This window comes from Cryptosporidium ryanae (genome assembly GCF_009792415.1).
Source record: "Cryptosporidium ryanae isolate 45019 chromosome Unknown contig_13, whole genome shotgun sequence".
Taxonomy (NCBI): domain Eukaryota; phylum Apicomplexa; class Conoidasida; order Eucoccidiorida; family Cryptosporidiidae; genus Cryptosporidium; species Cryptosporidium ryanae.
Window position 1 is genome coordinate 1 of NW_027125556.1, and position 71,186 is coordinate 71,186.

General features: G+C 36.5%; 18 protein-coding genes across 18 annotated transcripts; 10 read left to right on the forward strand and 8 right to left on the reverse strand.

Annotated features, from left to right (window-relative positions):
- Positions 1-559: 559 nt before the first annotated feature.
- Positions 560-5,914, reverse strand: FG386_000271 (dynein heavy chain; the record flags this gene model as incomplete). The annotated part of the gene is made up of 1 exon (XM_067339621.1): positions 560-5,914. A coding segment is annotated over one exon (5,355 nt), but the record flags the coding sequence as incomplete, so codon positions are not given.
- A 416-nt stretch (positions 5,915-6,330) lies between these two features.
- FG386_000382 (uncharacterized protein) lies at positions 6,331-7,535 on the reverse strand (the record flags this gene model as incomplete). Its single annotated transcript, XM_067339732.1, has 4 exons — positions 6,331-6,527; positions 6,650-6,856; positions 6,986-7,104; positions 7,177-7,535. The coding sequence occupies 4 exons, from the start codon at positions 7,533-7,535 to the stop codon at positions 6,331-6,333; spliced, it is 882 nt and encodes a 293-aa protein (XP_067196428.1).
- Positions 7,536-8,194: 659 nt separating this feature from the next.
- On the forward strand, positions 8,195-8,858 carry FG386_000397 (uncharacterized protein; the record flags this gene model as incomplete). Its single annotated transcript, XM_067339747.1, has 3 exons — positions 8,195-8,362; positions 8,438-8,536; positions 8,670-8,858. The coding sequence occupies 3 exons, from the start codon at positions 8,195-8,197 to the stop codon at positions 8,856-8,858; spliced, it is 456 nt and encodes a 151-aa protein (XP_067196443.1).
- A 479-nt stretch (positions 8,859-9,337) lies between these two features.
- FG386_000408 (glutamine cyclotransferase) lies at positions 9,338-10,357 on the forward strand (the record flags this gene model as incomplete). Its single annotated transcript, XM_067339758.1, has 1 exon — positions 9,338-10,357. One exon carries the CDS (start codon positions 9,338-9,340, stop codon positions 10,355-10,357), a length of 1,020 nt encoding a protein of 339 aa, XP_067196454.1.
- Positions 10,358-10,450: 93 nt separating this feature from the next.
- On the reverse strand, positions 10,451-11,095 carry FG386_000419 (apicomplexan-conserved protein; the record flags this gene model as incomplete). Its single annotated transcript, XM_067339769.1, has 1 exon — positions 10,451-11,095. The coding sequence occupies one exon, from the start codon at positions 11,093-11,095 to the stop codon at positions 10,451-10,453; it is 645 nt and encodes a 214-aa protein (XP_067196465.1).
- Positions 11,096-11,580: 485 nt separating this feature from the next.
- On the forward strand, positions 11,581-15,099 carry FG386_000430 (coiled coil protein; the record flags this gene model as incomplete). The annotated part of the gene is made up of 1 exon (XM_067339780.1): positions 11,581-15,099. One exon carries the CDS (start codon positions 11,581-11,583, stop codon positions 15,097-15,099), a length of 3,519 nt encoding a protein of 1,172 aa, XP_067196476.1.
- A 106-nt stretch (positions 15,100-15,205) lies between these two features.
- Positions 15,206-19,456, reverse strand: FG386_000441 (uncharacterized protein; the record flags this gene model as incomplete). Its single annotated transcript, XM_067339791.1, has 1 exon — positions 15,206-19,456. One exon carries the CDS (start codon positions 19,454-19,456, stop codon positions 15,206-15,208), a length of 4,251 nt encoding a protein of 1,416 aa, XP_067196487.1.
- A 1,368-nt stretch (positions 19,457-20,824) lies between these two features.
- On the reverse strand, positions 20,825-21,700 carry FG386_000452 (uncharacterized protein; the record flags this gene model as incomplete). Its single annotated transcript, XM_067339802.1, has 1 exon — positions 20,825-21,700. One exon carries the CDS (start codon positions 21,698-21,700, stop codon positions 20,825-20,827), a length of 876 nt encoding a protein of 291 aa, XP_067196498.1.
- A 567-nt stretch (positions 21,701-22,267) lies between these two features.
- FG386_000463 (uncharacterized protein) lies at positions 22,268-23,638 on the forward strand (the record flags this gene model as incomplete). Its single annotated transcript, XM_067339813.1, has 1 exon — positions 22,268-23,638. The coding sequence occupies one exon, from the start codon at positions 22,268-22,270 to the stop codon at positions 23,636-23,638; it is 1,371 nt and encodes a 456-aa protein (XP_067196509.1).
- Positions 23,639-24,272: 634 nt separating this feature from the next.
- On the reverse strand, positions 24,273-27,809 carry FG386_000272 (uncharacterized protein; the record flags this gene model as incomplete). The annotated part of the gene is made up of 1 exon (XM_067339622.1): positions 24,273-27,809. The coding sequence occupies one exon, from the start codon at positions 27,807-27,809 to the stop codon at positions 24,273-24,275; it is 3,537 nt and encodes a 1,178-aa protein (XP_067196318.1).
- Positions 27,810-28,938: 1,129 nt separating this feature from the next.
- FG386_000283 (uncharacterized protein) lies at positions 28,939-29,982 on the forward strand (the record flags this gene model as incomplete). The annotated part of the gene is made up of 1 exon (XM_067339633.1): positions 28,939-29,982. One exon carries the CDS (start codon positions 28,939-28,941, stop codon positions 29,980-29,982), a length of 1,044 nt encoding a protein of 347 aa, XP_067196329.1.
- Positions 29,983-30,653: 671 nt separating this feature from the next.
- On the forward strand, positions 30,654-34,397 carry FG386_000294 (uncharacterized protein; the record flags this gene model as incomplete). The annotated part of the gene is made up of 1 exon (XM_067339644.1): positions 30,654-34,397. One exon carries the CDS (start codon positions 30,654-30,656, stop codon positions 34,395-34,397), a length of 3,744 nt encoding a protein of 1,247 aa, XP_067196340.1.
- A 1,661-nt stretch (positions 34,398-36,058) lies between these two features.
- Positions 36,059-39,865, forward strand: FG386_000305 (signal peptide protein; the record flags this gene model as incomplete). The annotated part of the gene is made up of 1 exon (XM_067339655.1): positions 36,059-39,865. The coding sequence occupies one exon, from the start codon at positions 36,059-36,061 to the stop codon at positions 39,863-39,865; it is 3,807 nt and encodes a 1,268-aa protein (XP_067196351.1).
- Positions 39,866-41,191: 1,326 nt separating this feature from the next.
- FG386_000316 (IscU-like NifU protein) lies at positions 41,192-41,665 on the forward strand (the record flags this gene model as incomplete). Its single annotated transcript, XM_067339666.1, has 1 exon — positions 41,192-41,665. The coding sequence occupies one exon, from the start codon at positions 41,192-41,194 to the stop codon at positions 41,663-41,665; it is 474 nt and encodes a 157-aa protein (XP_067196362.1).
- A 684-nt stretch (positions 41,666-42,349) lies between these two features.
- FG386_000327 (protein with spectrin repeats) lies at positions 42,350-43,759 on the reverse strand (the record flags this gene model as incomplete). The annotated part of the gene is made up of 1 exon (XM_067339677.1): positions 42,350-43,759. The coding sequence occupies one exon, from the start codon at positions 43,757-43,759 to the stop codon at positions 42,350-42,352; it is 1,410 nt and encodes a 469-aa protein (XP_067196373.1).
- A 5,748-nt stretch (positions 43,760-49,507) lies between these two features.
- FG386_000338 (multi-pass transmembrane protein) lies at positions 49,508-49,882 on the forward strand (the record flags this gene model as incomplete). Its single annotated transcript, XM_067339688.1, has 1 exon — positions 49,508-49,882. One exon carries the CDS (start codon positions 49,508-49,510, stop codon positions 49,880-49,882), a length of 375 nt encoding a protein of 124 aa, XP_067196384.1.
- A 946-nt stretch (positions 49,883-50,828) lies between these two features.
- On the reverse strand, positions 50,829-52,376 carry FG386_000349 (glycoprotein 60; the record flags this gene model as incomplete). The annotated part of the gene is made up of 1 exon (XM_067339699.1): positions 50,829-52,376. The coding sequence occupies one exon, from the start codon at positions 52,374-52,376 to the stop codon at positions 50,829-50,831; it is 1,548 nt and encodes a 515-aa protein (XP_067196395.1).
- Positions 52,377-68,212: 15,836 nt separating this feature from the next.
- Positions 68,213-69,766, forward strand: FG386_000360 (uncharacterized protein; the record flags this gene model as incomplete). The annotated part of the gene is made up of 2 exons (XM_067339710.1): positions 68,213-68,240; positions 69,615-69,766. The coding sequence occupies 2 exons, from the start codon at positions 68,213-68,215 to the stop codon at positions 69,764-69,766; spliced, it is 180 nt and encodes a 59-aa protein (XP_067196406.1).
- Positions 69,767-71,186: the final 1,420 nt, after the last annotated feature.

The following is a 71,186-nucleotide window of genomic DNA, read 5'->3' on the forward strand; positions in this document are numbered from 1 at the left end:
AGGCCATCCAGCATATCAGCAAAACCTGTGTTGGATACTCGTTTAGTATCTTAGCGAGAGACGCCTCTACTTCCGCACTATTTAAAGACAAATCAAGCTTATTATGCGACCCAAAGTCTCTAAATATGTCCTCCAAGCCTCTTCCTATAAGCACGTTAAGTGTTGAACGCATTTCATCAACAACGCCTCTCAACCACTCAACTAGTGAAGTAGACGAGTTTATTTTAACGGGCTTCTCGAAAATAATTAGCTCTCCCTCCCTAGAACCCATTCCTGTTATCATAGACTCGACGTCTTCCTGTCCCTGCTCTTTCCTTCCTCCGGACTTTTTGTTCAGAGAAACATTCTCAGTTTCGTCCACTTTGCTCTCGAATTTGAGATGCGAGATTCCAGCAAATATCTTGCCGAAGTGTTTCTGAGCAACTGCAACATCCTTTCCGTTCCCAATCATTTCCAGTAAATCCTCGTCTCCAATAAAATAAAATCTCGGGAAAACGCTTCTTTGTTTCTCCAAATACTCCCCCAAGGCCTTTTGTATTTTCCCCAAATACTCACTTACTCTCTCCAAGGACTTGTTTAAACCCTCAAATCCCAGTAAGTCTAAGGCCTTTGGTCTTGCTAGAGATCTTCTTAGCAATCCTTGGACCTCACTATCTACGGTTTGAAATCTCTTAAATTCATGTGGCAACAAACTCGCAATGTCTGCACTCGCCAAAAATATTCCCTGCAAGTAGATCCATTTTCTTTGTGTCTCCATCCACAGATCTAATATGGACCTCAGCCTCGTTAGCTTTTCAGACCACACCTGACTTTCCTCCCTAAATACTTCGTAAAATGGGGATAGTGACATATTCTGCAATCCGCTCAAACCATCGTCTGTTGCAGTTAATATCACCTCCCAGTTTCTGACAACTTTAATCGAACTGTTATTCGGCAACTGCGTGAACTCTAACTCAAGCACGCTCCACTGATCCCTTAGGCCTTGTAAATAGGACTCGAGACCATGCTCGCCCTGCGCGGCCACCAATATCTCCTCTATTGCCTGTCCGTACTCTTCTAGATCAAGCTGCCAAACGTCCCCAAGAGTCAAAGTAGAGAGTCCCTGTCCAAAAGAGACGCTACCTGCAGAACTGCCTAACGAATACAAACGTTCGCTTCCTGAATTCTGAGCCGAAATCGGAACAGAAGGGTCCTTTGCGCTTCTTGAGACTCTCTTTGCCCTAGTCAATATCTGTTTCCAGTGTCTCTCCTTAATGAACTCTGATTTTAGTCTTGTTACGAAGCCAACGGTACCCAAATACCCCTCCACGTTCCGTTGCAACTGCTCAAAAGCATCATATTGTCTAAACTTAACAGGTATTGCCTTTAGACCCGCTGACAAACTCTCCAAGTTGTTCTTCAGCGTTTTGGGATTGACCTCACTCCAAAGAGTAGATCTGTATTCGTCCAGGGTCGTGAAGAAAGCATTCAATTGGTTCCAAACTTCTCTGAAGTCTGATATGTCTTTAAATATTGTGTCAAATGACTCCGATACTGCCTTTTTGGTCTCCAAATCAACCCATGTTGAATCGAATCCAAATGCCCTGAATATCAGTCCAAACGAAGATATGTCTGTTTTCAGTACTCCAAGTCTGCTCTCCAACACACCTATTTGGTCAAGCATTAAGAGTGGATTTTTGACAAATGTGACGCCTCTAAGTCTCCCCCACTCCCCGACAAGCTCTCTCAGTGCAGAAAAAGCGAGCTCTAGCGTTGTTTTCAGATAACTCTCTATTTTCCTTTTATTTGGTGTCACTACGCTATTCAAACAGTGCTGTAATCTTTGGTGAGATTTGTCATACTCGCCCTCAAACTGCTCAGTCCAAATCCAATCGCTTGGAAAAGAGAAACGCTGCAACTCTAGAAACCTCTGTCCATCCAATAATATTCCCAAGTCAGAATCTATCTTCTTGTCCAACTCCTGTGCAGATAATAGCTTTCCTGCCAACTCAACAAGTGTTAAGTGAAAGGCTTCGCCACCAGGAGGCAAATTACAGGTAACGGATCCCTTTGTAGGAACACTCTCTATGCTTAACTCTAAACTCGATATGTTTGAAATGTTTCTGTCCAACCAAACCAACCATTGAGTTAGAAAAGGCTCTAATTTATCCAAAGTTGAGCCAATGCTTCCCAAGGAAGACCAATACGAGGTTAGCTGTTCACCCAACCTTGACGCATAAAGGCCCAAAATCTCCCTTGCTAATCCGTCATATTTATTGATTATTTTTGTCTGTACAGCAGAGGTATCTAAAGCTACCTTGCTTCCGAACCACCTTAGGTCCTCACTCGACCCAAAAGAGCTTCTTAAGCTTCTCATCTCCTTAACAAGTTGTTGCCACTGAGTAAGGTTGTTTAGCTTTCCAGTAACCCCACTCAAATCTATGTGCCAAAGAGCCTCAAATCTCCTCCAGTGATCAACTGAATTTCTAACAGAACTAAAAATTCCCTCTATGCTTCTATAACTCGAATCCAGTACCCCTTTGGGCAATAACAAAAACAAATGCCCATACGTGCCGTCCAATGGAAGATGCCTTACTGATCCAACATCGTCACTATCTACGGACTCCATAAAAGAAGTGAGATCCCCCTTTTGAGTTATAGTTTTCAGCTCTTCAGAGGCGGACTTTGAGTCTTTATAAAATGGGGAAGTGTCTGAGATGCAAGATACGTTTATAATTCTAGACACGCTCGTTAACTTTGCTATCTCCAGGTGAAACCGGCGAAGCCAAAAGGACTTGACTTCTGACAAAGAAGGGTTTAAAACAATTCGCTGATCTTTGAGTTGTAAACTCAAAACAGAGGAGGGGACGGAAGACAGTATGCCTTCTTTCTCCTGATCTCCAGCACCTATTGAAGAAATGAACTTTTGAATCCACAACTCAACGAATTCCTTCAATTTTGGCAACAAATAAACCTGTATAATCTGGTCCCAATAGTACAAATAGTCAGTTCTATAAGCCAATAAAAGTGACAAAAACTCTTCGCACTTGGAGTTTATCTTCCCCAGGTGAGAGACCAAGTCCGAAAGACCTTTATTCACAGATATTGTTCTTATCTGGGACACTAAAATAGAGAGTTGTTCATCTACTGAAGACACTGCCTCAAATTTTCGTTCTAGAGTATCAACCGCTCCGTACAATCTTTTTATGAAGCCCTCCAGTCTATCAGAAGACCAGGTCAACGAAACTCCTTCTTTAATTGCGTCGTAAACTTCCTGACGGTAAGGTGCCAGCAAAGGAGATACTCTTTTCCCAGGTTCAACCTCCATTAAAGTTGACAATCTCATCCAATTTGAGCAGAGAGTATTTAGGTGAGAAATGTATGGATATAAAAGTTTAAGTTCGTCTGCCAGTACTTTAACGCTATAAGGTACTCTGTATGAATAAGATTGTATTATCCGCAAGTCCTTGAATAATGATAATATCCCAGAGTTTATAGTTGAAACCAGAACGAACTCTGGTATTGTTCTACCGCTTTTGCAAAGCCCAAATATGGGCCTATTCAGGTCATAAGTAGACCTGTCGTCTTTTCTTTGCTGTAGCCAATAATCCACAATTTGACTTGGATGGATCTTTGAGGTAATATGATCACCGTCAGTTTTAACCCGATGACCCTGACTCTCGAATTCCCAATTTGGTCCGAATATATCTTCCAATTTTTGATATATACTCTGAATTCTTCCTTGTAACAAGTGAGACCAGATTAGCATACCACCTATGTTTGGTATGTCACGTAGATTCGAAAATTGGGAGGCTGCACTCTTTTGATATGGGTCCTGATATCTTTGTTGTAATAATTTGAAATCATTTTGCACCTTTTCCAATAAAATACTTTGATATTCCTCTACGGCACTTCTTATTCTCTGACGGAAAAACAATGGATTGTACCTTCCCAGTATTCTGAACATTTCCAACGTATTTTTACACCCACTTAGTTGTTCTCTCAATTGCTTTATTAATAAAGTCTCAGACGCATCTACTTTATTATTGTATGCTTGTTTTGCTGCTTCCCATGTCTCTAATCCCGGCTCTGATAAATCCAATATGTTTATGTTTGAAACGCAAAAGTAGGCTTGTTGCAAGTCCTTTTTTGCCAAAGACTGAAGAGCATCCAAACCATTATTTCTTTCCAATCCAAAACTAGATAGCACCGACTTGCTGCTATCGTCTCCTGCATCCCCAGATTCAGCTTTGCTCTGCAACGAAAGCAATTCGAGCAACGTCTCTCTTAATTTTTGATGCTGCTTTCTAAATACGACAATGTCATTCAAACGCTGCAATAGCGGAATGTGAGCGAAATCCATCTTCGGATGGGCCCTTTCAGACAGTCCTCTTTTTTTAATTAAATCTCTAATTATATCCTTCAATTCTCTCCACTCATCCTCCCATACTTGTCCCAGTTCATTACAACCATTAACCAAATGCTCAAAAACTGGAAACTCCAGTGTCATCAAAGAACTACCACTACTCTGTCCTCCCTGCAGTATTTTGTTTAGCTGTTTAGTCATATCTGCTGAGTAAACTTCAACCAGCTGGAAAACCCTTGAGATTGGATACGACACAGCGCTCTTTATCTTTCTTAACTGTTGAAAAAAAGCTCCAATTGCCGAAGTTACCTCGTCTATTGAGTTAGCCACCAACAAATCGCTTATTGGAATGTCGTGTATCAAACTATTTATGTTTTGTACCCTCTCCAGTGACTGTTTTAAACCAGTATCCACTTCTAAGGAAATAGCTGCCAAAAATCTCTTTGACTGCCTTAACACTGTCAAAGACCACTCTACCTCGGGACTTTGTACTTGCTTTAAAATCTGCTGCAGACTTCTTTCGTAGGATGACCAAAACTTAACTTCGGAAGTTACACTCAATCCCATTTCCCTTTGAAACCTCGCTAAAGACTGTATTTCCCGTATCCACTGCGTAATTGACGCTTGTAATGATGAAAGAAACCCTGTGTCTTCTGACAATACATCCAAATCTACCAACTTTCCGGAACTTTTGTACTCTTTCGCAAACTCATAAACCTTTGGATCAAGTGTAAGCTTTACTAACGGAATCATGCTATCATCCTGACCCTGTTGCAATGCCAAACATAATTCGTTTACCTTTCTCTGAATGTTTTCCAGACCATGATGACTTCCGCCAGCACCAACCCCCATTCCATCACTCAATGCACTATCGCCTCCATCATCCACTCCAAATCCTCCTTCTTTGTCTCCCATATCACCTTGTACTCTCCCGGAATTACATAATGCGTCTAACAACGGATTGAATGCAAATTGCAGATACTGATTCATTACCTCGTATGGAGTAAGTTGAGAACCAACAAATCCAAGTCTTATGCACTGCAAGGAATTACCTAAAGACTTTGGATGTTGTGTCTGGCCTTTCACTGTTTCTTCCGATCCGCTTCCAGAAGGCAATCCCAGGGACGAATTTTCAGTATTATCCTCACCTCTATCAACACTTGTCGTTATTATTCCATCTTCAGAAACTTGAAATCCAGGGTTCTTCACAAACACCATCAAGGACGCCCTTAAGCATCTGGATGTCATAAACGTCTCTATAAACACTTGGTGTTGAAATGAATTATCTGAATACTCTAATCTTTTTCCTTTCTCGCCCTGTGCAGAGTCATCTGCCTGCAAACCAGAGATGTCTGACTCAACATTAACTACATTCTCCTCTCCAACAGAGTCAATTCTTTCTTTTCCTATTATCAAACAATGTATATCTGTTTCTCTTAAAAATTTTCTTAATTGTTCGTCCCCTTTTCCAGTCAACAGTGAGGTCAACTTTTGTCTCGAACAGTCCAAAGAAGGAGGAACCACCTCCAATAAATAATTTATAAGAGAAGTCTTTGCACGTTGAGCCATTGTTTAACAACAACGAATGTAACTATTGTTACTATCTACTTCAAAGTAATATATCCTCCTTCAAAGAAAATATATATGTAAGTTTCTTCTGGATACATATATATTTTCACATCAACTACAATTGTTAAGTACCTAATTAACTAAGAAACTCCAAAACTACGCAACAATTTAAATAACTCCTTTTGTATTTTAATCAGAATAAAAATCAAAGCCTCCCCACAACCTTTTTCGTTTATTGTTTTGTGGTCATGCGGAATTTAAGTTGATTCAAATGAGAGAAAATCCCTCTTATAGCACAAGACCAGGCGGGGCTCTTAATTTTTCTAATTCTAAATTAACTTTAGATGAGATACTACTAATTTTAATTTTTGTGTAACTCTACTCTGCTACTTGTTTCTGTTAAATTTACAATTGGATCACCTGATTTCGGGTCTGTCTAAATATAATGCTGCATTGTGTTGCTCTTCTATAGGGTACCAAAAATCCGGTCCCGTGTTTATTCGTACCCTAGACCCCATATAAAACGAAACTGCGGGATGATAGAATCCAGATGCCAAACCCTTATATGACGATCCTATGTATTTACCATTTAAATAAAATTTTATATATGATTCTAAAGTTAAATTGTTGTTTTTGACAGACGGAACAAAACAGGTTTCGAAAAGTTAATTGGGAGAAACAATATTTTTCGAGAAATATATGTTTTTTCATTCCCGTGGTCTTATGACAACTTACCCAAGTCAATCACCTCTTCTGGTGGCTTCTCTGGGTCGCACAGCATTCCCAACTCCAAATATGGATGTAAATGAGGACTGTTTTTGGGGTTATCTAAGGAATATGGCGTCCCACTCAAGTTGATCAAGCATCCCAATATATCCCCGGGTTTGATATCACTCTTGTTAACCCCACATTCATTGTTTTTGTCACTATGTATCTGAGTTTCTTGACTATTCCCTTTTTCCTCAAGCGATAAAATGCCGTTGGTCTTTTCGATGCTTATGAATTTAGCTTTATCCTTATCGTCGTTCAAACTAGACGTTACTTGGTCTTTGCATGGTTCATCACAAAAACCTCTCGCGTTTTTAATTCCTTTATTGAACACAGAAAGAGATCTTGTGCAAAGAGAGTAACTATGAGCAGTTGACCCAATGGGAATGTCATATCTGCTATATCTGCAACTCCATCCGATTCTTAAATTATTATTTTCAATTGCAACATTTTTACTAAGGAAATATTATATGAAACCTTCAATGCAAACCTACCTAACGTTCGGTCTTTGGGTTAATTTAAAATATTTAGAATAACCTGAGAAATGATTTATACTAACAGGCTCCAAGATTTTTACTTCGAAATACCAAGATCCCTTGCTAGTTCCATGTGAAGCCAATACGGTAGCCCAACCCTTATTGCCAGCAGCCTCCAATCTATCTTCGGACAATTCAACGGATTGGTCCTTATATCTTACTGAAAATACGGGTGATTCAAAGGTATCAATTTTTGAATCCTTTTTGTTTTTTTTGCCTTTTTTCTTGTTAGAACCAGTGTAACTCAGACCTTCAACCTCATTTTTTGTTAACACTTCTCCGTCTCTTTTCCTTCCCGGAGTCTCCAAATGACTCATTCAAGCTCTTTAATTATGTCCAAGTCCCTATATAGTCGCGTTTTTTTTCAAAATGTAAATTATTCAGAAAAAATCCAATCTAATCTTATTTAACTGTTTTCCTTTCCGGCCTTATTTAACTTTGTAGTTGCATGTCTAGCAATTTGTGTAATTTAAGTGGCGGCAAACCCACTCCCCGTCCTTAATCAAATTTCTGCTTTAGAACTTGAGATTAAAAAACGAAACACAAAGGGAAAACCAGATAAAAAATAGCAACTTGCTGTTTAATTCAATGCAGCTTTGAACCCATCTGTTGCGGATTAAACGAACAACTGTTTCCTCATTTCATATCAGTGGCAACTTAGTAGCGTGCCTTTTAATTGTCTACTTATCCAGGGAAGCAGAATGAAAGTAAATGCTATTCAATTCGTGTTACTTATGTGCTGAAATTAACTTTCATCCCTATCCTTTGTATCTCTTTGCATGCACTTTCCGGGGCAGCAAATAGCACAGATATTTGAATCTTTAAAAAACTGAAATGTCTGGGAACCGGCGCCTTCTGGGAATAGTCAGATGGAACAAAACAAGGCAAATAAAGGAGAGAATTAATTGCGTTAATAATTATTTATTATTATTAAAAAATTGGGATTTATTGGGTTACTTTGTTCACTATAATAATAATGAACCATAGATTAGACCTATACTCGAAAAAAATAGAGTCCAAAATAAGGATTTTAAAGGCAAAACTAGATTCGTACTCTCTTAAACTAGCTCCTGTTCCATTGATAAATTGCATAAATACAAAAGATAATGGCAAGGTTGCGGAGTATTCTAAAGGTTTTAAAAAGGTATGTTTGACTTTTTGCATGCACTTTTGTACTCAACAACTAGCAATAATTATATTTAACTGACGCATTAATCAGAAATGTGAAATATGCAAATCACTTACAAAAGTACTTTATTTTTGGAACAACTATAACTTAAATGTGAAAAGTAGAGAAATAATTGTACTTGAACCACAAGTAAGTTATTTTACGATTTGTATTTGTTTCTATATTTGTTCCGCTTGAATTCTAAATGGAAAGCATACAACAAGAGAACAAAATAAATCGCAGTCATTAACTAATTCGAATATTTATAATTTACTAATTTTAGAAAGTGTGTTCTAAATGCATTAATATACTTGATATAAACTGTTTGATTTCAAAAATTGCGATTCGTGATGAAGATGTTTCGGAGTTGTTCTTGCACTTTTTAAGAGTAAATAAACTCTCTCAATTCAATGTAATATACTTGCAACATTGTATATCTATTTCTTTTGCCATTGGTTCCCTTTCAAAGTAAGTTATCTTGTTAATTTGATACAAGACGTCCTTTGATTACATCCATCTTTTTTAAACTCAACGAAAAAACTTAAATCACAGAGATTTAAAATGGATTATTAAGAATAATTAATACTACAATTTTTTCAAAGGTTGTAAACTTAATTTTGTTTATAAACAAGTTAGATATATACATAATATACAAGAAACACATTGAGGATGTTGTCTTTGACCTATTATAACTAATTACCTTTATTTAAATATTTTTTTATTACCTGAATTTTTCAAATTACCATTTTTATTTGCATAATTTATGTTTTTATTTTTTCCCCGTTCACTATTAGTATTTAATATTAATAAATTATACAATGCTATTCCCGGCAATTGAAAATAATTTCATGTTATAATTACTTCATTGGTCATATGCATCTTTCGCGAATTAAAGTAAATATACGCCTTAAAAAAATTAAACCAACACTTTTTAATATAAATGTAGTTCTAATGGTATTTTTTTTTTTATCCTACCTTCTCCTCCAGTATCGCTTTTCCAAATTATCGGCCGGTAGTGAACAAATTGCTTCATTTCCTAAAATATATACATTTAAGATATTAAATGAATACCCCCACTATCATAAACAATACGACTCTGCAGAAAATAATAAAATAGAATACGATGACTCATTTAATGTGAATGCAGTTCCATTTACCCAGGGACTAACTTTTCTTAATTCAAGCGTTATCATAGAGAGTGCTGGACTATACAAGGGAAGTTTTATAAGATTCGTTGAATTTCCAAGCATGAATAATCTCAAGCATAGAATCCTAGAACCAGACCTTTGGGGTGAAGGAGCAGCTATATATAGGAATAATATAATTCAATTGACGTGGACTTCTGGCATTTTAATTTCCTATCCATTAAAATATAATCTAGCAAAAAGAAAATTGTATTCTATTCCTTTTGTTGGGTGGGGTCTTACATCTGATAATAATGATAGACTTTGGGCAACAACTGGATCTGATAAACTACTTGAATTAGAAATACCTGATTTCGATTCTAAAAATGAAAATGTCACAATAAAAAATGAAATAAAATTAACTTGTCTTGGAAGACCTTTATTTAATGTGAATGAAATTGAGTATATTCCTGCAACAAAAACCATTTGGGGTAATATATTTTTGTCAAATATGATTGTTGAAATAAATCCTGATACTGGAAAATGCTTATCTATTGCTTATTTAGGTGATATATATGATCCAAAAAATAGTAAAATTTATAAACATTTCGATATTAGTAACGATGTACTTAATGGTATTGCATATCACGATTCTCTTGAAAAGTTCAACAATTATACTTCAAGTAAATATGAGCCAATATTTATTGTTACTGGAAAAAGGTGGCCAAGAATGTATTTAGTTAAACTTGAAGAGCTTTCAGTAAACAATGAAAGTACTTATAATACTAATTTTACAGATTTAAATCAATATTATAAGTTTTATCGCCAAACTTATATTCATTCCTAAATGACTGCCATTTAAAGACAGTAAATTTGTTAATTTGTGTTTATTAGTCATTTATTGTTTTTTAAGAGTAATTTATTTCATTTAAAACTCTTATTATACTTGTAACTTTGTTTTCATTTCGTATATCTTCGCTCCATCACATATTACTATTTCCTCTAAACAAGAAATTAAAATAATTATTTGCTCGCAAAGGGCCTCACACGTAGGGGAGTTGATGAATTTTACTGCCTTTGGAACTATTTCAATCTTTTTGTTTTTCTCGTATACATTAAATACAGCATCTCTGTCCCAATAACTATCTCCAATGCTTATTATTTTTTTTAATCCTTCTTCTTTGTCGCAAAAGCACTGAATTACATTATAAAATGCTCTAAACTTCCAATTAACCATATCATGTGGGTTTTTTGTTGCAAATTGTCTTGCTGAACATATTGGTATTTTTTTCAAATAAAATAGTATTTCTGGCAAATATCGCTCTGATATTTCATAGACCCAACTTGGATCTGCATTTGTTATTATTACGACCTCACCAAGTTTTGTTGCCTCTTGAAAAAATAGTGCTACTATTTTGCCAAGTTGTTGATTTTTTAAATCGAAAGTTTTGTTATTTGTCATCCAAGTTGTTGGGATCAGTGTGTCATCCCAGTCTACTATTATCAACGTTTTTTCCCATCCTAACAGTCCTTCAACCCTATTTCTCCTTTTAAGTAGATTGAATACTTCGTTATGATTTAACATTCTATACTCATAAACAGAATGGTAACAATTTTCTCTAGTCACTTCTTATTTTCCCATATTCCTACAACTTCTAACTTTATTTTTTCCTTTTTCACACATAAGTTCCAAACCCCTCATTTTAAAATTTTTTAAAATTCTGTTGTTTTAAAACAATAATAAACAATGTATGATTAAAATATCATACTACAAATATGTACACATTTCATCTTTAAGTTTATCCCTACTCAATTTTTTTTAAATAGTGTCATGCAATCATTTGCATCCGAGTACCGGTATGCATGTATTAGCCACATGTGTTTTAGGCGGGAACAGATTCACATCATCTTTATTAAATTTTTGATGAATATAATAGATGTGAAATAGGTAGCAAATAAATGTAAAAGAATTTGAGGTAAGGGTGACAATTTCCTATATGTTAATATTAATCACAGAACGTTAAATATACTACTGGCTTTATGTGACGTGAATGCTCCAAGAAAGCAAAGATGTCTGAAAAAGGAAGACTAATACAGATTGGAAAAAGGGAGCTTTTAAGTTGGGTGAATAGTGTTTTTGAAAAAGAATTAAGTTGGAATGATTTTTCAGATGGGAATTTGATATTAAGCTTGTGCTTTACTGTATGGCCTAGCTTAAATAATATGAAAACAGGGATAGATGGCCTCTCGGATTGTTGGAGACAAGTAGAAGCAATATTTAGGACATTAAGTATAGATTACTCAAAATTGATTGATGAATATGGGATAAAAAATAACAAGCTTTCATCAACTTATAATGCACTAGTCATATTTTTTTTCCTATATCATTGTGCATTCAAAAGAGAATCATCGTTTGAGTTTGTTCCGCCTCCTAACAAGCAAATAGCTGACTTTTTAACGGGTGATTCATCTGTGAAAAGCTTGATTGTTGGAGGTAGTCTCCAGTTATCGCCAAAGACTCAAATAAGACTCTTTGAAACAGATTCAAAACCACATGAAACAATAGATAAACCACAAATAGAGGAGAAATATATCATGGGAGGTGCGTATTACGATAAAGTTCAAAGGTTTGGTGAACTAATAGAAATGGATGATAAAATGATAAAATTGATGGAAAACTTAAATATTTTTTTTGAAGGACTGAATGAGAAACTCGGTGAATTGAATAACGAGGAAGTAAATCACGAAATTGGTAAAAATAGTGAATTTAATAGAAAAATAAGGCATTGTATAGAATATTGTGTAAAGCAATTTTTTAGAACAATGGAAGAACAAGCAATAGAACGGGAGTCATACGATAAAAAAATGAATTTAATCGAAGATGAATACAATCAGAAAATAAACAAGCTAAAATTAGAGTATGAAGATAAGATACTTGAAATAGAAAATGAATATAGAAACAAATTAATACAAGAAAAAAAATCATCACAATTGATGTTGAGAACATTACAAAGTAATCAGACTCTTAATTTACAGATATCAAATTCAGTGTACATCAATGATGCTAATAGTGAAAATAAGCCAGATAATAAATTTGTGAATGATACTCATGAGATAAAATTTGACTCGCAGAGTCAATTGAAATATTTACAGGAAATAATGAAAGAGGAAAACAAAAAAAGAGATGAAATGGAGAAAATATTAAATGAAGAGATAAAGAGTTATAAGATTGAGAATAGGAAGCTAAGATCTATTATTTTTAGATACGTTACAGATATTTCAACAAATACACCTTTATTTGAAAGAATGAACAATTTGAATGACCAACTTGTTAAGATTTACACTATGGCAGAGTTATGGTGGAAAAAAATGTCAGGAAACAAAGACAATATTCAGGAAAGAATAGACATTAACTATAAAATGGAAAGAATGAGAATAGACAAAATGATAGGCCATATTAAACATATAATTGATAGGTATCAGCAACACCCAAAAACTTTGAACAAAATTGGGTTAGATCAGTACAATTTATCGGATTCAGGTTTTGATATTGAAGTGCTAATTCAAAACAATAATCTTGTAAATGATTGTTTGAAGGTTATGTGTGATCTTTTAAGTGATACGCTCTTAAAAAGCAATAGAATTGACCAATTAAAGGAATTCATAATGAATACAAAAAGCGAACAAAAAAATGAGAGTGAATTAGAGGAAGATAATTGTTATTGCAGTAGTAATGATACATTTGGTGATGTATATGGAAAATTGGTTTGTAGTGAAGAAAAGAAGCAGTTGAAAGAAAAAGTTAAACAGTTAAATCACGAAAAATTACTGCTAAAAAAAGGAATTGAATACCTAAAGAAAAAAGCATATACTTTAAAAAATCAAAAATTGTTATTATCATCTATTGAGAACGATGGAAACTTTGATTTAATGAGTGATATAGAAGGTGTAACGAATAATTCAAGTGAAAACAATGAAAACGGCAATATAATTGAGATATCAAAATTGTGGGAAATGTCTAATTACTTAAAAGAAGACGGAATAAATGAACTTGATATAATGAGCGAGTTTATGGCGATAATAAATAGCTGGAAAAACTTTTTAACCGTGATAAACAAGGAAAATGATTCTATTGATAATAATGAGTATAACTTATCACTTAAAGAAAAAGTCTTCAGCGGTGATCAGCATATGATTGAAACATTAAAGAGCGATTTTACAGTAAAAAGCCTTGGAATTGTTCCATTTATTACAAATTCAAATAAATTACTTGAAATTGCTTTAGATAATGGTAATTTTATAGATAAAAATGTACTTGGTAAAGGAAAGGTCCCATTGGATGATTTTGATTTTGAGAGTGATTTTGATAAGGAGGTAGAAATGATATCTAAAATGGCATTAAAAAAGGAAATTGGTGCAAAAATAAGAAAAGAAGAAATAAATAAATTTCCACTATCTTTAAAAAAAGTTGAGATATTATTCTGGAAACTGGTGACATGTTTGCATGTATTAAGAGAAGAGTACGAAATGATTCACAATCACAGCATTGAATTGGAAAAGAGAATTGAACTGTTAATAAACAAAATGGAAGAGGAAAAAACCTGTTATTTGAAAAGTACAAGAGATTACAGGGAGAAGCATGAGAATGAAATTAAAAATTTAAAGAGTCAACTTTTAAATGAAATAGGAAAACTAAAGGCTGAGATTGCGTTGAATAAAATAAACAAGTATTCAGAGTTTAAAAATTGGAGAATGAGCGACAATATTGAATTAGCAATAAGAGAAGGTATAAAAAATTCAAATATCATAATAAATTCACTAAGCAATGCATTGGAAATATCTAATATTTATCGCTATATATATGAGGTTTGTGATGATTTTTGGAATGATATAATGTATAAAATAAAGGACAAGATAAACAAGGATGATATGGACAAAATAAACACTATATTGAGTCAAATGAATGGAGTAAAGGATTATTTGAAGGAATATGCAGAAAAAGGGTATAATGGAGAAGAAAGAGATATAGGGGAATATATAACAAGTAAGGTAATGGAGATACGTGACAACAATGATATAAAGAGTAATACAATTAATGTAAAAATGTCAAATTTTCTAAAAGATTTGGCAATAAGAAATAATATACCGTTAGATTGGATGCACTTCATAGAATTACTTGTGAATACAAAAACAGCAGAATTGAATGGTGAGATAACTATTTTAAATGATAAGATTAATGTTCAGCAAAATATATTAGACGGAATAAAGCAAAATTACACCGAAGTATCAAACTTGAACAATCACAATGAGTTTATAATAGAAAAGGTAAATTCAGAATATAAAATATTAGAAGAAAGACTAAATTCAGTGATTGGCGAGAACGAAAATTTAAGAAGCAATTGCAATGTAATAAAGGATAAATTTAAAGAGTTAGATATATACTACACAAAACAGCTTATAAATAGCAATAAGAAGTTAAACCGTCTAGAAAAAATATGTATGCTAAGTATGAAATATCAGATTGAATTAAGCAACTTTAGTGATTTTTATTTCATAAATGACAGTTTGGATAACGATAAACAAAGATAAATAAACTAAATGAACAAATATTAAAGCTTCTAAACTATTAAATGTTATAAAATTAAAACCATAATAAAATCGTGTATAAATTCAATACAATGAAACTTTATCAATATCATAAGGCGTTTATCTCATTTACAATAGAATAAAAAACTGATGAAGTGTTTGAAAGTAAATTATGAGGAGTATCGTACTCAATAACTCTCCCTTTATCTAAAACAATAATGTAATCAAAATCAATAATGGTATGAATTCTATGAGCAATAGACAATATTGTACAATCATAAAAATATTTTTTAACAATGTTTTGAATTGTATTATCCGTTGCAATGTCCACAGAAGAAGTAGCTTCATCGAAAAGAATTATCTTGCTTTTCCTTAATAAAGCTCTAGTAAGACATATAAGTTGTTTTTGTCCAATAGATATATTAGTAGAGACACCAGACATTTGAGTATTAATTCCATCAGGAAGAGAATTAACAAATGACATTGAATTTGACTGTACAAGTGCTTCAAGAATATCATCATCGGTAAACTTATTATGAGGATCTAAATTATACCTCAGTGTTCCAGTAAGTATATTTGGTTCTTGAGGTATTATTGTAATAAATGATCTCAACTGTTTAAGAGATATTTTAGATATATCGACTCCATCAATTAAAATTCTTCCTTTCTCAATATCGTAAAGCCTTAAAATAGTTGAAAGAAGAGATGATTTTCCTGATCCCGTTCTACCACATATTCCTACTTTAGTTCCGCCCTTAATTGAAAGTGTTAAATTGTTAATTACTGGAGGCTCGCCAACATTATACTGAAGTACGACATTTTCAAATTGGATATTTCCTTTCTCTGGCCAGTTCCTAACGACCAAATTGGAATTATCGATATTGATAAGTAGAGAATCAGAGTATTTATCTTCGGTACTAATGTGTTTGTCTAATAGTTTATTCCCATCATTTGATGTTCCACCACTTGACGTATGAATGTCATAAGAGACATTGTATTCGTCAATTCTTTGTTCTTGAGTGGTTTTTTCTATAAGTTCCTGAACTCTTTCAAAGGACAGGAAGTTATTTTCTGTTTCTGCAGCTGTCCTTATCATCCACAATATAATTTGTGTTAAAGATGAGGAACATTGAAAGGCAATTCCAATTGATCCGACAGAAAGGTTGTTTTTGGAAAGTACACAAAAAATTCCAAGAGAAGAAACGACACAGGCTCCCAGTAAGTCTACATGAATTCCCATCCATCTTTGTACAAGACAAAAACATCTCCAAGGAGCAGATTCATAGTCTATCAAATACTGCATTCTCTCAAGGAAATTGTCAAGACCATAATTAGAGCATCTAATTACTGATATTCCTTCAATTGTGTGCGAAACGGAAGAAAGTATTGGAGAACCTCTTCTGTGAAATATGCGTTTAAGTTGTCTGTTGGCATTTAAAGCTTGATTTTTTATCCTGAGGAATAAAAATAAGAGAGTTGAGAATAAAAAAAGGAATTTGTAGTCGAGTAATATAAAGTATCCAATGAATATGGTGACTTTGCTCATACTGAACAACAAATCCGATAAATTTTGAGGAAGCAATTCGTCAACTGCAACTACGTCACTTGTAATTCTGCTCAGTATGGAACCTATTGGAATTGACTCATAGAATGAAAGTTTTGAAAAAGTTAACTTCTCTAGGAGCTCAGAATATATACGTCTAGATGCATTATTTGTCATGTATATATTCGTAAACTTAAATAATAAGACAAAAATAGGTTGCAGAATGCTTAATAAAAAGAATACGGATATTCCAGTAAAAATTGTGTACTTTTTAATGTCCTTTGACCACGAAGACAACCAAAACGACGTAGATAACACAGATATGCTACATAAATATGTAGAAATAAGTGATACAGAAAATATTCCATATTTTATTTTTTTAATATATTTCAAATACAAAGAGTAATGAACTTTATTTTTGTTTATTCTATTTGAATCAAACTTGCATTTTCTGTCTTCACAAGATTCCTGAAGCATTAATGACCTATTTTTTTCCTGATCGTCACTATTTAAGTCGTCATTCAGCTTTGTCTTGCTCTCTCTTTTGTACTTTTCCCGAAGTTCAGAAAGAGACAGACGACTTCCTCTTCTAGACGCATTTGAAGGCGATATGGTGTTATTTATATTAGAATCTGACGCAATATCGTCATTATTTGAGTTGCTAACATTTACATTCATACTTGTAATTGTGTTTGATATCTTAAATTTGTTTGAATCACTGTGGTCACTATTACTGTTGATCTCTTCAATCTCCTCAATGGGAACCACATCGTCTATAATCTGGCTAATTTGGTTTTGTATCTTGTTCATGTTGACTAAGAAATCCTGAAACTCCGGATGAGAAAACAATTTTTCATTTGGGGGACCGAAATATGGAAGTTCCTTGTTGCTTATAAATGCGACTTTGTCTAAATGCACTAAAATGTCCAATTTGTTTGTTGCAAGAATGATTGTTTTGTCTTTAAGCAGTCCCAGTATGCATTCTTGAAATATATTGTTGGCAACGATGTTGTCCAAAGCCGAAAATACGTCGTCTAGAATGAGTATATCGGGATTTTGGTAAACGGCTCTGGCAAGGGATATCCTTTGTTTCTGTCCACCAGACACATTAATTCCATTTTCACCTATTACAGTGAGATCGTGGTTCGGCATTGCCTTAAGGTCGTATTTAAGTGAGCAAGCTTTAATAACCTTGTCGTACCATTCCTTGTTATAAGGCAAATCAAGAATGATGTTGTCTCTTATCGTGTTGTTTATAACCCAAGATGTTTGGGGACAGTAAAATACAGATCCGCTTGAACTTATTGAACCGCTTGTTGGTTGTATTTCATTTAGAATAAGCTCAATGATGGTTGTTTTTCCAGAACCAACAGATCCTATAATTCCAATTGTCTCTTTTTTCTTAACAACTAAATTAATGGAGTTCAATATGTTATCGTTATTTCGGTAGTTGAATGACACGTTGTCAAATATGACAGCATCACTACTACGATTGGAATCCGTTATCATTTGTCTAGGTTGAATCTCGTCTAATAGTAAAAAATCACTTAGTCTTGTGTATGTGTTGGCTATTTTTTGAAGTGAAGAAAGACCTGTTGGTAAAAGCACCATAGTAACTTGCAGAAGTTCAAATACAAGTATAGAAGTGAATATAATATCGACTGGAAATGTCCTTGTAAAGAGAAAAAACGAACCAAATGAGACCACTGGCGATATGGAAATACCTAGTGAAGCAAGGACGTAGCAGAATTGGTTGTAAAATCTCCATATTGAAAGGTTCTTCAACTCTTTCTCTCTCACACTGGTTATATTTTTGAGATAGTAACTCTCCCAGGCGTAACACTTTATCTGTTTGAATGAATGCACAAACTCGCTAGAGAGTGAAATTCTGTCATTCATTGAATTTATGTATTTGATTCTTGTTATTTGGGTTTTTCTCAGGAGAAATCCATTTAAAAATATGGACAATGCAATGATAATGTAACCAATAAATGCACTTACACCTATAAATTTATACAATGATATTAATAACAATATATTCTGAAATACCATAGACGGAACTGCCAATATCGCATTTCCAGTGTCTAAGAGATGAGTTGATTCAGATGAGTAAAACGAAATGCACTTTGGCATGTTACTCGTTGCCGTTCCTTTAGGTAGTTTAATTAATTTGTGCGATAGTGCATAGTTCATTACACCCTTAAGCATAACTGAGAGACTAAATGACTTTCTGAAGTACTGTTGAAGGAGTGAACCGGAAATTATATCACAAATAACTATTAGCAAAAACCTTAAAATTCCAGATGACTTAGTTCCACTTGGGTCGTTTATCCAAAACAAGATTCCTTTTATTTGCCACGGTCTTATTGTGTGAATAATGTCATGGATGAATTTTAACGATAATACAGATATTATTCTGAGAAAAAATGTTCTGAATATGACTTTGTACGTTGAATAATGCAACGAATTTCTGCTTTCTGGTTTGGAAAATTCCTCTTTCCAATTTCTGATGAAATATTCATATTCTGTTCTTATGTCATTATCGTCATCTACTTTATTTATCTCATTGTCGGTTATGTAATCTCCCTTGTTTGAAACTCGAAATATCGGGTCCAACCACCTAAATAAAATAGTGTTAAAAAAACCCCTTTTGAAAAAAAACTGGTGTTTTGGGTACTGACTTAAATAGGAGGAGATAAACTCTGGCAGCTTACTGTCTACTCTATCTACCTCTCCTTGGTCGTTTACATTAATATGGGGTTTTATTTCATTTTCATTTACCTTTGAATATATGCTCTCACTAAGTACCTTTTGCATATTCGTCTACTATATTAAAGTTTACATACAGAATATATATACATATATATAAAAATACAATATCTATACTAAAGTTGTATTTAAAATAAATGTCTCGACAAAAAAACGGTAGTGGTAAAATTTAGTGATATTTTAAATCAAAATTAAAACCTGAATGTAGCTTTAATTCCTCGAGATTAATTATGTATATGTGGAAGTGACAAAACTCTCGTTCATAAAATCGCGTTTACTTGTCGCCTTTTTAGTATCGCAGTTTGCTCATCCAACACTGTTTTTGCTTTTATCACTTTTTAACTGTCTCAATAAACTAAAAGAGTAGTCTTACTTTAGTTTCAAAGTTAACTTCTCAAATTATTACCTATCTAAATCACATTAAAATTTTATTATTAAATGAACAAGAAATGTAAATAATAACAAAAAAATCAGATATTAAATAATGCATCAAAACAATATGTAAACTTTTTTACAACTGTTATTAATTATATTTATTAACTTATATATATAATTTAATTTACCTAGTATTTACATAAACCGGAATTCGTTGCCTGTCAAAAAAATAATTTCTTCCCGCTTAAATTAACAGCCTTAAAGACAATATTATATATAAGACGTGGATTTGAGGATACTAAAAAATCACAAAGTACATTTCGGAGAGAAAGCGACTTTTAGACGAACGAGAGAGTGGATTAGGTATTTTGAATTTACACTTTATGTTCACCGAGCTGTTGTTCGTACATAGCTATGCAGGCGTTATCAGTTGTTCTCGCAAGTCGCTCCACAAACATTTAAATGTGGTAGCAGGTGTTTTTAGACGATTTTAAACGGACTTACAACTCGGGTTTCGTATGTTTTCAATTTAATGAATGAGCTCTAAACTGGGAAGTAGTTCTTATTATTTGTACTTGTCCTGAAAATCATATCTTTGCGTAAAACTTTATGATGTTGGAAACTTCATCTCGGTTCCACTTTAAAAGTGGTCCATTTTTAACCCCATAAATGTAGTTTGTGGCACCGTCCTTCGTTTTAATAATGGGTGTTATGTACCCAGTGCGGGACAGCACGTATATTACAATGGACAAAGTTGAAGGCTTATTGTCTTCGGAAGTATGATTGCCAAAATCATCATCCTGCTCCCGAGTTCCTTGACTTTTTGACTTAAAAACAAAAAGCCTATTCAACTCAGATGTTATTCTTTCTACATCAAAGTATGTTTGTCAATTTTTAAGTGAAAGTTGATGAACTGTAAACCTTTTTCAATTGATAAATAAACAAAGCTTACCTGTATCTAATAGAACACCGGTAAATTCATATATAAGTTCAAATAAATAATCTAGTTAATTATGGTAGTCAATTATGAAAATATATGAATTATGAATAAATGAAAGACGTACCATTAGATATTTCAATGTCGTCATCATTTGTTTTCTCAATTCTTTGGTTTGTTTCCCTCCTATTATTGTCTCCATATTCACCACCGACATCTTCATTTTCATCGCCATCAACGAATGATGTTATTGAAAAAAATCCAAAGAGAAAACTTAAAAAAGAAATAAAATTATTACAAATTTTCGGTGAGAGAAAATTCTCTGTACCATTTTGATATGCTGAAAGCTCACCTATGTGTTTGTAATTAATGTATCCGTGCCTATATATAGAGTCCAAATACGACTTTGAGTTGTTTAACTGTACTACATAATATTTGGGATTATTTGTGGTACCTAAATTTCTGTTTAATCCAAAAATTCCCAAACCAAGCACTGACTTAAAAATGTTATTTATGTTTGAAAGTATTTCATCCAAGTTAATCTTTTTTGAGGAAGAATTACCCTTTGATTTCGTGAATTTTCTCTGTAAATCAGATCTTGTTGTTGGTAATGGAATTCTACTTAGCAAATATTGTCCTATAATACCGGTTAGTTTTGTACTTGAACCAGGATTTATTGAACTATTATCATCGTTATATATACTATCAGTATTAATTCCACCATTATTCCCATTGTTATTATTATTGTTTTCTGTCCTTCTCCTTTTTAAGTTAAATCTAGTTTTCTTATTTTCGCAGTAATCGATTGCGTCCATTATCTCTTTATCAACTTGGATTCCTTCCACTTTCTTATCAAAATGACAGCCAACTTTATAATCACTTATCTTTTCATCGTTAACCTGTTTTCTTGTATATTCCAGTGCTATCTTTGAAAGTTCCCCATCGCAATTTTCACCAAGAACTAAACTGGGAACGCTCATTATTTATAGAATTGAGCTCATCTATACTTTCATGTATCCCAAATAACCATTAATTCAACCAAGAAATCAGTTTTTTTGTCAATTAAATAACATTTCTTTTTTAAAACTTTATTAAATAACTTGGCCACCCCTCCCCCCTTCGACGTATGCTATTACCTATTTTACTATCTATCCTAAATAACGGCTACCCTTTTTCTTTGTCATTAATAAATTAAAAAACAAAAGCTTGAGTGGTAACTTTTCTTATTCCAGTTAATTGCCAACATTCTAATTTATAGGTATAGGTATGCATATATATATATTTATTCGTTTATTCATACACCTACGTGTATTTTCCCTACAATAATTCTATAAATTCAATATACATGTTTTGGCGCCAAAACGACATGTAAAATTTTACAATGTTCAAGACTAAATAAAATATTGAAGGCATTAAAAATAAAGAATCAAATAGTTGATTGTTTGAATAACTGCTAAACCTTGGTAAGTAGATAGGTTTTTTAGGATAGCACTTACAGATTTACATGTTTGAAAGTATATAGCTATACGGATATTTGTAATGTTTAGATGGAGTTGAGTGATAGAGAAGAGAGTTTAGAACCTTTGGGTTATTTTAATAAATTGAACTATTCATATACTATCAAAGGGTTTGAAGACTATTTTAATAATGGAAGTAGGGAAAAATCGAACAATAATAATGAAAGGATAGAGGTAAAAGAATGTGTTCCATTGGAAAAAGAAGCTTATAGTGACAAGAACGATGAATTAAAAAATAAAAATAATGTTGAGCTCTTAGTCTGTTTAAGTGAGAAATCTACTAAAAGTGAAATTACCAAAAAAAATACTAATAATTGCTTTTACAAGTCTGAAAAAAAATCACTTTTGAATATTCATTTAGAGGATGATTATTTTGCAACTAAAAAAAGTAACAGTGAAGACTTTTCTGAGAAAGAAATAATAGAAAATGTTGAAAAATTAAACAGTGATACAAAGGATAAGAATAAAAATAAATTGGAAAAAAATGAAAACAATCAAGAAACTGAATTGAGTAAAACTGACAATAATAATATTACAAAGCCAGAAACCCCCTGCACTCAGAATAAAATTAAGTCTGAAAAAATTTGTTATAAAGAGAATAATGAATTAGAAAAATTAGAAGATAAAAAAGAGCAAGAAAAATTTGTTAATACAATTGAAAAAGAATCGGAGAGAAATCAAAATAATTTAAAAAATAACCTTGATAATGAAAAAGATCCAGAGAGAGTAGTTGGTAATAATAAAGATTTGGATGAAAATAAAAAAAATTCAGTAAAGGATCAAAAGGATGGTAGTCAAAAGGATTCAGATAAATTAGTTAGCAGTAAGAACCAAAAAGATCAAGGCAATAAGAGTCAAAAGGACTCAGCCAAGTTAACTGGTACTAAGAACCAAAAAGATCAAGGCAATAAGAGTCAAAAGGACTCAGCCAAGTTAACTGGTACTAAGAACCAAAAAGATCAAGGCAATAAGACTCAAAAGGATTCAAATAAATTAGCTAGCAGTAAGAACCAAAAAGATCAAGGCAATAAGACTCAAAAGGATTCAGCCAAGTTAACTGGTACTAAGAACCAAAAAGATCAAGGCAATAAGAGTCAAAAGGACTCAGCCAAGTTAACTGGTAGTAACAACCAAAAAGATTCGGAAAAAAGTATAAATAATTTTGAAGATAAAAATGAAAGTAAATCATCCCTTTCAAAAGATCAAGACATAAAACTAAAAATACCATATAGAGACACAGAATGTATACCTAATGAACTTTTTAATTCAAAGTATTTATTTTTTTCAGAACACAATAGATTAAAAAAGTATAATGCATATATTCATGAAACAAGCGAATTGTTTAGCGTAGACACTGCTTGTGAATATGTACATTTAAGTAAAAATTCAAATATAAAGTAAGTTTAACAAGTAAAATTTTAAGAAAATTAAAATTCAAGTTAATTAATGTTCTTTTTACATTTCTAATTTAAATACTACTATATTATTCATAGTATTGCTGTTAATAATGTAATTAATGAGGGATGGAATGCCTTTTTGCGTGGAAAAAGCGAGGAACAGTTAAATGATATTATTGGAGTGAATGTTGAAAAAGAATTATTAAAGGAATTTAATCTGTCTCCAAGAGTAAGGAAAAAAAGTCAAAAATTTGTAGAATCTTTAGAACTTCCCAAAACAAGAATTACTTTTCACGCGAACCCTATTATTCAAATTAACCAAGATAAATATTAATAAGAAAATTTAAACAATATATAGGTATTATCTCTAAAAAAAAAAATTGTTTTTTTAAGTTAAAACTTATATTAACATTGCTTTTTTACTTGAAGCCTTAAAAATCAAAGACTATTTGCATTACAATAATAATATGAAAAATAGTATTAATTTGAAACAAATTGAGCAAAACCCCAACTTTAAATTTGTGATCTTTTTTTTGTTTTCCTATCATGTATGTATATTTATCTATTTATGTTTATGTAGATAAATAAAAAGTACAATTCAAGGTCCATTTATTCTCAATCCAGTGTTTATTGTTAACTTAAATCTTAAAGAACTCTGGGACGTGTTCAGAGAGGTAATCTCTTATTTTTTCACATACAAAATTAGCAACATCTTCATTCTTTACTTTTTTTAAACCGCTTGTGAATTCATGTTCCTTCTGATTATAATGAAACCTTGCAAGTGAAACGGTTATAGTAATACACTGACGAACAAAAAATGGTTTATAATCAATAGAAGCGAGTGATAATAACAATAAATAAAGCAAGTCGTCATTTAATGTTGTTAAGCTTTTCTTAATTGTCTCTTTCTGATTGGAATTACTTGCATTCTCATCAATTGGATGCTTTATTAACTTATAGTTTAACCCAACAAAATAAGGTTGAAATAACGTGCTTGAGTTATTTTTTATCTTATTTCCCAAAAATATTGATGTTTGGTATTTTTTCTCAAATGCTCTTGTAATTGGGAATGACATTTTTATGTTGTTTCCTGTCATGACCTTTGCAAATGCGTATTTGAACCAATCTAGTTGATTTTTTCTCAACACAGGTCTCGAAAATACTGGTTTCCCTATATTACAAACATTCAAGTGAAAACGATTGCTTTGTTTTATTGTAATACCATAACAAATTGAGTAAATCATCAAACTTATCGCTCCCTGTGACGTAACTGCATTTGGTTCACCCAACACTAATCTTTTCCCCAAATCTTTGTATGATAATTCAATAGAATCCCTAATTGTCTCTAGCAATGAAAATACATCAATTGAGTTAGTCAACTGTTGTAATTTTGAGTAATTTTGCGTCTCCTGGATTATTTTAGTTTTTGCAGGCTCTAAAATTATCAGATTTTCTATATCATACACAGACTTTTCTGTTATTGTCCCTGGAGGATACTGCTTTGAGATCTGTAACGGTAAATATTGCGTATTGATTAATTTAATTTGCATTCTTGCCATTTCCTTCTCCATTTCGGTCTTCAATATCTGAGAATCCTCAAGTACTCCGCTGTTCTGAATCCATATCGTTATTGTTCTATACATCGGAAGACCAACCATTGTTTTCAATACAGACAATGAATATATCGACGAGTATATCACTTTTCTATTAAACGGATTGTTCTCATCCAAGTATGCAATTGTTCCGGAAAGCAAACTTATAAAGCTATCACAATTTTTGTCTCTCTTTTCATTAATCACTATAAACATATCCACAATCTTAATTAACCATTGTAAATCGTTTCTTTGAGAAGCATCCTCAGTTGACAAATTAACTTTGTTGTTTAACTCTTCTAATTTATTATACAGTACAAACATTAATTCGCACGGTATTATAACTGCCAAATATAACAATTTCACATTTGATATGTCATATGGACAAGAAAACATATTTGATAAATTATTGCCGTCTGGATAAACCAGATGCAAAAATTTGCTAGGTGTTATTGAATCTGAGCCATTTGTTATTTTTATGTTGAATATATTATCGCTCCTTTCCAAAATATTACCAGACCAGTCCAATTCATTATCATTAACGGAAGACAAGAACTGTTCCATGTCCTTCAAATCCTCGTTTACATAATTATTTAAGTCGCCCTTGAGGTTCTTCGACTTATCATTTTTGTTGTTAAAAAACGCATTCGAGGCATCCAGTGATTTTAACTCGCCTATTTGAAGTGTCAGTCCCTCAAAATAATCTAAATTCATCATCATATTCAAGTTTCTCGAAAAAGTGCCCATATTCAATGGTTTTGGCACGTTATGTTGCAAAGGAATAGGCAAGTAGTATCTTGAATAATTTATATGTATCTCTCTCGGACCCAATTTCTCCGTCCAGGCTATTAATACATTGTCACTCCAGGCCTCCAACGAGCAGGCATAGGTAAAGTGAAGCAGTTCATCGTCCACCAAAAGCGAGAGTGGCCTGTTATTTGAGAACAACTTTGGGGAGTTAAAAGGATGAGTCAGTATTGGATACCTTTTCATTGTCTGGTAAAACCTCAGAGTATTCAAAAATCCTGGTTCCAAATCGTCAGACAATAACTTGTACTCTAAAGAACTCGAACCTTTCTGCAGAGTGGAATGCAGTCTGAATCTCTGCATATCTTTCACCAAGTAGGGAAGGCCGTTGTAAACTAATTCCCTAAAACCATCTTCAAATGACCTTATAAATTTCTGTGGTTTTGATTGTTGGGGTTTCCTATCCATGTCAGATGCAGTTAGTGACGGTATCTGAACACTTGTAATACGATTCTCTTTGTAAGCCATTAGTGATGTTCTTTCTGTGGCCCAACCTGGATCATTATCGTTTGGAAATATCTCAAGCAATGTGTCGCTCACGTGAAGCCTAGATGAACCCAAGACACCCTCGATGTCTATCGAATTCGCAAATTTTAGATTGGTATTAAAACCCGCTGACAGTACCGATATCGATCCTACACACGGGTCTAAGAACCTCCTATAATAAAGTGAAAACAGTAAACCAATTGTTTGTGGATTTAAATGCACCTCGTGAGGTATATTGTACCTCATTTTACTATCGCCTGAAGTCTTTGTTTGAAACTTAAAATCACCCTTTTTCTCCCTTAGCTCCTGTGGTATATCGAACATTTCAAGCATTATTGATTTTCTTCCTTGTGGTACCTCAAATACCGGTACCATTTCTAATAATGTTTGATCAACATCAAATACTATGTCTAATGTTTTTCTTGGTGAATGACAATATTTTTTATTGTTCACCAAGTTTTTGGAACCTGATATTTTTAATTTTGACAAAAACGATATTTTTTCTGATGCCATTGGAAGCCATTTAAATGGTACCTTGAATGCTATTGAAACCTCACTCAATATGGCCTCCAAATCGGAACAAAACTCCTTATAAAACTCGTCGTTACTCATTTTTTTGTTGTAATTCTTAAGCGAGTTGTTGTCAATATGATTCGGGATGTAGTTTACACAACATCCCAAGAAATTATCTTTAAAATTATACTCGGTAGAATTGTTATAGTTTGACTCCAAATTCCTGTCTTTGTAAATGCACTTTGACATTTTCTCAAACGAAAATGAACCCAACAAAAGCAACGCTTTATACTTCCTCTTCAATATAGCTTGCACTCCCAACGCCAGTAAATCAGCCGAAAGCTGTTCCTGTATAGACAAACCTCTGTGCTTCTGTTTCGAGTGACCCTCCTGCATACCCAAAGTGTTGTCTATATTCTTTTCGTCATCAAAAAAGTCGTCAACAAATGAACAGCCGTCGGACGAACCAAAAGACAAGTCTGTTGTTGTGTCCAAGCTAGACGTTACATTAATGTAATCAACACCTAACAAACTTTGCTCCAATTTTTGTTGGGCCTTTAAATGATCACTTTCAGATACACAGTCTCTTGTCGAGGTATCGTTGTCAAAAAACTCTCCAAACAAGTCAACAAGAGTCACGTTTTTATAATTAACAGTAGATTCACTTAATGCCAAAAGACTGCTTTTAAATAACCTTATTCCAAGGTCGCTCCCAGCGAAGACAAAAATAACAGTTGCAAACCGCAATACATATTGTAAGACTCCTTTAGTTTGCATTTCTTACTCTTGTTTGACCTCAAAATTCACAGCTTTCAATCCTTTAGTTCAAAAACAGGTTCAAAAACTTTTCATTAAAATATCTCTATCCTTTTCTGCTAGTGTTACAAAAACATGCTAACTCTCAAACATAAACCACCATTAAAGCAGAAAAACCCACCTATTTATGAATTTTAATCTTTAAACTTCGAGTAACGAGTTTTAAATGCAATTTAAATATTTTGTTATACCGCCCATTCTACTATTTCTTATTTGCACCTTTATATAATAAATATTATTATGATTGCTATATAACAACTCTATTTTTTCCTTCTGCAAAGTACAAGAACAAATACATTAACAAATTAAACAAAAGTCCAAATTTATATTCTTGTCAATAATGTGGTTACAATTCCAAAACAATTAATTTAAATTTTTACTTGTTCGATCAAAATCAAAATTTTGTCTCCAACTATCTCCCTTTTTCCTTTGAGGCCCATATTTAACACAGAAGAGATGTTTCAGAGAAAATGCATGTGTTTCTTTCTATTTCCTCCACTGTCTAGCCGTGCTATTTTTTGTTTGTCTTTGTTATTTCAAAGAAAACCCGTTTCTAAATCAGTTCGCAGAGATATTCAACTAAGCAGAAATGCCGTTCGTCTATATAACGTTAATATTTATCGTAGATATTAAGTCAATGAATGTAGATGTGCAATATAGCCTTATACAGGAAGGAAGATCACGGGAGTAGCAGACCCGTTAGATTTTAGACTAATGAACGAACATAAATACAAAAGGGTCTCAAGTCTGAGTGCATTAATAAATGGGTTATTGGAATGTCAAAAATAGAACTTGATTGGTCATGTAAAAGGAGAATGTTTAATAAAAAATAGAAAAGATGGGAAACTGGGTAAAACTGTCCCACAAAGAAATCGCAGCTCATGAATATATTATCCTTGACATTAAATCCATTACTGTTTAATTTACTCTTTTTCGAGTAATTCACAAGCGCCCGAGATCAAAATGGTTAAATGCAAGTAATGCACTAAATATCCATTTTTTTCATGCAAATTAAAACATTTACACAAATTTTTAGGTTTTAGCATTAATAAACTCTGATTAGAATTTTATATTTAAATTGAATAGAAATATGAACATGAGATTTAGTGTTCTGATTATATTATTTCTAGGGCTCATAATCGAGATAAAAACACAAGACGTGATACTAGAATCAGACGAAGGACAAAAAAATGCCGATGATAATGGAGTTTCTGACTCAATTTCCTCTGGTTTATCTGATAACCCAGCAAAAACTCCAAATTTCATATTATTGTGTGCGTTGATTCCACAAATACCTGGCTGTCCATGCGATCCACTTCTAGAGACGCGACCAACGTTTTACGATTTTGTATCATCGGACTGTTCTTGTTACGATTCTCAACAGAGTGGTTTTTCCAGTTCTCCTTGCTTCTGCTCTAACCCAGACTCAGATGAATGCAAGTGTTTAAGTGGACTAAGCAGTTTAGATGAGGAACATGACAGAATGTGCATTGTATCGCCTTTAACTTATGTAACCCCATATGCCAATTGTACATCTTTTTTAAATCCCCTTGGAGAGGAGGGTCTTTGCAGTGGAGACTCTGAGCTTTCAGAGCATTGCATCACCCTTAGATCTTGTAGAAGACTTACTCCTATTCCAATTGAAGACGAATCTGTTCAGGAAAAATGTGTGGTACTGCCTGAAGCCGAAGGGTGTCCTTGTTCTCAAGACCAGCTAGTTACCGACGAAGATGCATTGATTTGCAGCTGTTACAGGAATTTGAATAATCCAGGTTGCCCATGCGATATTGAACCTGAATCTGCTATTTGTAACAAATTTAAAACACTACTCACCGTTTCCTCTACTTCAAGTACCACAACTGAAGCTCCATCTACGAAAAGCAGCAACACTCACATTAACGAAACAAGTTCAAACGTCGAGGCTAAAGGAGTAAAAGATGCAAACAACACTTCTGACAAAAACACCAAACACATTCCAAATAAAGACGATGTAGTTCCCCACAACAATACATTAATGAAAGACGTTGAACCGGGAACCGAACCAACTGTTGATAAAGACTCCTCCGCTGGTTCTCCATCAAACATCTATTTCGGTACATTACTCGCGATTACATTGGTATTTCTACTTAAATAACTAACCAGTATTAGACGTTTTATATTGAACACTGACAGAAAATCAGACAAAAGTGACTTTTATTTAAGTTTCAGGATCAAATATATTCACAGGAAGTATTTGACTTACTTTCTAGTTGCTGGTAATACAAAATAAAAGAAAATCTCAAACTTTCAAATATAAACGGCAATGAGTGAAAGTTTTGAATCCAAAGTAACATAATGTAAGAATGAATAATTTATAAATTATTTTTGTTTGTAACGTTAATCTCCACGTATGTTAACTAACCCACTCTTCAAATTTATTTATCGTCAACAATAAGATATTGGATTTTGTTGCATCAACTTTGATTCTCTTTATCAAAACAATATTCTTGTTTTGTTTTCGGAAGATACTTTGATTGAGATTATTCTAGATTTTTTTCTTATTTATTTTTCCTCAACCTAACGAAAAGGCTGTGTGTATGTAATATATATGCTAGGAAAGCACACAAATATATTGTCCCATAATATTAAAAAAACTTTTTGTGAAATGTTGAAGAGCAATAATGTATTTTTTTTTGTTTTTTTTTATACTGAAAAAGGAATAATATTTTAAAACAATTAAATAGTATTAGGATAAACTATAAAGAATAGTCTTGTTTTATCATACTCTAAATAATCACAAATATACAAATAAATGGAAAAACAGAAATGGAAGTAGTATATATATATATCTACGCCTTACTGCTACTATTTGGTCGAAAAAGTATAGTATTTGGAAAAGAAGTAGAAGATAGCAGACGAAAAAAAAATGCTTATAATCATGACCCCTACTTCACAAGTTGTTATATTTCACCGTTTGAAAGTCTTGAAGTCCCAGGAAGTGGGTCATTTAATGTTCACAAAGGTCATAGACTGATTCCTGTAAATATTCCAGAAGGCTCGGAATTGTGTGACGACCCGATGTCACTATTTGAACCTGAAAACGAGATATGGGACAACAACACATTAGTCCCAAAAGACTTTGAGGACTTTTCTGAACTTATTGAAGAAGTCAAAAACATAGAGGAAGACAAGGATACTAAAATAACGTCAAAAATTAATGAGCTATTAAAAGAGAGTGAGAAATTGCATGCACAAATTGAACCGCCCACAAAACCAGAGCAAGTCATGCAACTACACACTAATGAAAAGGAAAAAAGCAAATATGCAGAGGAAAAAAATACGGGAGATGAATTTACTGACGATGGGGAGTCATCAATGTTTGATGACTTGAGTTCTGCATCAAAAACAGGTGATTTGGACGACCTTTTGTATAACGAGGAAGTAAAAAGAGGAATAGGAATGAGAATATTTATGTTTGTGGAGTTTTGCAGGGATAACTTGGCTAGAAATGGCTTGCCTCTTAATATAATCAACAACTCGATGTATACTGAGGAAAACTTCAAGTTTTTTGGTGCAAATTGGAGTTTTTTTGGGAATGAGGAGCTTGTTTTTGATGATGTTCCTTATCAAATTTGGCAGGGATTTGTGAGCAGTGGAATACTAACAACTGGAGATAGAAGAATATCAGAGGAAGCGAAAAGAAGATTGGTGTTAAGTTCTTTGAATGAATTCTTTAACGGTTTGGAGAAATATTACAGCTATAACATAAATGGCAATGTTGACTATAAGTATTATTTGTATTTAGAAAGCTTGGGAATTGATGAAGCAATAAAAACGATTAAGTATTATAGAGATTCAATTGTTAAGGATTCCAATGTTGACACCTCTTTGGAAAATTTATCTGATAGAGAAAATACGGTATCAACATCTTCGTCATCAATATCAACCTCTTCAATGTACGTCCCAAGCAATCATGAGCCTTCAGTAGAAACAAGTGCAACGAAGGAAGAATCAGTTGAACTGAGTGATAGACTCGGTAAAGAAATTTTTGGGAATGAGTTAATGAACGATAAAAGCGAGAGAACAAACAGTTATGTTGAGATGAGCAAAACAAAAGACGAGCCTGAGAGTAGACAAGAAAAACCATATGAGGCTGAGCGTGAGAAAGCTATGGTTGAGGCTAGAATTAAGTGGTTTAGAATTTTCACTAATGAATATCTAGGAAGAATAGGCATAGGGTTGAGTATTTCAGAATACTCTTGCAACAATATTGGTATTTATAATATATTCAAAAATCTAAAAAATGAGGAGAAACACTTTATTCCTGATTTGGTTTGGAGCTTGTTAATACAAAATGGTTTTGATCAAAAAACATCAGATTCATTGTTAGGTTATGATGAAAAAAGAGAAATAATTGGTGACTTATGGTTCACATTTAATGATATTGAAGGTAAAATGTTCGGAAATCAGGTTAATTACGAAAGTTATAATCAAGTTGAGGGGATGATGGATATAGAAATAAGGGACATTATAACTAGTTTTTTGGACAAATTTAGAGTTGAAACATCAAAAAAACTGATAAAATTCTCTGAAAAAAAGAGAAAGGATTCTGCTTCTAGTGAATACAGCGTTTCAAAGAAAGAGGATACGTTAAAGCCTCTAAATGATGAAGAACTGGCTGACAATTTGAGCAGAGCAAAGAAATTAGGACTCTTCAATTTAGATTCAGTAAAAAGTGAGACCAATAGAGACAATTTAACAAGTGATATTAACTTGAATAGTTTTGGGACGTTTTTGGATAAATCTGAATACGATAAAAACGAAATTAATGTTGGTGAATATTTAAATAAAGAAGTCCCTTTGCAAACTCCGAGTAACATCCAAAATGAGATGAACGAGACCCCAAAAAAAACGAGAAAAAACAAAAAGAGTAAGAAAAAAAGAAAGAGAAGAAACAGGAAGAACTCAGGTATTAATCAAATTGACGAAAGCGAAAGATCAGGGAAGAATTATGTTAAAGAAACTGCTTTAGAAAGATCATCCAAGGCTATTAATACTGCCCGTGAGCTGGCAGCAGAGGGGATAAGTAACGAAGATGAAAGTTCAAAACAAGTCTATCAAAATACCGATCCAGATATAAGCAACTCTTCTCCATTTGATTGGTTAGTATTTGGCTCCACCGATAGTGATAAAAGCAAAAAGCCAGACTCCGCATCAACCAATGTAGGTTCAAACAAAAATGAGAATGAGACTGCTATCTTAGGGGAGAAAAAGAGTAGTGATGGAGATGAAAACAATAGCAACAATAACAATAATGAGGAAACTTCTGATTATTCACATTCCATTCTTAATGAGGAAGTTAGTAAAAGTGGTTATGTAGGTGCAAATCAATTATTAAATCAAGAAATACTACCCCCAGTGAAATCTGAAGAACTATCCAACGCAAAAAAATACGTTTCTGAATATATTGAAAACAATGAGACAAGTGATAGACCAATTTATGACGAACAAGATAAGAGTGCTGCTGTAGAAAGCACTGAAAGTGTAAATTCAATAGAAGAATCACCTTTTAATCCGAGCAAAAGCCACGGAAACTTGTTGTCGGATCTAATGAAGTCTCTAAGTAAAAACGAGGATGAAGACATCACAGAAGAAGAAACTGAAAAAGAGGAGTCAGAGAAAAAAGAGGATGACATCAAACAAGTGGAGGGAGCAGAAAAGGCATCATTTAAGGATAAGTTATCTGGGTTGCTGCAAAAGACAAAAAGCTTCTTTGGATTTGGAAAAAACGATTCAAAAAAAGATGAGAAAGACAGTATGGTTGAAGAAGAAATTATAACAGAATACGAAAATCTAACTAAACTAGTCGTTTACTTCATTCAGTCTTACGCAGCATTGAGATATAAGTTTGTAAAGAATGGAGTGTTGGAGGATTTTTTTGATGAAGCAAAAGAAATAGTTAGAGAGTCATTTCATTTTCACCAGGGAACAACTGAATTCGACAGCATGGACCTGGAAAAAGGAGTTAAGAAAATAGCGGGAATGCTCGGAGGTGGTAGTTTCACAGCCATAAAAGCTTTAGGCTTAACAGCCAGAGATATATCCAGTAGTTTAAAAAAATACTTGTTAAACTTATTCCCAACTGGTGAAATTGAAGAAATATACAAAAAAAACAAAAAAACAAATACAACAGGTGAATGGCTAAAAAAATACTTCAAACATAACCTGACTATTGAAGAAATGTTACCTAGACAATTAGAAAGGCCCTCTATAACGGAAGAAAGCAGCGACTTAATTGACGGTCACAGCGATTCAGAAAGAATAATTGAAAAGGCAGATTTATTATGCGAGATCATAATAACGTCTATTGGAAAATACACTCAAGAATCTAAATTAAAAGGGTTAAAAAAACGCGATTTAGATTGTCTGGCAGTTGCAGCTGCAAATCAGCTGCACAATCTGACACTGAGTAACTCTATATATTTATTTCTGTTTAAGTATAACACAAACTTATGGAAATACCTAACACAAGAAATCGCTCTTTCGTTATCAAAGGAAATTAAAAAATGAACCAAATATTGTGTCATTTAAAGAAAGTAAGCAAGGTTTCCAAGCAGTTTAGTATTTCATAGCTCCAGTAACATCAAAAAAATAAAGATTCGAGGCAGAAATATGTCTGTTATTTTTTAAATTGAATTCAAATTTTTATCTATGTCGTTTTCACATATGACAGCTTAAGCAGTACTTTTATGTCTAACATACTCTTGGAAATACCGAAGCACGGCCTTTGTTAGGCAGGGTGCCCGAGTTGGTCTAAGGGGTAGGTTTTAGGCACCTATAGGTAACTGCGCGGGTTCGAATCCCGTCCCTGTCAGGTTTCTTTTGCTCGCGGAAGGTGGGTAGAAGGTAGAAAGTGCGCCGAGCTTAAGTGTGAATGCGGTGTGAACCAGAACTTCCCTGGCGGAGTAAATGCGGACTTACGGAGACAGCTGTTCTGAGTGCCACTGTGTATTCACAACAGGCGGGCATAGATGGCATATCGGGGTTTCAAACTGTGCAATTTCGCGGTATGAGCGATGCGGGTGTGATGGCCGTCGTTTTGAAACCTTACTCTGTCTGAACAACTCCACTCCGCCACCCCAAACGCAGTGATTTGGATTATGTGATTTTCTAAAGGAAAATATACACATTCCAGGATTTATCCAATGTTTGTAGACATTCATTCTTTCACATTCTAGAGGTCGTTTAGATTCTATTTCTGACAGCAAAAATATGTATATATATATATATATATATATAATTTTTAATAATTATAAACTGGAGCAATATCCTTGACTATTCATTTAATGCGTCATATTTCATGGAAAAAAGGAAAGACTTGATTCGCCATATTACTTGTTTCATAGAAAGCTGAAAATTGTGAGATTTGTCCCACTATTCACAAGAAGCAGCACATAAGAATACATATACCTGTCTTTTTCATATGAAAATAGGTATCCACAATCTATAAATATATAGACCTGAAATAAAGACGAGGTAATCAACAGTATGTAGAGATTCCCGCACTGGCGGCAGTTAGCCTCAATACCTCAGCGCGCGCATTTTCGTGGCGCCATAAAGGCTAAGTTACCTCCAAATATGCAGTAGAATTGACAGATACCATATTGCGGGAACAGTGAATACAATTTGCAGTAAAACAAATTCTAAATACCAACATGTAAGTAAAATCTCTATTTATAGACGTTTTATGCGAATTATTGATGGATAAAATAAACGCGATAAACTACATAAAATATTTATGAAAAGAGTAAAACGAAGCTCAAAAGTGCATATTGAATAGTGAATTAATAGATTCCAGTAGCAGGATACTACACAAGGTAGAATTTGACAAATTTTAACAATACGCCTTGGCGGTAAAGTAGACTAATTAGATATTAAGATAGGTAGATATAATTAATAGTGAGTAGTTTTGCAGATACTACTGGATATTAGTAGTGAAGTGTGTAGTTATACATATCTAGGATACTAGTGGAAATAAACAGGATATAAATACGTATAAAAAAAACTATAGTGAGTACAGTTACAACGTCAGATTGTGACCAGCTTTAGTTTTATTCAGACTGTACTGTACTTGAGTATTTTTTTTCCTTAATAAATACCAGAATTGTTTTCTTTTTAAATTAAAATTAAACGAGGAATTAAACTGATAAAGAGGACTTATTCATATTGAAATGAGAATTTCAAAGAAGTTGGCATTTTTATTGCCATATACGTTCAAAGTGGCACTAGTTAGAGGATACGACTACTTCTGGTACGATCCACATTCAACAGTTCCCTTGAATGAGAGAGCAACAAATCGCTGGGGAGTAAATGATGTTAAAGGTGAAAATGGCACTCTCAAAACAGGTGTTATTGGTGGTGGATACTATGGTGGTATAATGAAAGGGGTTAGGAAAGAGGAACAAGGCGACGCAGGAAATAGAACATTCGGCTACCTAGCGAAGGAGTATCCATATAAGCTTGAAGAAAAAGAAATATTATTCGAAGACTCACTTGTGAATCTTTCTCCTGAAGCTCGCTTAAGATTCTTCAGAGAATCTTTTAGAGAATACATATTTGATAAGACAGGTCAACTTCCGTCGGATAAGCAACTGGGAAGAATGACCTCAGAATTCAAAAAGTACGTCAAAAAGGAGATGGATCTAACTGACTCTGAAGTAGACGCTGTATTTGGCAAGGTGACAACAAGTAAAATGGATGGAATTTTGCCAAAGTACTTGATGTTTGATGATATGGATCAATACGACTTCGATCCAGAAGTAGCTCTTAAGTACATGCCTCGCGTTAAAAAGGACGCTACTAAAGAAGAAATAGATGAAGCTTATCTAAAAGTTTACAAGATGTTAGGAAAGAACGAAAAGAGACTAAGGGAAATATACAATAGATACAAGGAAAAGTATTTGGAAAGGAATCCATTGGGTCCAGTAATGACTGAAAAGGAGTTCTTGCTTTTTTCATTAAAATTGCGAGAAAAGGAAGCTTTTAGACTCGGATTTGTTCCGGCAACCAAGAATCCTTTGTTAAGAAACTTGGACATAGCAATATTTTTGAGAGACAAATTAAGTAATGAGTTTGAGGAATACAAGAAAAACGGTCCAAAAAATATAATAGAAGAGGCCCTGTTCACAGATAAACTTATTGAAGTTGATGACAATGAAATACCTTCTCCATATGACACGCTCAAAGGCAGATTTGGATTTGAAGGAAAACCAAAACCTAGTGAAATAGTAAATATCACATCGATTTTAAATGATTATGAAAGAAACTACTCTTACGAAGATTCTGACTCCAGTATCGATAGTTTAAGACGCATTGACATTTTAGATCGTCTATCTTCCGATGGAGATTTATTTTACGCAACCAGAGTAGACATATCTTCGCAGAACTACCCGGATTACGAAAAAGAATCAAGGATAACACTCATACAAAAGAGAGTATTCCCAAAAACCCCTTCTCAGATATTGTTTGAAAGTTCAATACATTCAGCATCTGCACAAAAAAGAGTAATAGGTAATTTGGATGACTTTGTGTTAGTAGACACGTCAGATATGAATATAGATCAAATTTCAAGGATGTTTGATTTAATGAAAACAAGCAATACCGATCCAAATATAAAAGAGCAAACTAGGTACTTCAGACAAAGAATTGGAGAACAAGGAAAAGACAGTGGAACAAGTACCGTTGCATATAGAGACTTTTTGAATTCTGTTTACAAAACAACCTTCTTCTTTATACCAAAAACCGTTGTTGGTCAAGATAAATTTGATTCAAAAGGATTGGTTTTACCGGTACCTGCAACAGGATTTGAAATAAAGGATTTGGGATCAGGTAGAAAGAGTATTCACAGCAAAGATACGGGTTTGGAGTTCGAGGTAGATTACTCAGGAAGGAATTCTTTGTATCTAAACAATTACTTATCAACAGTATCTGACCCAGATAAATGTGTAAACATCAGAGACTTTATTAACATGCGAAGACATATTTCCGACTCTATTCTTCCAGCCCCAGAGAGATTTTTGTCCGGATTTGACAAGGAAGTGGCTAACTTAGAATCTTTAAATATCCACTTAAACAATTTTATCAACGACTTTAGAAGTAAACACACCTCCAAGGACGGCTCGGAATCATCAGTAAAGAGCATTGAAAAGATAGATAGTAAAACGCTATCAGATGCTTCGTCAGATGGTAGTGTAAACGAGTTCTTTGATGATCTAGAAGAAAGAGTGGAAGAAAAATTCCATCAAATAAAGGAATATGAACAAATGAGAGACGAATATTTGGAGACTGAGAAATTTTTGTACAATGCATTCTCAAAGATGAAAGAAACTCTTAGGACTAAATTGATTTCAGAGGGATTGGATGAGTTGATAAAGTCGTACAAGGACCCAAATTACATTCCAAAAGGAGGACTTGCTATTTTGAAAAACTCTGAGCATGTAAATAACGATAATATAGGAGCTTTGATTGAAAAGAACAATAAATTGAAGGAAATTGTCAGTTTTGAGTTTCATGAAAACTCCAAGAAGCTTTCTGATGTATTTAAAAGGGCTTCGGAAAAACTCGATGGCATACAGGCTGTATCATTTGACTTAATTGACTTCAATGACATCCAGGAAGTGGTTGATCGATCTGAAGGGAAAAACAAGCATATTAAAGAATCAGTGGACAAGGTATACAACTATTGTGACGGAGTGCAAAAACACATGGGAAAACTCAGGGAGCTTCATTTATCACAGGCATCAGCTGTAGATCTTTTGACGAAGAATGACGTACAGAACATGGGAATGAGTCTATTTCTTGGAGATGAAAAAATAATAGAAGGTGTTAACAAGGAGCTATTTGACATAATTAAAGGATCTAATAATATCGAAGAGTATAAAGGCAAAATAGAAAACAGTAAGAGTTTAAGTCATGTTAAATACACATTACAGAAGCCAGGTACAATTGGAATTATTTACCCTCAAAGAGATATGAGTCTAGGGGAATATATAGAGGAGGATGAAGACGAAAGCAAGGAAAAACGAAAACCCGAAAAGAAGCTGTCAAAGGGTGGTGCGCCTTCGGATTTAAAGGACTCGTATCCAGACGCTAACACAAGACTGGAACGGGTTTATAAAGAATCATTTGAAATTATAGAGGACCTCGTCAGAACTTTGTTTATAGAAGTAGCTGACAATATAAGTAGAAGAGAAGAGCTTCTGAAGATGGAGTCTTATTTATTAAATGAGTTAAGGAAACACCGTGCCTCCCTTTCTTTGTTGCTCGGAAGAAGTGCTACTTTCGAAGATGAGATAATTGACAGCGAAGTTGCGGAAGATGAGCTTAGAGTCAGAATTATTTTGAAAATAAAGGAAGCGAGAACTAAGTTGCTATATGTTACTGACGTAATTGATAAGTTATATTTCTATCCTCACTACTACCTATATAATAAAGAGAAAATAAGCTTCAAGGAGTCCATTAGACTCAGAAAACTCGAAGAGGAAGGCATACTGTCCAAAATGCGTTCGTCTTTCGACTTCACATATTATCCAAGGTTATACTTTGATTCGGCTATGCAACCATTGGGAATTTATGGTTTTAATATGATAGGTCACGGATACTTCATGGACAATTTGTATAAGCAGCTTGAGTATCTCTTTGGCTACGACACGAGACAGTTGTTACATGGCTTGGACATTGCCCAATTGATAGATTTAGTGGAATTAAGTGATTTAAAGGGTTTGTTCCTCGAAGCAAGTCTGGTCGAAAGGAGTCTTTATTCGACAAGAAGAAATATGCTTAGCCTCCTCAAGGTACTAATTAAGAAGGAGAAGGATAGAAAGCGCAGAAGATCTTTGAAGAGGTCGTACTTTAAGATCAAGAGTTGGTTGCAAGGCGTGGATAAATTCGAAAGAGAGTTATTTGATTCATCTGAATCATCAAGTGAATCATCTAATAACGAAAATAATGGTACCGTTGCTTCATCCGATCACGAGTAATCCTCCAAGTTACATAAAAATAAGAAAAAACAAGCAGACTTAGAGAGAGGTGATTAATTGAGAATTAAAGACAAAAGTGCAAGCTGCCTTTATCTTTACAAGTGAACAAGCAATATAGATATATAATAACAGAAATACTATTTGAAAGAGAATATAATTTATCATTATACTTTGCCTTATTCCTCGATAATTTATTTGGAAAGATATTATAATTAACTATGAAAATTGCAAAACTTTTTTATTTTGTAACCCGTTTACTCGCTCTTACTTCGACAGCAAAAGTGGAGACGCACATGAGAGAAATCTTTATTTGACTAAAGTGTTTTATTTCTAACAAACACAAAGAAAACATATTTATACAGGTTTGTGAGTTTTAATACGTTTATCAAGTAAATACAAAGATAGAGAGTTCTCGGAACGTCAGTTTAAGTTAAGTTTATGGAATATGTGTATTTACTCACAGCCGTTTTAGTATCCTGAATTCACAGTACAGAGATGGGTTGTTACTTAGTTTATGGTTAAAGCCAAGCTAATTGAAATGTTTAATTTTTAACGCGAATCTAGTTTAACGGGTCAGGCGCCTTATGAAGTGGCGTTGGCGATAACGCAAAATTAGAAGCAAGTCTTAATCCACAGTGAATGAAGTGGTGAATTAGCATGTCGCTCTGTATTCGTCTTGGCCCTGTTTTTTCATGCTTAGGTTGTGTAATTTTGATTTGTCATTATTTCCTTTTTCCTTTTAACTTTATAAATAATCTCTTAATTGTAGTTCTCGCACTTTGGAGCACTAATTACAGTTCTCGAAATAAGGTCTAATTACGGGCACGTGGCGCCAAATCTCTAAATATTATATTTTCGATTGAAAAACTTATATTTAGTTGTAAGGTCAGAACTGAATTTAGGAAATTCAGTATAGATAATAAAATGTTCGGTAGATTTGTTTGGATGACTAGTTAGTAGTTTTTCAGAATACTTTTTAGTTCCTTTTATATTTTGTTGGACTTTGAGAAAATACAAACGAAAGGAAAGGCAAGGCGTTTGCAGGAGCAAGGGTTTTTACACAACATCTTTAATGTGCAATTTTGTTGTAAATTAAATTTGTTGTTAGCACTGATACAAATACAAAGACATCACGGAAGTGAGGTGGGAGCAATTTTTCCTGACTTTGTGTTTGGACTATTGAATAAAATAACTTTGTCGTGATAAGAAAGGAGGCTTAAGATAAATTAAGTTTGAGGACTTGAAGGGGCGAATTAGCGTAGAAATTTGGGGAGAGTATTTGTACGTCTAGATAGCTAAATAGGAGGGTACTTTATTTGTCGGTAAATGTTGCAATTGAGACGATCTTTCACCAGTAAACTTTTACCCAGACAATGGGTCCCGATTTGTCATAAAGCACTAAGATATAGCGAATTAGTGCATGACCACTTTAAAAATCCAAGAAACGTGGGTGCTCTTCCGAGCGATGACAAGGATGTCGGTACTGCTGTTGTTGGAAAAGCTGCATGCGGTGACGTAGTTAAATTGCAAGTTAGTATTAAAGATGGCATAATTAAGGATGCAAAATTCAAAACATTTGGCTGTGGATCGGCCATTGCGAGTACTTCTTATGCCACTGAATTAATTATTGGCAAGACAAGAGAGGAGGCCTTAAATGTAAATAACAAAACTATCGCTCGCGATTTGAATTTGCCTCCGATTAAACTTCACTGTTCATTACTGGCAGAAGATGCAATTAAACACGCTATTAGGAATTATGATGAAAAACAAGCGAATGATGCAAAAGAGCGACTGGATTAATTTTTAATGTGATAAATATAATATTGGAGAAGAAAATCATGAATGAGAGAAAAAAGAGATAGAGATGAAAAGCGAGGGAGAGAGAGGAAAAAGGGTTTTTGTCAAAAAAATGGAATGAAACAAACGGATTTTGTTGTTAAAATTCAACTGAGCTTGAATTAAACTCTTGTTTGTTCTCATTATCATTTTTATTTATACATTCTTCACTCCTTCCCTCCTTATTTTCCACTCATAATATCGATGAAAACTTGGATATTGTCCATATTTCTTTTTTCTCTTTATATTTTCTTCATCTTTTATTTATCATATATAATTCATGCATTATATTTGTTTTGTTTCTTGAAAAAGAAGTTTCACTTCCACATTAATCAATTGGCTTTCATCTCCCTTTAACGAGAATTGTTCATCAAATTTGTTTGGTAAGATAATTTGTATGGTAAAGCATCATCACTTTATGCAGATATTTTATTGTAAATTCGTTAATATGTCGGATAAACGCATTGAAATTTATGGATTCTGTGTTTTCAGTGTATAAACACAATAGGCAATCACACTTTATAGTATTGAAAAAAAACAAGCTTTGTTTTCACTTTATTACTTTAAATAAACGTAAATTGCTATGACGCTCCTATGAACTAACTAACGAACAACTGTAATGATGCAATTGAAACCTCGCCTGAACCTTTAAATTGGACTCGAAATTTTATTGTATTGTGGCGTTTTATCGTTGATCATCTCACCTTCAGTAGTTACCTTCAAAGCATCAATTCCATTTGAGACACTAACTCCACTACGCAAACAAGCTCTGCTCGAAGAAAGATCTCCATTCAGTGAATCGACTCCAATATTAGGCTTTAATCCATCCGATGCATCTTCAGAACATAATTCCTCTTCATAAAGAATGTGTTTTAGTCTCTGTCTTTGGCTTTTAAGCAGCGGAGACATTCTAGTTGTCAGGTTTAGTTTTCTAGAACTAGGATAGGTTATGTTAATTTTATGTTTGTTTTGCTCGGGCGTTAATTCAATTGCGTTTTCTATACTGCATCTATTGTTTGACGACGAAGCGTCTTCCTTGTCGCTTATTTGAATCCCAGAGTTCAACTTTTCCTCTAAATCTCGAATCTTGTTTGAGATGCTAACATTGTTGCCGGTTCCAAAGTTCTCAGAATCAGAATGTTTGTGCATTTCTACTATTCTTCCTGCACTCGCTTTACGATTGTGTTCGCGCTTGGCACCTGCTACACCAGCTGTGCAATAACCATCCTCCAAGTCACTTGTGTATTTTTCAAAGTTGTTCGGTAAACTGCTCCTTTTTAACCTCACGTTTTTGTTCAAACTAGACATATTTTTCCTTAAAATGTGCTCCATTCTTTTAACCTCCCTTAGTCTGTTTTCCAATTCGTTGTTTTTATGTCTTAATCTCTCTTCTTTGCTTTGAATTATTTCCTCTTGACGCAATTTTTCCTGTCTTAATGTATTCCTAGTATGCTCTATTGCCTTCCTCTCCCACTCCAATTCCATGTATCTAAATTCCAACTCAACCAACTCCGACTCATTCCCCTTTTTGGACCTTGCCACAATCATCTCGTCATTTACCGAGAATATAGGAAACCCACACTTGCACAAATTCGTTGAACTTCCTATTTTTTCAATTTGCTGTATTTTCGCATATTTAAGTATATCGGCCTCGTTTCTTTTTGTTCTTCTTATATACGATTTAATACTTTCTATCTTGCCATCCATATCCTGTCTCCCTGCACTCTTGCCATTACCGTCGAGTATGCCAAACTCATCCACTATTGAATTCAAACCCTCTTCTAGAAATTTCTCCTTTGACTTTAAAGAGTTCATTGCAGAATTGAACATCTTCTCCGTTTTGTCATTCACTATTCTCATATACTCAACATTTTTTTTCTCTTGTTCTAGTATCCTCAGCGACTCCTCTACACTGGATTCCCTATTTTTAATGCGCAATTCACTTTCTTTTAACTCCAGTAGTCTTTCTTTTATCTCGCACTCCTTCTCGTAAAGCGATTTCCTTAACCTCTCCACCCCTATTTCTATCGCCCTTTCTAGTTTCCTGTTCCCAATCATTTGCAAGAGGCGGAAATAACAATTTGCCAACACTACGGTCCTTCAAACTACAGGTGACTGTATTCAGGAAATCGAGTTAACTGCTGCACCTGGATTCGGGAAACAACACATATACGTGCATATATACCGGCTCTATCGTTCCTTAAATTTGTACTCACCCTCCCTACCACTACCACACAGTATTCCAGGTCTCTATCTCCTATTCTTACACAAAATTACCCAATCGCGTATTTGCTATAGGCAAGTTTATTATCCCAACATACATTTACTTAACTTTGCTTAACTGTTTGTGGATCCGCACATTTTTTTTCATCAAGTATTTTAATTATTTTTGTTACATATTTTACGCATTTATTTAGCACCTGGAGATTGGAAAGGGCGCCAATTGTGACTCCAAATGGTAGCATTAAAGTCACGTTAAGGTAAACATCTCAGACGGGAGGGGTGAAAAGAGAGGCAAGACAACGGGGAAAGAGGATCCACGTGAGTCGGCGAGGACCCCTCGGTCGCAGATAATACCCAAAAACGCAAAGACAGCAAAAGACAAATGAGACAAACGTAGACAATTAACTGAGACTAAACACCCCAAGAGCAGACAAGCAATAACGGCAGCTGGTGGCTAATGCAGGTGTAGCCGGAACATGGCCACAAACGGCTAAGTCCGACCACACATACATGCAACTGGTGGGACTGAAGCATCCCGAAGACAATTAACTGCAGCTGCCGCCGCCGTAACACTTGGAGAAATCCCCAAAGCGGATCACCTATCGCCGTCTGCCAGAGTCTGTGTTTCGCGTTCCGCTATTAAGGTAGCAGTAGTCGCCCGTCATAAACACAGCTATGGCCCATATAATTCCGGAGTTGCCGCTTAACGTTTCCAGCACTCCTCCCTCCTTTGCTGTGCCGTTGAGACAATATATCCACACATCCTCGTGACACCACCGCAACCGACGCCGTTTAGCTGCGACTCGTCGGATCGCACCAATAGAACTCGCAAAGGGGCGTCAGAATCCGCCTTGTATTTTCCTTACTCCGCAGTCAGTTAAATCCATTCGGTCACTCTCTTCGATCCGTTGTCGGGGTGCCGTCAAGTACTGTCACTGTCGTTTACCGGTTTCTCTAAACCCAGATAGCTGTTGCAAATCGCACTCAAACAAGTTGAAAGGAAAAACCCTCACGCTGAACTGGAACTTCAACCGACCCTGCTGTAACCAGGCCGCTCCTTCCCTAATCAACAACGATCCGTCTCCGACAAGCCCAAACCACCCTCGGCGGCTGCGTCCTCCCAGCCGTTTCCATAAGCCCTCCGACCGTACTGCTGAGACCGGCGCGGCCACTCTCCACGAGAAGGCCCACACCGCGCCGTATACAGCACATCATAACCCAGCCGCAGCCCAATGCTCATCAGCAGCACAGCACCAAATCGAGCCGGCTGGCAAAAATCCCAACACCTTCCGCAGACGCTCGTACAGAAACAGGCACATTTCAAGGAACAAAACAACGCTGAGTTGTAATGTAACCAACCGGTGCCGCCACACGCTCCACCTATGTGAAGCGAGAGAAAGTTGAGACCGATGCGTTTATCCGCAACTCACCGCTCTCTCCTTCTCACTCCACCTCGCATCATTTCTCTCCATTTCATCTCTGCACTCCGAGCGCGCTCACTTTGTATAGTAGAAGCGCCAACGCGGTAAACCCGGATGTAGGTGTCTGCCAACCATCTACCGCCTAACGCGCGCACCACCGAGCATGCAAGGCACGGGAACAAACGCTCGAGCGGCTCGGTTGGGCGGCAAAGAGGCGCCGCACCGCCCACAGGGCCCAAATGGCACCAGCACCCGGATGTTTGTTTCGAACGTGAGCGTCCGCCTTCCGGGCCGTTTCTGTTTCCCGAGCGGCTCCGAGCCGCGGGGACGCCGACCCGCAAATCATGACCGTGCACTGGTGAACAGCCCGAACACAGTCAAAAACCCTCAATCCGCGTGCCTGCAAAACGGAAGTCCAGTTAACTCTTCTCCTTTATTTCAAATTCCTTTTTTTTTGATGTTTGGAAGCAGGGCGGCGTCGCCTCGCCCTGGTCTTCGGCAATACCACGGCGTGATATAACGATTCATCGATCTCTCGCCTTGGATGGGGAGCGCGAAATGCCGGGAGTTTCTGGATCCAAAGCAGATGATTGTCGAATTCTCCAAAAAATCCCGGCTACCAGACACTGGGGCCGCCTGGGCAACGCTTATGGCGCCGCAGAACCCACCCCTCAATGAAGAAGGCGCTCCAGAGTAACACTCTGTTGGTCGAGTAGTCCTCACAGCAGGTCACCAGTATTAGTGACCAAGGGTAAGGGCTCCGCGCAGAGTCAGTGTCCGTCCAAATGAAATTGCACTCCCTAACCCGTCCGGCAACGGGGAAGTAGTAAAGTCGCTGAGAAGCCCACCACCGGTCGCCCGTAGACCGGCTGGAACTGGGGGCAAACGCGCATGGCGAGGCGAGTGGCAACCACCACTCCGCCCTGCGACGCAACTACGCCAAAACCGAGCAGCACAGGCTGCAAACGCCTAATTTCTCAAACCAAGTCTTACAAACATGAATAACCACTTGAAACAAAGCAATTTTTGTGTGGTAGCAAGGCCAATTTTAAAATTTACCCAATCTGGTATATCACTCTTTAGTATAAGCGCGTTGCTGTGCGCGGAATATGCGCTCGCTTCCGGGGCAACGAGAACATCCAACTCCGGCCTTGCAGGCAGAGGGGTGCTGCCGAAGCCCCTTCCGAGCAGGCCGGACCCCCGCGTACACAACACGCATTGCTGAACTCCTGTCTCCAGCTTCCCTAAACAGACCCGAATGCACGCCAGTCTGCGCGGACCCCAACTGGCGCAGTACTATGCACGCGGACAATACAAAGCCTCTGCCCACAATACATGCCGCGGGGCGCGCCGCCGCCCCGCGCAACCAAATCACTGCTTATCTTTCGGTGATCTCTATATCCGCGCCCTGCTGCCCTTTGAAGTCTCCTTGACCCTGACCCGCTGTCTTTCCTCTTTCTGCCCTCAAAACCTCGGCCAAGTTCTTCCGTCTCTCGCGCATTTCCTGGCCCCCGTAAAAGCCGCCTCCGAGGGCGGCAAACCACGGGGGCGCGTGGGTCATGCCTGAACAGGGAGTAGCAATAAAATAATCTCACTCCAAAATCCGCACGCAAAGTGAGAGAGCCTCTGACCTCCGGCCCTCCGGTAGACCTCACACAATCCTCGCGCCCGCCCGGGCCACGAGCGTGAAGCCCTCCAACCTGACAAATACCCAGACGCAAGCCGGGCAGCCGGGAATCACGCCACTGGCGCGCACAGAGAAGGCCAAAGGAGGCCTCTCGAGGGAGCGCCGCGCGGCCCCATGCCGCCCAACACCACACTCCCGGAGGAACGCCGAAACGGGTCCGCTCCACATCTGTAATTGAAGCACGCTTCGCAAATGCGACCAATGCTTGTCGCGCTGAAACCCTTCTTCCCTCTTCGCACTTCTTCGACCAGGACAGTCCGCCAGCGCTCTCCATACCATACAGAAGACACGCGGGCACTGCCTCCAACCCGAACCCAAGACCCTTACCCCTCTTCTCGACTCTCTTCACCAATCCGCTGCCACGCGGAACCCAGCCGGGAAGGAGTCGGAAACCAATAGGCGCGCAACTCGCAAGGGAATACACTCACACCTCTTCTCACGCAAGTCGGGAGGAGGCTTTTAACCCCGACGGAACGGCGGTGGCCACGAGGGAGCCAACCTAAACAACGCTCGTCCGGCCGGCGCAGGACATGGGCATCGAGACTAAGACCCTGCCCCGTCGCAGATCTCAACGCAGTTTCGGAGATCCACCAGTCGGGGAGCTCGGACCTAAGCGCTCCCACTTCTTCTCCAAGCCGGCGGGGAACCCGAATTTGGGCACTCCTCCTCCTCTGACAAAGAACTCAAACGCTAACCGGGAGCAACAAGACCCAGGGGTCCAGTCGCGACCGGAACACCGCACCGACTCAACTGGAAATTTGAACGGTGCACTCTCAAACCTGGCGTAGCGTAATTACATTGCAGCTCCCAGACCATTTCGGCCGGCAGATAACGGAATGGAAGAGGAAATCTCTTCGCGTTGCGAACTGGAAGGCAACGGAACCGCCCCAGCACACCTCTCAAACCAACGTCCCTCCATTAGCCGCACCGAACATAGAAGCGGCCGCCAACCGCTTCTCAAGCCTTAAGCACACTCCGGCAAACGAGGAATGAGTTCTGAAAAGCCTGCCGAAACCCTATCGCCCTCAGCTCCAACCCGTTAGCTGCAGGCCAAAATGGGAGTTTCGGACCAAAACCAGTGAGCATTCGCTTAAAGTGGCAAAGCAAAACGTCAACGAAATCGCACTGGGAACACTCCAAAACTCTGGCCGAAACTGAATATACAGCCCAGATACAAAAACCTAAAGTGGCGTTGGGTGAGACGGTGTCGCCGCCCCCCATCTAATATCCAGCGAGCCGTCTTCACTCCTCTAACTTAATTGTGCTAATGCACTATATATTATTGCAAGTTAAACTAGCATCTTAAAGCCGAGACATCAACGAAAGGGAAAAGGGAGAGAAGAGGGAAGGCGGCTCAAATCCCCGCCGGGCCGCTTCTGCGCGCCCGCCTTGAACGCGGCATAGTAAAAAGTATGGTGCACATTGCGTAGCACCATGCTTTTGCGTCAGTAGGCATTGCAAAGATACTACACCTTGGAACAAGTGTAATATAGGACACCACACTTTTAAAATAAGCATAAGTCTGTACTATCACAGCGTCAGGTGGAAACACTGTATTCTCTGTTGGCTCTCCACTTGTGTTATCCTCGTTCGCTCAAGGCGGTCCGTGCGGAAACTCATGCTTCCCACCGTAACTGAATCGTTGTGCACAGGCTGCGAAGCGAAACACCGTTTCTGTTGTCCTCCACCTCTTTCACGGACGCTTTGGACAGGTGCACAAAACGAATGAGGGGGAGGAGGTATGTGTGTAACGTAAATCCATATCTAAATAATAACTAAAGACCTGAACACATCCTCGCTACACTTTCCCCTAAAACTAACTTGTGGCCGTTCTTCTGCCAACAAGGTTTGATTATGCACGGTAAGTGCGCAGTGCGACGAGAGCGAGGGCTTAATCCGAACTTTTTCTCAAACGCGGGCACCTGCGTATCACGATATCCCGGTCCCAGAATCTACATGCGCATGCATACTCTGGGTACCTGTAAATAACAATAACTTCAAAAACAATAATCGTTATTTTTGTGTATCATTAGATTCACCATCGATCTGTGTCTACCACGTAAATTAACAAAAATCTATGTGCACGCGCTACGACGCAAAAAGCTGTTCGTTCTGCTTTCAAACATATATCTGCCCTGGTCGCTGGGAGTGTCAGTTTCTTTTTCTGTAGCAAAGTGAGCTAGGCGTTTAGTTCGAACTGCTTTTCCTTTGCACGGCGAATGCCGCCCTCGCACGCATCCGCTATTGATCAAAAACAACCACGCCGAGCACCCGCTACCCCCCCCCCCCAAGTAACCACCTTAAACCCACGAGACAAACCAAGCTGCCCCAAAACACCTGCCGCGCGACCTTTGCCCCAAGCCCCCACCTCAGTCAAGGTTCGAATCATACAGCAAGACGGCGCGTACGCTGCGGAACCGCCCAAAACAAACATCTATAATATAACTTAACCTAGTAAAACAAAACAAAATAAAAATGGAAGTTGATAACAGTATCAATAAAAAGGCATGGAACAACTCCCTTTTGCCACTCAAATCCATGGGAATGACGTTCCTTATGCTCTACATGAGTGGCAACAAGGCCGGAATTTTTAGCATCTTAATTGTAGGATACGCACTCGTAAACACCATCAAAACGCTCTTGAGCATTAACGAACACTTTAACGAGCTCGAGAGTATCTCAGGCAAAAGATTTATCCTACAAAGAATGCTGTACGCCATTTACTCAACACTCGGAATCGCATTTGTCGTCCACAAACTTGGAACCATGGGGTTTATCCCAATCAACCGTGGTGACTATATCCATGAAATTCCGCCCAGAACCTTTGATATCCATAGTGTCGGAATCTAATAAGCTACTTTGAATACAACAAAACACTAAAATTATATAAACACATCAGAAACCATAGACACAATAATTCCCAAGCGAGGATCATCAATTTGAAAAGGAAAGACTTCTAACCATTGTGACCATAGTTTTTCATCGAACACCTAAGCTAACTCTAAATCGCTATAATTCAGGCAAGCCATAGGTCCGGTCCCACGAACCCAATAGTAATATAAACAGTACTTCCACACGAACCCGAAAGCCATTATTCAGTCATAAGCATGAGAAGTACAACACTACCCGTTCGACATTATCTGAGAAGCACCAAATACTTGCACTAGATAATTTTGAGCCCGAAGGGCGATTATATTAAAAGCTTCAATTCACATTCTCCTGTCACATACTGTCTGTATAGATACATGCAATAACCCATAAATGAACCCTTGCACTTATCAATATCATCCCAAAAGACCTGATTTTGAAAATTTCTCAACTGTGTGCCACTATACCGCACAAAGCCGACTAGGACGATTTACATCCACACCTACTTACTAAATCCCTTTATATATATATATATATATGTATACACTAAAAAATAAAATAACCCATCCACACTGAAAACAGTAGCTTAAATCCTACGATCAATTACCACCTTCAACCACGTTCCCAAGACTCCCATCTAGCTATACAAATTTAATGCAGCCACGACTTATATTTTATGCAAATATTAATTAAACAATACCCAATACGATTATCTATAACCCAAAGACTATACCAATAATTTAACCTTAATGCACCAGTATATTATAATGTTTCACGTAACCGCCTAGTTCAAAGGTCAGTCAGCACAAACATCCATAACCCCTCTCTCATTAAGCAGATACTACACTCAGTATATATTAAACCGATTTTAGATTTATATATATACTCGGCTTAAAAATTAAAAATCCTTGATAAAACCCTAATTCATTTAAAATAAAAATACCGTTAAAATGAAGGCCAAAATTGATGGGATAACATATCTATAACCAAACGCCGATGATGAACCACTATCGTTTGCCAATATAACTTTGCCTTCAGAATCTAATAAGTCACCCTTGTCATCAAACTTGAATTCCTCCTGTTCTTTAGATCCCTCAAAAATAACATCACCATCACTATCCGCTAACATATACTTGTTTCTCTTGTCCGCACTTTCCTCCTTTGGAAGCTTAACTACAAAGACCTTACCACCTGCAGAGAATGAATACACATCAGCGATTTCTGTGGTCTGACTCTCCTCACGACCTTCTTCCTGACCCTCTTCTTGCAATGATCTCCTTGATCTTGATTTTGCTTTGGCTGCTGCAGCTACTGCGGCCTCTTCTTCGTCTTCTTCGTCTTCTTCAGCATCTTGGCTAGCAGTAGTTGACGGCGAAGATGTAGGAGTAGAGGTCTCAGATGTAGTACTGGTTTCGGTCGTTGTGGCAGTACTTACAGTAGAAGTTGCAATAGTAGTGGTCTTAGTTGGGTCTACAGGTATCGAAGACAACTCTTGACCATTTACCTTTATCTTTTCCTCTTCAACATCAACACTAGTAACGTCTCCCGAAATATACTTTGGTCCATTGCCTCCACTCTTTGATGGGAAATAAATTCCTGTATAAGCACCACAGTTTACAGTCGTAACAGGCGTACCGCTTTTAAACCAGACTTTGAATTTCTCTCCGCAAATCACACCAGCACCCGAACCAGATCCACCTTGCGGTTCAGACGGACCTGTTGAAGGAACTGTACCATCCACATCAGTATCATCACCAGCGCCATCTTCGCCTGTTGCAGCATCACCATCACTACCTGAACCTCCGGAAGTATGGTCACCTGCTCCAGAACCACCATTTCCCTGAGCCGATCCATCAACACCATCACCACCACCACCACCACCACCACTACCACCGCCACCACCATTACCACCACCATTACCACCACCATTACCACCACCAACGCCATTTCCAACTTGATCAGAAGAACTAGACTGCTCATTATCTGAGGTCGACTCAGAACTCGAGCCTGAAGGGGGAGTAGTACTAGAACTGCTGTCACCATGGGAGTCACCGTTACTTGAATCAGAACTTCCTGCACCAGAAGCTTCAGTCTGAACGGTAGAGTCAGAAGCGGCGCTACTTTGTGTATGTCCAGAAGTGGATTCGGATACATGGCTATCGCTAGACTCCTGAGCTACTCCCTGGCCAGAACTCACATTGTTACTATTCTCTTTTCCGTCTTGGCTATCAGAATTCTCATCCTTTCCATCATTAGAATGCTGGCCTGTGACCTCAGTTTCTGATTCGGCACCAGTAGGCTGGCTCACTGAACCCGGAGTACCAGGTTGCGCGCTAGTTTGAGATCCCTGAGATCCAGCAGGTTCCTCGCTGACGGCAGACTGTCTAACAGCCAAGGAACCCCTAAGAGGAACGGGTGCCGAGAAAACAAGAGCAAGGAACGCCAGGCAGAGAGAAGCGAGGAGTAAGGGCTTCATAACTAAAACAAAAACACAACGGAACTAATAACTAAAATGACGGCATATACGGGAGGATGAGAAGGTATATTGATTATTTATATATTTATCTTATATTACATAATAAGATAAATATTTATATATTCAAAAACCTATATAATGCGCACTACTACATATGAATACGGGTATAAATACAAAATTATAACAATAAACTAACATGTAAGCAAGGCGCAAAAACAAGACGAAAAAACCGGAAATAAAAGAAAAGGGACAAAAAACAAAGTAAAGAATACAAAGGCAGAAAACGCGAAAATTTTAGAACAAAGAGCGGAAAAGTTGCAAACAGAAAAGGAGCCAAACAGAAACAAAAAACAAAGGCAAAAAAGAACAAAGGCAACAGAAGATAAAACCTATTTTAAACAATAGATTTAGAATGATAGATTAAGGGACATATGAATTAGCGAAGAATAAAAATTTCTTAACTATATAAATTATTCCAACGTATCAAACGGAACGTAAAATGCTAAGTAACGTGCGTATACACATACGTGCGCGTGCGACGCGTAACGCACTTAACGGAGTCATAGACGCAGTGTCTGTGTCTACAAAAAATGGCACTAGGCGATGCGTCCATGTGGGTGTTGTGTTGTCGCGCAAAGCGGCGCGCGCGTTGCTGTGTTGTCGTTAGTGGATTTTCATGTGCCACTGTTAGGCAGCACGTTCGGTTATTAGAAACAAAAGCGCTCTCGATTTCGAGCCGGTACAATAGACACTAACCTACACATCTAATCAGAATCGCGCGCTCTTGTCTCCCTCTTATAAGATTTAATCAAGTATGTTTTATATACGATACTTTGACGCGCATGACTATTTTCTTTTTATATCCTTTGAATACCAGTATATAATACATATGTATGGTAACTAAGGAATAAAGTAAACATAATTTAACACATTAAAAATTGCAAAGTAATATAATAATCCGCTCTGCTGCAAATAGCGCCATCATTATCTCAATGTCCCTCCATAAAACCCTCTATATATGCTCTAATTTTCACAACTTTGTTCTGTTTGTGTTCCGTTTAATATTTCTGTCCGTCTTAATTCGAAGTTTTATCATAGGACAATACCGCTCTGTTTTTTTACTCTTAAATTAGAAAACATGACGTGTTCTCTATTATAATTCAATCTCTGTGTTCTTCATATAAAACATATACACCCAAATATTATCTGATTAAATAAAATTTTTTTTTCAAAATATATAATTGAATGACTCCCCTTTCAATTCTTAATTTTTATTATTTGTTATTATTGTAATTTATTATCAAAAAGTAATGATAATGTATGAAACCCGTAATATGTTCATGACAAGAATTACAATCTCTTTGTTTTGCTTAAATTATTTCATGTTCATTCTTAAAATCCATCAACACGATTTCACACTTTCTTTACTTTACTCAAAATAAACATTTACTTTCTTCAACCGGGGATCCCTGTTATCGGTTAAAGGCAGTAAATTAAATGAGCTAGCCAAAGATCAAGTGCAAAAATTATGACGCGATGATGTTGAGCTTTTTTAAGCTGGTAAGATAAATTAATTAATCAATCCAACAATTAAATAATGACCCCTTTATGTTAAGAGAGACATATTATCTATCTACCGCATGTTAAATGTTACCATTTTCCATATCATTTCCTCTCTTTTACGCGCCTCACCGAAACATTGTCCTATTTTCATAGCTTATAGAGACCCGCCCCACAAGCTTGCATACTCCTTCTCTACAATTAACAAGGCGACATATATATTTCTGTTGTAGCGCTTTGTCAATCCATTTGTCTGCCGATTTTTTGACCAAATATTAATACACTACACAATCTTTTTTCCTCAGCAATAATATCATACCACTCTAAAATCAAAAAATCATTCAGTTACTTTATTTAATCACATAAACCAATGTAAACAATAACTCTATATTTGTATTGAATTAACCTACTCCATCATTAATAAGCAGTGTTGTATGCAAATATCTTAAATAACACCTAAAGGATAATCCGCGTGTAAAGAACATATACATAACAATGCTCTTCAACACGATATTAAGGGGTTCAAAATACGCCTCCTGTGTACACTTTCAGCTACCACTCTCCATCACTATAATAAGGCAGCTTCTCACATCTCTTCTCCTCTGGTGAACACACAGCTAGAGGATTCTCTTTGTATTCTCGACCCCGTGATAATGTAATTCACAGTTACAATTGAGCAGTTAAACATTCTCTCCTAAATATAGCAACTTACCGACAGTACCTCACACATGAAATCCTCCTCTTCCGTGTGAGTCTCATACATTAGCATATCTTCCTAAAACTTGTTTTCTTTTATACTGAAATCACATATACTGCTCCGTCGCATGTACAGTTCTATATAGTTCTTCATAATTGTTGGAAACAAATATTTACTGAAATTATTTTTTCCTCTGTTTAACCGAAGATTATTCAACAAATTCATAAAAGTGATTTACTGATCATCCGTTTTCGTTTAGTTTTTAGATTCCCACATTACGGAACAAATTAAACAAAAGTACGTCGTGTCTCTAATATTAAACTGGCAGAAGCCATGAATTGCCATATATTTAAATATGCCCCACTAACATTAAATTTGGTAAACAAATGCAGAGCAAGTGGACACACGTGCCGCCTTACGTCTAATACCAAGCCGAACCTACCCGCTCCGCTTTTGCGCGCGCGGCGGCTTGTCGGTCCCTTTTTGGCGCCCGCTCGCGGGCGGTGATTTGAATTGCGGTAAAAGGAATCCTACCACTCTTGAATCCCGATGAAATCTTAAACCAATAAAATAATTGCTATGAAATCGAGTCTACATTGTAGGTACTTCTTATTGTTTTTTAATCCTCCATTCTTGTCCATTATCACTCTTGCTATCTCATTAACATGTTTCCCTCTTGTACTCGAAGATTCTGAGTTGCAAATTCCTTATTTTTAATCCAAAGTTTTCCGTAGTCCTTTGTTTTTAGCCCCTCTACTGATTTATTTTTAATTTCTCTCTGTATTTAAATCAATTGTTCTCAGCGCACTGTTGTTTTATTTTGAATTTCAAATATCTCGAATAAGTTGCCCTCGGACCCATTATGACTCTCATATCTGGATACACTAGTACAAGATCCTTAGTGTTTTATCTTAGGCCCTCATTTTTGAATATGGTGTTGTCACATACTCAAGTTATTTCAGGTCCACAGTTTTTTTTGGATTTTCCTTTGTTTTTTTAGAATTCCGCTTCATGGGTCTACTGTTTAATTTTGGCTATATTACAGTTTTGTTTTAAAACCCTACTGCTTTGTAGTCCATTATTGTCAGATTACTAAATGCTTCTAACTTTAGACCCATTTATTCGGATTCTCTAACGCCTTACTTCTGCTCCGCCTCGGTTATATCTTGAAATACTGCTCCTTTTGGGCAAACAGATGTTCTACTTGAAACCTTCTGTTTTATGGCTTTATTACAATAGGATAAAATATTTCTAACCATTTGATGTTCAACTCTAGATATACCTCTCCAAAATATTTAGTGATAGATCTTAAATCCTCATTTTTGGATACGGTATTATGTCATAGAGTACCATTATTTTTGGCACACTTGTGCTCTGTTCCTAAATTACGAAATTATATTTTCTACTTTTTCAGACCGCTTAATGTCTATTTTTAGACCCGCTGACTCGGAATTTCTTATGTCTATTTTGGTTACACCTTCGTTTTGTTTTAATACCGCTGGATACGTTTGGGGAACCATTGTTTTGGGCCCATAATTATTCTATTTCGTGTTTCACTGTTCCAATTTTAAGTTCCCACCATTTAGTGGCTATTGATCTCAGATCTACTGTTGACCATTTGTATCTGTGATTTTATAAAGTGAAATGTTTCCGAAAATTTATGATTTACATCTATACGAATTTCTTCAAATATCTAGTCCTCCGTATTAGGCCTTTGCTGTTTATAAATACAATAGTAAGCCATAGATTTTTGTTATTTAAACCCTCAATCTTGCTATTTTTAGTCAACTGCTGTTCTGTTAACAATCCCGCTACCATGGCGTCTATTATTTTTTTCACATTACTGTCTTGTTTTGGGCCCACCACTGTTTTGTCGTAAAGTCCCGCTATTTTAGGGCCTATCGTTATCAAACTATTGATTATTTCTGCATTTATACCCGCTTACCTCGATTTTTTGTCCTCTTGCTTCCAGTTCTGCTGTCTTTTATTTTTATCCGGTTGTTCAGTAATTTCTTATTCTCATACCGCTTAATGTCTATTTATGTACCCGGTTTCCCGGCCCTTATAATGGCCTATTTTGGCTCCATTTGTAACAGCTAAATTCATCGCCATCTTATGGCTCTTGGTTGTTATGTATAAAGCCCGCTGGTCTGAAATTAATTCCCCTGTTGCACTAATTCCCCTATTGCACTAATTCCCCTATTGCACTAATTCCCCTATTGCACTAATTCCATGATCCATCGTTTTAATGCCAAAGGGTGTCCGGTTTTAGGCTCACCCATCTGGAATTTTCGGCGTACTACAGACCTTTTATCGTTTTGTTTTAAAATACCTTCGTTTGGGCCTCCTATCGATCTATATAAGACCTTCTATTGACTTTACCTAAAACTCCGCCGCCTAAGAGCTCATCATCATCAGACTATTTGTCTAATTCTTGACCCGTCTACCTAAACCCCCATTTGTCTATCTTATCTCCCCACTAACCTCTTTCGACGCCGCTATTTTATACTCTTCAAGGTTTCGTCGCCCGCCACATCCAGACTGATAGGCGGCCATTCTTACCCGCTGTCTCAGGACTCGCGATGATTTATACCTTGGTCTGACTGTTTTGCTTTAAACTACCGCTGCTTTTTGTCTAATAGATATTTTTTGAACCTTTAATTGTTACGTTTAGGGCCCCGCGGTCATCTAACTCCTTGTATAGTTTGCTTCAACGCCTTTGTCTTTGCGTAAAACTTACCGCCGGTTCCGTGTTTAATGTTTTCGTACTTCTAAACATCCTTTAGATCAGTCTTCTAGAATTTATGATGTCTGATCTTAATTATTTCTTGTCTAAAAATTTTCGCTGTTTCGTGACCGTTAGTTGCTATGTATAAAATCTGTTGTCTTAGAGTTTTCTGCCCCGAGAACATGATCACCGCATTACACGATCCAGTTACTACTCCAAGATCCTTTGTTCTCAGATTACCAGATGTCTGTTTTTTAACCCTCTGACCAAGGTTTCCTAATGTCTTACTTCAGTTTCTACCATCTTTTTTAATCCTGTTATTATAGCATCTATTGTCCATAGACTATTAATTTTTTCGATGGACCCGTTTTTTGTAATTCCTATCCTTTTGTCCTGTCCCTATTGTTACACCCCTAGAATTCTGTTATTCTTGGGTCCACAAATTTTGTGTGGTCAATTCACTGTTATGTTTTTAAATACCACTATTTCCGGGCTCACTGCTGTTTTGAATTGGATCCACTATTGCCTAGTCTTAAAATATCTCCAAATTTGGGCGCCTATTTTCTCCGGGACATTATTATTATTTGGGTCATCCATGTCTTATTTTAGAACTTCCTGTTTTACTTTTGTTTCTCCCTCCATAGGATTAATTGTTAGACAGTCTTCTACTCTATTCTAAACACACTACTACAAAATTCTCAGTGTTCTAAGTTCCTTATTTCAATAGAGTTATGTCAGGCTTGCATTACTTTGGATCCACAGTTAGTTGTTCGAGAGTGACACTGTTTTGAGGCTTTTCGCTCCGGGACTATTATTGCCATGCTTTATAATTACACTGTTTCTCGAGTCCTTTGTACTTGAATTATTAGATGTCTGTATTTAGACCCGCTCTGCCTGGATATTTCTAATGCTTTGCTTCGGTTCCACTTCTGTTAATGTTTATTGCTCACACAATACTGAGCGTCTGTCTTTGAACCTGCTTTTATGAAATCTCTATTGCGCAATTTAAGGCCCACTTTTTTGCTCTAAAACTCACGTTGTTTTCCATCTATTATTTTTGAGCCATTAAATGCTCGTCTTCAGACCCGCCATCACGATATCTCTAATGTTTTACTTTGGCTACACCACCGTCTTGTATTAAAATAATTCTGGTGACGCTTATTGTTAATATAATACCGAGTGCTTTCTATGGACCTGCCTCTATGAGGTCTCTATTGTCTCATTTAGGATCCAGTTTTTCGTTTTAAAACTTACGTCGTTTTGGGTCTGATATTTTCGGACCATTAAATGTCTGTCTTCAGATCCACCCAAAGAGGTTCTGTCGTTCCTTTCTAAACTACACACGACTTAGTCCAAGGACCCCACTGCATTTGGGTATATTATTCGAGGCACTGCTGTTTTATTTTGTATTACCAATGTCTTAGAATAAATCGATTTTAGAACAATAGGTATTAGTTTCTGGGGTAAACCTTACAATCTTCACTGTTCTGCCTTATATCCTAATTTTTGGATACTGTGCTAGTCGCATGTTTCTGTTATTTCTGTTGCACAACCTTTTTTTGGGCCATTCATTTTTCTGAATAGAATTCCGACCGCTACCGTCCATAGTCTTAGGTCCTCTATTGTTTCCCTTTAGCTCCACCACTGATTTGCCTTATTTTCGCTGTCCTGAAAGTGCACTTTTTATGGTCAACAAATGTCTACCCTTCGACTCGCTGTCTCTAAATCATCAAGGTCATACTTCAGTTCAACCTTCCTTGTATTTTTAAATATCGCTTAATTTAGACCCATGAATGTTTTCTTAAAATTACCTGTTTTTATGACCATTATTCGCGCAAAGTTTAATCATATCTAATCCTAAACCAATTGCTCAAAAGTTGTATCGACTGTTTTTGCTCCAACAATTTTTCTTAATACCGTTTTGTAAAATTCACGCCGTCTCAAGACCTTCCGTTATTTTGTTGTATATTGCTCTTGTATAATTAAATTCTGTCTCCAAGTACATTTTTGTGGAATTTTAACCACTCTGTTCTGTCTCTATTGTCGCTCTAAAAATCCTGTTATTTTCGAGTCCATAATTATCTTTTCTAAAATCTTACTATTACGGCGTCTCTCTCGTCTCCTATCATCTGTCTCTCATTTTAACCCCGCCGTTGTGTTCTAAAACATACGTTGCTTCGGGTCTGTTATTTTCAAACCATTAGACTCTGTCTCTGGACCCGCTTGTCTCGATATCTCTAATGTCTTATTTTAGTTCCACCGCCCTAACTTAAAATATATGTAGTGGCGCCTATTGTCTCTAGATTGCCTAGTACTTGTCTCTGGGTACACTTTTATGAAGCCGCCATTGTCTAAATTAGAGTCAATTATTTTTTTTGTTCTAAAGCTTACGCCGTTGAGTATAATTTTAGAACAATTGTCCGCCTTAGGACCGCCGTCTCAATATTTCTAATGTTTTACTTTGGTTACGCCTCTCTGTCAATGCTTATTGCTCACACAAAATTGAGTGCCTGTCTCTGGACCCACCGTCTTGATGCTCCTAACGCTTTTTTGCCACACTAATATTTAGAATCAATTGTTTTCGGATAGTCAAATGTCCTTGTTTTTGGACCTGCTATATTGAAATCCCGATCGTTTTGATTAAATATGTTCATAGCTTCGTTCCTAGAACCTATTTACCATAGCTGGCAGTATTTATTTCCGAATTAAGTGTCTACTTCCAGACCCGCTATCCCGGCCAGTCAACTGCTTTGTCTTGTCACATGTTCTCAATGTTTTGGATCACATTTTTGCTCCTTACAATCGGAATTACACGGATCCCCAATTTTTTAATACAATTCACAAGTCTTTCTGCAAATTACCTCGACACTATTGGATGCTCACCTCTAAACATGTTGATCCAAAATTCTTAGCTTCCGTCTCAGCTCCTCCATTTCCAGATAAAATGTTATATCATGAATTTTCATTACTTTGAACCAACTGTTTGTTTTTTTCTAAGTCATCTACTTTTGTATTAAAGTCTAACTGCATTCGGGTTCATTTTTTCTGGCTCGGTTGTTTCACCTTCGACAACTCACCGTTTATTTTTCAAACCCCAATGTTCCCTGGTTTACTTTCGTCTCAGTCCAGGGTCACGTCTTTGGTTTATTATTTACAGACCAATAAATATACGTCTTTAGGTACACTTCCTGAACATACAACGCTTTATTCTAGAATCATCTTTTTGTTTTAAAGCCCAATTTGTTAGTCTATTAACATCAGACTAATAAATGTTGTCTATTTTTAGAGCAATTGATCCAAAACATGGGTTGCCTTGTTTAACTCCGTCTATTATTTTGCCTTGAAACTCTGTACTGAAAGTGCTCTGTTTTCAGACTAATGCGTGTTCACGCCTAGACAAACTACAATAAAAACCTTTAGTATTTTATATCTATCAATTTAAATACGGTATTATGTTATATAGCTCACTGTTATCTTGAACCCATAATGCTAGTTTTGGATTTTCTACTTCATGATTCTTTTTTTTGAACTCCACTGTTTTTGGACTCAGTATTATCCTTTTTAAAATCTTACTATTACGGCGTCTCACTTGTCTCCTATCATCTGTCTCTCATTTTAACCCCGCCGTTGTGTTCTAAAACATACGTTGCTTCGGGTCTGTTATTTTCAAACCATTAGACTCTGTCTCTGGACCCGCTGTCTCAATATCTCTAACGTTTTATTTTGACTCAACCGTCTTGTTTTAAAATGTAGTGGCGCCCACCGTCTCTAGGTCCACTCACGAAGTTACTATTGTCCAATTTAGAGCCCATTATTTTTTGTTCTAAAGCTTATGCTGTTTAAGTCTATAATCTTCGAACCAGTAAATGTCCGTCTTCATACCCGCAGTCTCAATATTTTTAATGTACTCTAGACTCCAATATTGCTATTTTTTATTAGAACCCCATTACTTCTGGAATTACAACCGTTTTCTCTTGTGATCCCGTTTTTAAGAGACTCACTTCTCTTTGAATATTAGGTGTCTACTTGTTGACCCTCTATCTCGAAACCGCACCAATAACTTTGTCCGTAACTTCATTTAAAGATTCCGTTACCTCGGGTCTATTGTTATTGATCATAGATGCCTCCCTTTTGACCCATTATCTTGCAACTATCGATGTTTATTTTGGATCCAGCGTTGTTGTAAAATGAAGTTATTTTTGGTCAGTTGCTACCCATTCTGAAATATATATTGCCATACCCGAAATACCTTGTTTCACTTTGTCCTTTATGCCACTGCATAAATTGACTTTACATTATTATATATCCACCTTTAGACGAGTTATTTTAAAGTCCCTAGTGATCTATTACATATATCAATAGTCTCAGGTAGTGCTATGTTATGGAGTCCCGTTACTTTAGGAATACAACTTTTTTTGGTTATCCAATATTTTGCTTTGAAACCCGATCTGTATTGGCGGTTTCTATTGTTTATGGCTGTTTTAATATATTGTTACAGGTTACCTTTTTAGGTCCATTGTTTCTGACTCACTATTGCTTCACTTTATGAACCCGTTGTTTATGAAGCTTATTGTCTTGGAATACAAAGTGTTCAGTTCTTGGCCTGCTTCCTTGGAAACTCTACTGTTTCTTCCCTAGTCATACGTGACTTTGCTTCGAGACACTATCGAGTTTATTATTCCAGGATCATCAAATGTCTCGTCTACAGTCCTGTCTCTTAAATTCTTAACGTTTTACTACAACTCCATTATGGTCTTGTCATCCTGATGTCACAAGGTCCGTTGTTTTTTGTCTCAGGGTTCCTGCTAGTCTTGGAATTATTCATTTTGGTACGCTAGACGTATATCTATGACTCTTTTTTTTGGAATTCTATTATCTTATACCCAACCATTATTTTGCATCGGGAACAAATCGCTCTGATGTCCACTGATCCCAGACTAGTAAATGTCTATTTTTGGACCCGCATTTCTGGAAGCAACCGCGGATTGCTTTGTCCCAACAACCGCCTCTATTATGGTCCATAATTGTTCGATTCTATATCAAATTTTGGTTAACATTATAGAACAATCAAATACCTGTCTTTATACCCGCTTTTACTAAATTCTTATTATTTTAGCCTCAATATCCCATTAAGTCATCTGGATCCAGTTGTATTGGAACCTCTAATACTCCATTCTAAATTATTTACGATCCTTGTTATAGTATCTTGCTGTTTGTGGTCGTATTATTTCTGACAATTAAATGCCTTTTTTAAAAATCCACTGTCCCGGAGTTCCCAATGTTCTATATAGCTCCAACCACTATAATTTTTTAAAATGTCCATGTACGCTGTTCATAGAGCACCAAATATCCTCTTTCAAACCCGTTTTTGTGAAATATCCACTGCTTTACTTTAGCCCCATTACTGTCCAATTTGAGAATGCCCTTCGTTTCTAGTTCCAATTGTCTTCAGACCATTAAATATTTGACTCTCGATCCGTTTCCCGGAGTCTCTATTGCTTCATTTTGTATCCACCTACCGCTCTATTAAAGTCACCAGTGTTTTGCCCTAGGGTTTCCCGTTGCCATGTGGCCTATCACTCTCGGAACATTGAATATTTGTCTTTCTGTATTCATGAAGCTTCCATTGTCTCGTTTAAACCATTCAAAACTCCGCACCAGAATCCGCTTGTCTATTAGCACCATCACTTACAGACCATTAGATGTATTATATTTCCAGATTTGCTGTTCTAAAATTTTTATTGATCCGTTTTAGTTTTCGTATATTGTTACATACATTTTTTATGAACCACATACTCGTTCCACAGAGCCAAGATGATTTGCCCCAAGTCTTGTATTTTTTTTTATTAAAAGCTAAAAATGCTGCAGTAAATTTTCTTGAGCTACTTGATACTCACTTCTAGATACACCACTACAAAATCTCAAGTTTATCATAGATTCTTGTTGTTAAAGTAAATTATAAAGCTGTAAAGACATGCTATTTTCAATCAATATCGTCTCATTCTTGGTCCACTTTTATCCCCCCGGAGCCGCAGTTTTTTTTATTATTTAGTTTTTGGCTTACCTTTGTCATTTTTATGCTCCCGCTATCTTCTTCAAGCTCCTGTTGTCTTGGAACTCCATTACCTTCTGATTTACTACCGCCCTTTTAGGCTCCCGCTGTCTTCTCCAAGTTCCTGTTGTCTTGGAATTCCATTACCTTCTTGTTCACTGCCGCCTTTTTAGGCTCCCGCTGCCTTCTCCAAGCTCCTGTTGTCTTGGAATTCCATTGTCTCTGGTTCACTGCCGCCTTTTTAGGCTCCCACTGTCTTCTCCAAGCTCCTGTTGTCTTAGAATTCCATTGTCTCTGGTTCACTGCCGCCTTTTCAGGCTCCCGCTGCCTTCTCCAAGCTCCTGTTGTCTTGGAATTCCATTGCTTCTGGTTCACTGCCGCCTTTTTAGGCTCCCGCTATCTTCTCCAAGTTCCTGTTGTCTCAGAATTCCATTATTTCTGGGTTCTCTGTCAATCCTTTAGATCCGTTGTCCCTAAATCTCTAATACTCTACACTTTGGTCATCCACCGTCTTGTTTAGAACATCTATTGGTGCCTGTCATACTCAGATTTTAAACGCCCCTTTCAGACCCGTTGTCCCGGAGTCTCTAATGCTTCACTTCAAATTATATATAATTCTGTCATAGAACTGTCATTTACAATTTTGTTACTTCAAGACAATTAAATATATACCATTCAAGCTCACTATTCCGGAACGTCATTATTTCGCTTCACACTATCCACAGTTGCATCTCAGAATTCCATTGTTTATATCATTGTTTTTGAACCGCTTGGTATAATTTATAGACTCGTTTTGCTTTAAAATTCCACTGTTTTCAAATTTAATGTTTGAGTCCATAATTGCTCTTTGTATGGGTCTTCTGGTGCCTTGTTTGGAATTTCACTGTTGTGGTGCCCGTTAATTTTAGTCGTTCTACCATCTTAACTAGATACCATAATTGCCTTGGTTTAAATACGACTATCTGAGTCCAATACTTATGAGTCACCAAGTTCACATTCACATATCCACCCCAATCTTCAATGTCTCATATTAGCACAATTTCCGTTTCAACTTAGATCTCTGTAAATCTTGCGTTCTTCGTTTTCGTATTACTAGATACTTATATTTATACCCGCTTTTTTTTTAATCTCTTCTATTTCTAATCCTTATTTTGTCTCTGGATCACAGTGTTCTCGTGTCTATCAATTATCGAGTTTAAATATCCCTCTTCAGACCCGTTATCATATAATATCTACCGCTTTGTCTTGTCGTTACTGTCTCTCCCAGAATCGCGCTGTCCCTGGATTCCCTAGCACTCGTTTTGTCCGAAATTATTTTCATTTAGACCTACCGCCAACTTTGTGTTGATTATTCCCGTATTATTAAATGCCTATCTCTATCTGTTTCCACTGAAGTTCTATAATCTCATTCTTAATAGTCCATTATTTTGTCTCTTGGTCCCGTTGTTTCATGTCTACTGATTCAGATTGTTAAATGCCCGGCTTTAGACCCACAGTCACTGAACTGATATTTATTCTTAACTACCTATAATTTGTCATAGGATTTCGCTGTTGATAATTCCGTTATTTCCATACCATTAAATTCCTCTTTTATAAACCCACTACCTTGGAACTTTCATTGTTTTGTTTGGCTTCATTATTGTTCTATCTAAAATTTAAATTGTCATTTTTGCCCACTCACCATTTTTGGATTGGGATCTTGTTGTTTACGGCTCTATTTTCTAACCATTAAATTTATGCCTTTAGATCCACCGTCCTGGAATTCACTGCATTGTTTTGGGTCCCTAATAACTTTTTACATCTTTTCACTATTTCTAGATCGCATATTTGCTCTTTAGAGTACAAATATCTCGCTCTAAATCCCCTATTTCATTTATTCCGAATAAAAATGTCTTGGCAAGTTACTCCTGGACCGTTCGGTACTCGCTTCTAGATACACTGACCCAAAATCTCTAGTTCTCACATTAGGTCTTAACACTCTAGATAAAACATTCAATTATAGAATTCCGTTATATTAGATCCACGTTTATGTTGTCTTTAATCACTCTGTTTAGTTTTGCTGAGTATGCCAATGCTTTTTATGTGACTCTATTGTTTCTGGGTTTAATACTGTCTTCTCTTATGACCCCGCCGTCTCAAAAGTGTATTACTTGCTGGTTTGGTACCGCTTCTTATGATCCCGCTGTCTCTGAGTCCTTTGTTCTGGACCACTAATTGTCTGTTCTTAGACTCCCTTTCTTGGAATTTTCACTGTTACGCCTGATATATTTTTCACTTTGTTGAAAGACCATGCTGTTTTTGGATTCAATTATCCTCTAAGCATTAAATGTTCCTTCTTTAGATTTGCCTTCTTGAAATTTACAACGTACTATTTTGGTTCCACCACTGTTTTTGGCCCATTAATACTACGTTTTGAGCTCTACACTTTCCTATCTCTGAGTCTTCTGTTTTGTTTTATGTTCTCAATGTCATTGCATAAATTGTTTTTGAATTATTGAGTGATCACCTCAAAAAGAACTACCTGTGAATCTTTAGTGTGTTCTGTCTCAAGTCTTTATTGCTTTATATACGACATTACATACGTTATAAAGTTCCATTGTTTTAAATCTACAATTTTTGCTTATGTTATATACTGTTTAGTTTTAAATTCCATTATATTGGATCTATGTTTTCGTCTACAGTAGAGCATTGTTTTTGCTAGACCGCTGTTTTTGTGTTTACCGCAGTCCTTTTTCAAAATCCCGCCCTATTTGATAGTCATTCATTCCTAGTTTCTACCGTAACATTCTATAATCACGTTGTTTTCAGTGCATACAGATTATATACTATTAAATGTCTATCTTTAGACCTGCTGGATAGGAATTTCGTACGTTTTATTTTAACTATCAATAATTTTGTCTCATGGTCCCGTTTTTTATAGTTGTATTATTTACGAACCGCTGTGTTTATTTTTCTATACTCGCTCATCTTTAATTTTCGTTGTTTATTATTTTGTGCCTCTAATGTTTTGTTATATGCTCTCTCTGTTTTAGGATAATGCGTCTCATTTTTAAAGTCCCGATATTCCGGGACCTCTGTTACTTTGTTTTGAGCCCTCTGTCCTTTTGTTCTAAATTCCGGATATCCTGCGCAAATTATCATCAAATTAATGCGTGTTCACCTTTAAATAAATTGTTCCTGGATCCCCAGCAATCCGCCTATGTCCACGCAGCTCTCAGGATCGCGCATCCCGTTCCAGGATTTCTTTTTTTGGTTCCAACCAGTTGCGGGTTCTCTACTACATTGTCCACGAATCCCTGGTGCCCTTTTCTCTTACTCCTCCTGTCCTGTCCTATGTTTCAGTTCATATGGGCTTTTTTGCTGTTCTACAGGGTCAACATTCTACCTTGGACATTTGCTGTCCTGTTTAGAGACCCTGTTATCTAGGAATCTTTAATAGTTTACCTTAGCTCACCATTGTCCGAGGATTCCAGCGGCCATCCTAAACTCCTCCCCCCTTCTACGAGACATCTCTTAGATGTTTCACTTCCCCCAGAATCCCGTGAACTCAATTTCCCTGTGTTCCCCCCTTAGATGCCTTGTTTCTTAAAATGCCGAGCGTTTTTCCCTCTATAATATTACTCTTCCTGCTCTTGTAAACCTTTTTTAAATGTGTTGTTCCCGGAGCCTCGGGTGTCTTATGTCTCTGGGACTTCAGTGGACTTCATCCCACATGGTCTCCTGGTGTTTTGGAGCCCGGAATTCCAAAGTTTTATCTCTCTGGAGCCCCAGGGGAGTGGTCCCATAAGGTCCCTATATGTTTTGGAGCCCAGGATCCCAGAGTTTTATCTCTCTGGAACCCCAGGGGAGTGGTCCCTTGAGGTCCCTATATGTTTTGGAGCCCAGGATCCCAGAGTTTTATCTCTCTGGAACCCCAGGGAGTGGTCCCTTAAGGTCCCTATATGTTTTGGAGCCCAGGATCCCAGAGTTTTATCTCTCTGGAACCCCAGGGAGCGGTCCCTTAAGGTCCCTGTATGTTTTGGAGCCCAGGATCCCAGAGTTTTATCTCTCTGGAACCCCAGGGAGTGGTCCCTTAAGGTCCCTGTATGTTTTGGAGCCCAGGATCCCAGAGTTTTATCTCTCTGGAACCCCAGGGGAGTGGTCCCTTAAGGTCCCTGTATGTTTTGGAGCCCAGGATCCCAGAGTTTTATCTCTCTGGAACCCCAGGGGAGTGGTCCCTTAAGGTCCCTGTATGTTTTGGAGCCCAGGATCCCAGAGTTTTGTCTCTCTGGAACCCCAGGAGGTTGTGATTTGGTTCCCCGGGAGGCACCCGGGGACTCGCCGTCACCTGTATATACAGGGGAAGGCTTGTTTGTCCCGGTCCGCAAAATGAATCGTGTCGGACCAGGTCCGTTCCTACCTTAACCACCCTCCTTCCGCCTCTTTTTTTTTTATTTTTTATTTTTTTCCTTTTTTTTTCTTTTTCATTTTTTTTTTCTTTTTTTTTCTTTTTCATTTTTTCCTTTTTTTTTCTTTTTCACTTTTTTGCTTTTTTTTTATTTTTTTTTTTTATTCTTTTTTTTTCTTTTTCAGTCTCTAAGAGACAATTTTTCCCCACGTAGACCCCCCTCTTCTGTATAAACCCTCCGACAACTTATACTGTCCATCACGCCCAGAAGACAAACGGATGGAGTGTCGGTCCCCATTGTTACCCACAACAGCCACCGTGTCATGCTTCGTTGTTCAAATGACTGTCCTTAATATAGTCACCTATGATTGCTTCTGGACTGTAAAAACTTTCTATGCGTGCGTCGCCTCCAATGAACAAAAAGTCACAGAGATATTCTCGTAAAATAATCAGTCTGACATCTATCGCATTGTGGTATTTGTCCGACTTGTGTAATAAAAAAACACGAGAACGTATCCTGGTACCCTTGACACCATCAGCGCTTACAAGATAGATAAGCTTCGTAAACAATGAACAGTGTGCAGAGGATTTGCAACGTGGTTTGTTATGACATCGCCGCTTGCTCTTGTATATTATAACAAATCACCTCCCTTCGTGATACCCTGTCGAAACATTGCACACTGGGAGGCAAAATGATCTTGAAAAGGGGGATTGGAGACTCGTGCGAAAGGTCTCGATATTTCGGGGTAAGCACTAAACCAGATTACAATTCTTTCAATCCTTTATACTACTATACAACCGAGCATCACGCAAGCGTGTGTTAAATTATATTTCAGCGGCTTCAAATGATATCCGAGTTCACATGCGTCTCTGCTAACTCAGATGTGTATATTTACCGTATTCGATCCACTTGTATATATCTCCGCTTTTCTACATGTGTCTCCCGCCACTAAATTCTCCTTGCACTGTCTCGTATTCGGGTCTAGTATGTATTCTCGTTCCAATCTCCGTAGTTTTCTTGTACTCTGTCTCTTCAAAAGCAAGCTTGTGCTTTGTCACTACATAATTGTTATTTCTAGACATGCAATGTATGCACATCACATATCGTCACATCTCTGCTCACTGTCTTATACTCGTGATTACTCCTCATCACTATCCTATTCTCTCCTCATAGTTTCTACCTCTCCATGAAAACAGAACGAAAGGCGCTCGGATCCGTGAACCCGAGAACCTGAGAACCTGAGATTTCCAGGTAGTCCCTTGAAACTTGTAGCAATAACCATGAAACGTCCAGAAACTATAATTGTCGTATGAAAATGTGACTATTCAACTTTAAACCCCACGATTATTACGGCAAGATCCGCGAGTGTCTCGCAAATATAACCTTTAGAAAGTTTTTTTGTTGATAATACATATATAAATAAGAGTCCGGAACGAACCATTAGATATAATTGTATTAAAGGTCATGTGCAGACTCGGCCGTAAAAATCGGACTCCTCCGATTACACCCTTCAGTCGATGTAGGTACATAAAACCTCTAAACTATGCACTTACAAATGAAGAAGTTATATACATAGAATAAACTGCTTCCCTGCTTCGAGGATTACTCCTTGATGCTGCACCACAGATAAATTAACGGGACAGTTTGTCAATGAAAGGCTTTAACATATTCTATATATACAATCAATCGCATTAGTTGCATTAACTGCGCTCTTGGTGTAAACGCTCAAATCTTGGATGTTACGTCTGTTTTCATAAGTCCGATATCAAGAACACTTCGCCTCTCTCGTAAATCCCGATTTATGAAATCAAAGACATTATACCGTACGGTATAAATGACTCTTTACTTGTTGGGAGCAACTCTAAGCCATTGATTGATAATTCAAAGGCTAAAAATAAAGAATCTTTAAGTTTATACCCAACCTCGATTTTCAGGGCTAAATTTGGCACAGAATCGGAGAAGTGACTTTTATCTTCCAGGTAATGCTATTGCAAATGCGTTGACTAATACTATCCAGATAGACTGTCTAATAACGTATACTTAAAACGAGTCATTAAGTATTTGTTTTATCAGTACCTAACTATTATCTTACATACATATAGATACGTCTCAATGCCTCGAACATGAAATTATGTCTCTGCGTCTTACCCCGAGCGCAATATACAGGTACAGCATTCATACATCGGATAGTCCCGCAAAAAAATAGATAAAAAAGCATGAAAGGAAAAAGTTAAACACAATCTACTACTATTCAAGCATTAATAACCCTCGCCTATTTCCCAGAAAATTTTTTTTTTTTGCTTTTCTACTCATGATCGCGCAGGGGGTGTTGTGCTAGGACGATACATTAAACAGTAGCTCCCCTTATTTGAAATTTCTAAAAAAATGGGAGAAATCCATTTTAAGCAATGTGAAATCAAAAAATTGAATCTCTTTTGTGCTCTCTTCTTTTCCTACTCCGTGTTGTTATCTTCTTCCTGTGGTGGAGGGAAGTTGCTTTGAATTTGAACATTTCTTGTATCTTCGAGAAAAATGAAAAATATTATTAGGACCATTTTCAACTTTATGATTCACAATACTACTATAGTTGATCTTGAGATATTAACAAATTGACAAACTAACAAAGACCAATGTCGATAGTTCTCCAAGAATGGGTATGGCAGAAATGTTCCACAAATTATTAAAATTTCAAACTAACGTAACTATATCCAATCTACCTAATCTTTCGATTAACTTAAATTATTAATACACATTAAAACGATTCATAGATATTAAGATCCAATATGTTATTACGCACTATAAACCTCGTGAATTAGTTTAAAGATATTGGATTTGATGCTCGAATTATCATAAATGTATCTATTTTTTGAAGGTTAAGCAAATTGAAATCAGTTTGTGAAAATTTATTTGTTCAATATTGTTTGATTTTATTTATCTGTTTTTTCTTTTTTACTTGATTTTTTTTTTTCTTTTTGGTAAGTTTAATTCAGCTAAATAATGAATCCAGCATTCATAAAATATTCAAGATCTTTCTGAACTAGATGGGACTCCCAAATGTTGATAATTTAATTTCATTTTCCCTTTCAAAAAAAAAGTGAAATCATAGGTTTCTGTATATTATGGCAACACCCCAAACGATGGCCCAGAGCCAACCTACAAAAGGTAAAATTAGTTGCAATATGCCAGTGATGATATCTGAGGCATCATTATTTAAAATTCCGATTATTATCATTCCAATTCCAAAAAGAATCATGTTTATCACGCCAAGCAATACATACTTTGTTTTATCATGTTGCTGGGTTGCAGTTGGGGTGGAAAATGTTTTCAATCTTTCCCAAAAAACTGTGAGAGAGTTGTGCATCTTGAGTACCAAAAATCAAGACAG